This window comes from Pyrgilauda ruficollis, unplaced genomic scaffold (genome assembly GCF_017590135.1).
Source record: "Pyrgilauda ruficollis isolate IOZ18807 unplaced genomic scaffold, ASM1759013v1 scaffold26, whole genome shotgun sequence".
Lineage (NCBI taxonomy): Eukaryota > Metazoa > Chordata > Aves > Passeriformes > Passeridae > Pyrgilauda > Pyrgilauda ruficollis.
The window spans coordinates 3,145,607-3,217,695 of NW_024523933.1; the positions used below are offsets into that span (position 1 = coordinate 3,145,607).

Sequence of the window (72,089 nt, forward strand, 5' to 3'; positions counted from 1 at the left end):
CCTTCCCTGGGGCTGGATGGCGGGGGTGCCGGGCGGCTCTTTGTTCCTGCCGAGTGCGTGTGCGCGGCGCTCGGGCTGCCGGGGTGGGAGGGGATCCCGCCCGCGCCGCCGTTAACGGGAGGCGCAGGAGCGGGGCCGGCCGGGCGGCACAGCGGCGCAGGGCCGGACCCCGGCGCTGCGAGCGGCGCTCCCCGGCGCTCCCGCCTCCCCCGGGGGCCGGGCGCTGGGCGCTGCCCTCCGGCGGCGCGGCGGAGCAGGTGCCGGCGGGCGGCAGCGGGCCGGCAGGATGGAGGCTGCCTTGCTGAAGCCGGCGATGATGGCGGAGGTGAAGGGGAGCGGCGCCGGCTCTGCCGTCAGCGCCGAGCTGGAGGTGAAGAAGCTGCAGGAGCTGGTGCGGAAGCTGGAGAAGCAGAACGAGCAGCTCCGGAGCCGCGCCGCCGCCGCCGCGGTGGCCGCCGGCCCGCCCAGCCCGCACCTGCTGCTGGCCCCGCCGGCGGCCCCGGGCGGGCTGCGCCCCGCCAGCCCCCCCGCCGCGGGCCCGCCGTGCATGCCCAGCCCGGTGCCCACCCTGCTGTGCCCTCCGGAGCCCCTCGCCTACTTCAAGCCCTCGCCCGGGCCGCCGGCAGCTGGCGGCGGGCAAGAAGGCGGCGGCGGTACGGGGGCGGCGGCCACGGTGCTGGACGAGGTGGCGGTGCTGGAGCTGGAGGACGGCTGCGGAGAGGACGAGGATACATGGTACATGCGGCTCGGCCCTGCCCTGCTCCCCGGCCCGGCCCTGCTGTGCCCCCCGGCCGGGCCTCTCGCAGCGGTCTCCCGGCTCTGATTAGCATTAGCCCCCAAATCCACTTGATCTCCTCGCTTAGACTGAAATCTGCTTTTTACTCTCTCTTTTTTTTTTTTTTTTTTTTTTTTTTTTTTTTCCTTCTTCTTCTCTCCATCCCTCTCCAAATCGTGCCGCCCCACCGAGCGGAGGGCCCCGCGTACGAGACGCGGCTCAGGTCGGGGCTTCGCCGCCCGCCTCGCCCGGGGCGTCGCGCCCTCCGTGGGGAACAGAGCTCGTTTTCCACCCCCAGGAATATAGTTCAGATCTCAGCCTAGTTTCAGCCCCGTGTTTACATAAGGAATTAAAAATAGCGGAATTTCGTTCCGGGAAAGCCTTGATCTGAGCAGCGCTGCCTGCTCATCCTAAAATCTCTGCCAAATTGACTCCCATCTTCAGGGATTTGGGAGGGCTTTTGTCTTTTAGACGTTGATCTAAATTGTGTATCTTACGCGCCCATGTAGCTTCAAAAGCCACGGCAGGGTGCTAGGAAATTGAATAAATCGGAAATGAATAGCGAATGGATAGAGCAGAAAATGAAATCGACCTGGACTGGTTAACGTGTGTAACCTGGAATGGTTACATTCCCGTAAAAAGCATCAGAAGGGGGAGACTGCAAGGTAGAGGTATAAGTAGATCAGTAAAGGTGGTACCTCAAAACCTGTTTCAGCAGCGTGGGCGAAAATCGCGGGAGCAGTGCTGGAATACTGTCTTGGCTGTGTAACCATGTGGAACATCATTGATCCTCAATTTGTTTTCAGGTGTCAATGGCAGTATATAGATTACCTTTATTTAAATAAGTTTTAGAGTATCTGTCTGTGTTTCCATGTAGCTTTCCTTTTTGTGAGGTTAGTTTTTGAATCAAGCTATAAGTTAATGTCACATGAGAATAAAATGTAGTATAAAGAAGTTGGGATATGTTCAGATATCCTTAATTTTGGTCGAAGATAAAACGTTCAAAAATTAATCTAAATATCTGAAATGTTTCTGATTGTTGTATGTGTTTCGTGGTACACAATACCATGTTTCTGAAAATGGCTTTTGAGAATCATGTACAAATTGTCTGGAAATTTTTTTGAAGCAACAGTGTTGCTTCATTGTGTGTGTGGTTGGTCTGCAGGGCTGGTTTGGGTTTGTCAGTCCAGACTTAAATCAAATTTTACATCGGTTCTAACTTCTGGCTTTCCTAGCATTAAAGAGTGTCACTTTTTTTTGATAATGTCTTGTTAAACAAAATGCTTTCCTTGTTTACATTTTGCAGTGGTAGTCAGTCATCGTTATGTGCCATAGTGAAATTTCTGATTTTATTTCCTCCCTGGGAGCAATCCTAGATTTGGGTGCCAAAATTTACCTTTATGTCACACATATATGGGTCCACAGGCAGAATTTCACGACATTTCAGTTCGTGATATGTTAACAAATTATTTGTTAACAAATTTATTGCATTAGGAGTAGTTGTTTTAGCTGTTGAATGTTTTTAGTTCAAGGATAAATCTCTCTCATTGTCCATGAAAGGTCAGGTGTGTGATGCCAGTTGCTTGGGGCTTTTTTGTAATCTCAGTCTTTAAAGCAAACTGCTACCTGGAAAGCCAAAGCCTTCAGTGCATATCCTAGTTCTTGATTAGTAATTTTAGGCCTTAAATTACTAGTTTTTAAAACCTTTGGGGTTTTGTGTTTTGCTTGCCTTTCTTTGTTTTTGTTTTGTTTTTGACTGCAGTTACAAAAAACCCCAAAACCAACCAACCTTGTCGAGCTGCAGACAAGTCAAACTACTTTGTGGTGTTTGGCTTTTTACAGGAAGATCATCAGTCAGATGTTTAGCTTTTGAAGCACTTCTGCAGGTTAACAGGAAACCTGAACGCTTTTCTTTCCTTTGCTTTTTTGTTTTCTCAGTACCATTTTTTTAAATGTGTGGTGAGACACTGCAGGAAGTCTGGGGAAATGAGTCCTCAGAGCAATTCAGTAGTTGATCTCTGCTGGGTTTGCTGAGAGAGAAAGATAGCAATTGCAGTGAGGATATTTGTTCCTTGTGAACTGGATGGACAGTGCTGATTGACTTCAAAGGCAAAGAACTCCATGGTGCAGACGCTGGAAAACAGCTGCTCTGGTGGGACTTGGGTAGCTCTTGAGCCAAAACGGTGATGGTGAAAGGCTGCTGCTGTTGATGACCCCTTGAGGGGCAAAATCCTGTTTAGTTTTTGGTCTTGCCTTTCACTCCTCCTTTGTACAGGCCAGATCCCTTTATGGTGTGTGAAGTGTTTTTCTGGTGCTTAGAGAATCTGGCTCTGGGTGTCCCTAGCCCCACGTCTCGGAGGTGGTCAGGCCAGGGAGCTGTGAGTCCGAGTCTTGTCCAGCAGACAGGAATAGTTTGCTCCCTGGAAGATTTGCACTCTCCCAGGTGAGTTGGCATCTGCTGTGCCTGCTAAGCAGCCAGGGCGACAGCAGCAACCCAGATCTCAGCCTCAAGAATTCTCCCATGAAATCTGCTTTGAAAGCTGCTTTCCTAATGTGCAACTGATCAGTTGCCAACTCTTGTCTGAGAATAATGCACGTACGCTACCTTTTTTTGCATATGTGCTTTTTCTTTTCTGCTGGTGTTGAATGCTGAAAGTAGATTTTCAGTGTTTCTCATTGAATGTTTTATAATCATTACAAATATGACTTGGACAACATCTGGTTCATCTGTGTGAAGATAATCAGATGCTGAAATTATCTAAATCTCCAGTAAATTTAAGTATAGGGAAAAGCAAGAGCACCTTTGGTGTGTGTACAGCACTTAATACATTTGAACATTTGGACATCTGGCATGTCCAAACTTTGTTTGGACATGCCAGACTTGTAGAAGTGATATTTTGCCACCTATTTTTCTGAGGAGGGAGGAAAGAAAACGGATGTAAACTCTTCTACTTCATGATATATTTCTTTTTATTAGATATCTGCTTGCAGGGCTTTAGATTTTATGAATTATTAGTGATCTAATAGGAAAGTGAGTGTACAAAAGCAAACTTAGCAGTATTGCATATCTTGCTGATACTTCTGTGTGTTTTGGTTAAGGTTGTACGTCTTGCCTACCAAGACTCGCACTCCTCAAGAGAAATCACTGAGTCCTCTGCAGTGGTGCAGACGTGTTCTGGATCATCCAACTCCTGAGATAGAAGCTGCAAAACGTTCCCTATGCTTTAGATTGGAGCAAGGTAATCCTATTTTGTTAATTTTGTTATTAGGAGATTGGCATTTTTGGTCAGATGTTTCACTCCTCTTTGGCGTTTGTACAATTTAGCAGGCTTTACATATGACAGACATGTAGTTTCTTCATATGTATGTAAGTCTTCATTACATTTCTAACGTTCTTCATTACATTACTAACAAATTATTGGATTTTTTCATTCCTGATCATGCAGTTTTTAAAGTATTTGCCTCCTTTGTTATCCATTTTTTCTCCTTCACAACTTGTTGTTCTAACTTGCCAGTTTTCATCCAGGGCTTAAAATAGAGGATCTCCTGCTAAGGAAATACTGATGCTAACTTTACTATTGGTATATCTGTTGGGGTTTGAAAAAGGGTGCTTTTCATTTTTTGTTAAGTCAGAATTATCGTGGGGCTATAAATCTTTAAAGGCATATTTGTCAGCATATGATGTAGTGTTAGAACTTTGCTAAGGTTAGCACCCACCAAGAAGAGCTGTAAGTGCTGTTTTGTTGGCCTCTCTGTAATCTCAGGTACTGGAATCTGTCTGATGGCTGATCAGTGCTGGTGAACTTGTAGAGTTCTCTGCGTGCTCTGCCTTTTGTTTTAAATAAATACCAGACAGCACTTTCCTTATTTTCTTACCATCTGGGGTCTCATTAAGATTGTATTAAGTGTCGCTGAAGAAAGCGGTTAAGGGAGGATATTAAGGTTTATAACTCACTAGGAAAGAAGAGGAAAATGAACAATACATGAACATGACAGAAGAAGGAATAAAGCTAATGACAGCATGAACATATGGCTGTATAAGTTAGCTACAGCCATCATTAAGAGAGATTGAGCGTGTTCCTGTATGCTTCGGAGGATATGGGTAGCTGGATAAGTCTTATCCAAAATCAAATGTTTAAGTGAGTCAGGCTCTGGAGGCATTGGCCTCTTTGCATTGACTATAAAACATAATTATTGATCTGGAAATACTTAGTTGAGCCTATTTGCCTCAAGTTACATGGGCCAAACTGTGGTTTTTATATTGGTAATCATCTCATCTAGTTTTAGGGTGGACTTTGGCTTGTTAATTGGGTGTCTGAGTTCTGGTGTCTGTAGGGTGAGCTGAGTGTCATGTTTGATTATCAATGGAAGATGTGTGTGTAGAGTCAGAGCAACCTGGGGAGCTGCTCAGGTGACAAGATTTAGATGTTGACTGTAGAATGAATTTAGTAGCTCTCTCGAGTCCACTGACAGTAGAGGGTGCTTGGCTCTCAACCTCACATGCTTACCTGAAGGTGCATCTGTGTGGGGTTGGGCGTCGGAACAGTGGAGTGCAGTCTGGTGTAGGAGCTCTGCTCAGATTGGCCCACATAGGTAACTGGTGCCCTTGGAGATGGCCTGTTAGCCTGTTTCCTATTCAGGACAGATGCAGATCTTGCAAAGGTCCTGAGCTTTTACTGTCCTTTAATGACACCTTGGCCTCCCAAGGGCCTGTCAGGTGGGACAGGCACGTCCAAGTATGGACAATTTAGTCAAGCCTGTAATGTCAGTGTAGAAAAAAGCAAGAGGACTGCATGACCTTTTTTTCCCCTTAAAAGGATTTATTTAAATTGAATAGGCAATAAAGGTTTCAAATTAAAATCACTCTATGGTTATCAGTTCAGTCTCTCAGCAGAAGTCACAGCAAATGGCATGCCACCGATGAGTTATGTTGACGAGTTGCTCTGATCCATATGTTCTGCTCATGGAAATTGGCTCATGAATTTCCTGAGCTCTGTAAAAAGTTTCTGAGAAATTATATGCCATAAATAAAACCTATTATGGGAGCAGTATTTTCAAGGAGTGAATAGACTTGTATTTATACTGCAGCAATTCTTTGGTAAAATTGCTTTAATTAATAATTCAGTTAAGACGTCACGCTAGTATTTCTAATATTTTCTTCTAGCACCTGTACCTTTGTAAGTAATACATAATGAGCAAACATTATCCTTTTTACTCTTAAATTTTTAGAAGTTGATTTTACTATATTTATTTACTCCTTAGTTTTTCAACCACATGTGAGACTTGTGTAAGAATCTAATAATTTGGTTTGTGAAGTACAGCAAACTTTCTGTAACCTGACTTCCCCATGTTTTGTTTTGCAGGGCACTCGATCAGTATTATACATGTATAAATATGTACACCTAGTCCATCCTGATTTTATAAGTGACTCACTAAGTATGGCATTCCTCTTTCTGGTACTAAACTTTCAAACTTTGTACTTGTAAGTTGAATGCTGTTTTCCCCTTTTAGCCATATGCCTTGCAAGGGCATTTTCAAGGTATTTTGAAATCTACTTGTGCCTCTTCTGCTTGGCTCTGAATCAATGGTTAACACTGAAGTACTTGAGAACTATTAAATGAGTAGTCAGAAAACATTTATAGTGTACCAGAGTGTGATTTCTGAAATGGCTTATTGATAGAATTCACTTAGTGCATGGTGCATTAGCCAAAAATGAAACCAGTTTAGTTATTACAGCTCTTAAGATACCAGAGTGCACATGAAAATAAAAAGCAATAAAAACTGATTTTTGACTGCAAAGTCAGCATATCTGAATAAGTTCATGCAGAGAGAAGAGCTGTGAGAAAAAAAAAAAAATTTGCCAGTCTTATTTTTGAGTTGTAACTAATTCTAATTTTCTTACTGAGATTTTTAATCCTGCCCTCATTTATTCCTGCTCCTGAGAAATTTTCTTACTGCATTACATCCTGGTTTTGATAAAAGTTTTCATTTGTTTTTTGAAATATCCCAGCATTAGGGTATCTCCTAACAAGGCTAAAAGCCTTGTGAGAGACTTCTGCCAAAGCAGTCCAAGGCAGTGAAATAGTTTAACAGCTGCTTGGTCTTTCAGGCCAGAAAATCACTTGAATGGTGGTATTTTCTTTTCACTTTGCTGTGCTCACCAGCCTGTTTCTTTTTTAGTGAAAATGACTGTTTTGAGTATTTCATGGTGGAAGTTAAAAATTCATTTTGGCATAAATCCTTAAGGTTTATTATAAGCACAGAGGTGGTCTCCAGCAGGCGGTTCTTCTGTGAGCCACTCTGAGAACTTGGGCAAGCTTCTCAACATTCCTCTGGTCTACCACTAAGTAGGTAAAGCTTTTATAATGTTTATAATGAACTGGGCTGATTACAAACCCTGTTTCTGTGGATTAAGCATGCTAGCTTTAAGGAGGATGAAAGTTTAATGTAACCTCCTATGATAGGATCTTTGCTTGGAATCGTGCCTGTTTTCCATGAGCAGTTACAGTGTTGAGGTAACATTTGTTTGCTGTTTGTTTCAGTTGTTTTATCTCTTTAGGCTGGACTGGATCGTATCTTTCTTCTTACTCTTTGTCGGTTACTTTTGTTTGAAACCTTTCTGGTTTGTTATGCTCACAGCAGTTCTCTGTATATTGTAGGGTCAATTAGCTTGCTGTTTGGATTTTAGTCTTGCTGTCTAGTTTATTTTTTTAGGTTAGTTGAAGTGAACAGGGCCACCTAACAGTCTTAGTGGTGTGGTAGAGCCTTTTCTGTGTTTCCTTAGCAGTAGTTGAAGATGTTGGGACGTGCATTAATTCAGTGAGCAGAGATGTGACATGTAAACTTCTTAGGTGATGCAGATGGGTATAACCCCTCTGAAAGTGGTGAGATGGTGGTGACTGACACCCTGGCTGAAGATACCCTGCCTAACTTCACTTCTGAAAAAGCTCTGAAGCAGGCAAGTGGATAAACTGAGGACTTAAGAGGCTTAGCAAGGAGTCACTCTGTAGGAGCTCAGCTTTTATGCAGGGCCTCCAAGTGTAACTCATCCAATTCAGCCTTCCACGTAGGAAGCTCTTCTTTATTGGGGAAGGTGAAATATCGGCTAGATTCAGAATTTGGCTTAGATGAGTTCTTATTCAGAAATACCATTTCAGATGTTTAAGAACAGTAGGCAGCTGAAGTCTGTAGGTTTTGAAGTTAGCTGTAGTAGTTCATAGTTTAAAGAGGTAAACTGTTTTCTTTCTTAAATTATTATTGTGCTTCAGGATGGATGCTGTTACGTCATCCGTGGATGACAAGATTTGTTGTGAAACAGATCCATTGCAGTTTCTCTGCTTTGCTTGAGATTCTACAAAACAAAGATTCTCATTAGTGGAATTTTATTTCTTGTGGTGGATCCCAATGTTACTTACTAGTTAAGGTTGATATCCAAACATACAACATACCCAGAAGAAGAACCGTGAAGAGACCAAACAAAATTATTTCTTTTGATAGTACTGTGTTCTTTTTACCTATTAAAAAAAATCTGGTAGCTTACAGCTGGTAGGGCCCAAGGCAGAAGGTTTTACCTGGATTTGCAACTTGCAGCTTATGCAGGAAGAGGCAGTGTAGTCTCCCCTTATCCTCTCTTCCACTTTCCACGGGTTCATAGTGAAATAATGAGTCTTTAATATTTGGAATATACTTCAACTGTTAAAAACCACTGTCATAGGGATTTTTTATGCTGTAGTTTATTAACACCAGAAACAAATAGAAAATACTGGGGAGGGGGGGGAAGTGAACAAAAGTTTTTATCTTGTATGCTTGAGGTGTATCCAGTGCTGATACAAGGGCAAGGTGGATTTTTGGTTTGGGTTTTTTTTTCTAAGGTGGATTTTTTAGTTTTAGTTTTATTTGCTATCCATTGATGGATCAGATTTGTATGTTGTGATACTTAACTGGATTAATAAAATTTCATGTAGCTTTCTTGCTCATATATAATGCAGATTAGTTCTAGGTAAAATGTTTTTGAAGCAGGAAGTAATAATGTGCAGAAAGTTGTTGTTTCCATCATAAATAAAATGTCTAAAGCTCTAGAAAGAATGAAAAAAGTAGCATGAGAGGTTTGGTTCCTTTTTGTGTATGTTTCTGAGAATAAAAAAATATAAGCAACCATAGCTTTTATCCACTTCTTAGCACCTTTTGAGGAATGTGGCATTTTGGAGGTGAGGCTGTTTGGGCATCTTCTGCTGCAGTACAAGTGCACAAGCTTAGTGCTTGGAGTGCACCTGTGCATGCACAGCAGTTACTTTGTAGTAGATTTCATTTATTTGAAGTAATTTCTTGTAACAGCTGTATAATTCCAAGCACTTCTTAGAGGTTTTGCAAATGCTGGTATCTCTGGATCTTCTAGCACAGCTGCTGAGGATTTGTGTATTTCACTTTGGAAAAACTCAGGTTTGATACTCGACTTGCATTTCAAGCAGAATATTTCTCTCCATGACTGTAACATTGCTACTCTGCAAGTACACTTGAAGATGGAAGTGTTTGGTTTAAAACCCTTCTGGCAACAAGTGTGTATAAGTTCAGACACTTAACTTTTTATTAACTTCAGAGATATCTCTTGCGTTTTTACTACAGCTCTTCAGTATGATTTCTATTTTTTTATTAAATTACAATATACATACTATTTAAGAGTTGAATTTCATATTTGGGGATTGATTGTTGTGCAACTCATAATTATTTGCTTAAAATAGAGTTCTGGTTATCATTTTACTTGCAAGGGGAAGCTGAACTCTGAAGTGTCTGTAAAGGTAGAGAGGTGGTGTTAGATCAGTTGAAGACACCCATCCCATTTTAGAGTGTGTTTTTTTTAATCCATGCTGACTGTTGAGCTGGGATTATCATCTCATCGTGAGTGGTTAAACAGCTAGAAACACTGTTAAAATTCATGTGAGGATTTCAGTAGGCTTATTCTTATTTAAAATAATTTATACTCACAATATAAGTTCAAAGTCTGTAATGCAGTATGTGTCTAAAAGCAACAGAAGTAGCATTGACACTGCTTTATGCTAAAAGTACAGGCACGTGTAGTGTTACTTAGCGGAGTACTAATCCCTGGGTTGGGTTCTGAGGTGTGCAACTACTTTCCTTTATAGAAATTAAAAAGAAACCTAGGCTTTAATAATTGACTTGAGGGCATTTGGAAGCCTGTCCTCTGGAGATATTTTTTTCTATTGAAATGAGGATCTTTTCAAACCTGGACTGTTCTGGATGCTGTCATTTCATTATTGCTTCTGATAGTCTTAGGTCATAGTCTTATGCTCACTTACTCACTTTTGTTAGTCTCCAAATTAGTGTTACAGCTTTTATCTTTCATGTTGTCTTTTCTTTCACAGTTTGGTTTTTTTTTTCATGTCTGCAGAAGAGAGCTGAGAGTAACATTTCAGGAGGCAGATAAGTGTGATAGAGGTAGCACTGATTATTTACTAAAAGGTTTATTTCTGTATTTTCACTTTGACTGTTTGCTCAACTTAGCCAACCCTGTATGCACCTCTAATGCAGAGGGGGGCATTGCACTTCTTATAGTGTGACTTGGAACAAGTCTCCTACTTCTACTATTTGGGAAAAAAGCTTCTTTGTATTCACTTGTCTTTTCCCATTAGGTAGTACCAATACCAGTGTTGATTTTACTGCCTGCTCTGTATTAATTCAGGGTGAGGAGACTTGTACCTTGAAGTGCACAATTCTAAAACGGTTACTCAGAGAGTTAGAGGTAGATAACTTGGAAGATATCCCCATGCAGTCAGATAAATTCCTCTGTAATTGTTGATGAATTGTCCTCTGCTGCATAAGAGAGATGAATTGCTCTTAGTTTTGTCTGTAGATGGTGCAGGGCAGATTGTTTCTGAGTTAAGTACAGTAAGGATTTGTAAGAGCTCTTTTTGATACTAAGTGTTACGCATAATTTCACTGAACCTTAATTCATTTAAGCTAGATACTTGGGAGAAACTGTCTGTCCACTGATGCTCAAGTAGCCAAAGGACAGTCCACCCAGCTGTTCTTAAGCAATTGAACTGAGTTAGGAGATGGTAATTTCTCTCCACTAATTAGGAAAAAACCTTGGAGTACTTAGCATCAGAAGGATTTGGATTTTTAACAATTTTTGAATGCCTTCTGCGTTTTGCAACAATAGCCCTGGTGCCTTTCATGCAGAGATAGTTTCTCATGGTATTTCTGACCTTGTTTGTAATAATTTGTTTGGAAGCTAAGCTCATTCTACAAAATGGGGACACAGGATGCTTGTGGGTTTTTTTGTGTTTTCACATACCAGTAGCTATTTGTGTCTTTCTATGAAAAGCACGAAAGTTTTGTTCCACATTGTAATAACTTTTGAAATGCTGTCAGTTCTATTGTTGTGACTGGTAGTCTCAAGTTGGATGCATGGGATATTGCTTTGTGTTGTATCTGTATCACATCTGTTTGATTGAATATTCCTTGGACATATATTTTGTGTCTCAATTTCCATCTCCAGACATGGAGCAGTTCCTCTTGTGTCTGGCTGTAAGGATCTTGTTGTGGGGTCTCAGGTATTTATGTGAATTCATAGAACATGCAGTGGTCCAGCTGTGTTCCATCTAATTTTAGGTTTGCATCTAGTAAGTACATAGTTTAAGGTTCAGTCATTTTGACTGTGATCCATTGATCTTAGCGAGGGTGCCAAGCATAATCTGACACTCTTTTGCATCCTTGGGGTATCTAAGTGGGCAGATGGGTATGATACAGGATCTGCACAACAGCCTTACTGGACCATCTGGAGCACCAAAATGTCATTACATTCTGGTTTTAGATGACTGAATCATGCCCTTGCTGTTTTATGCTGAAGGATTGGTTTTGCTCCAGACTGTAGGTGTTAAAATGAGGCTGTCTACAAGTAGGCCCTTCTGTGTGTATTTATGCAGTTTTTTGTCTTTTCTGTTTAGAATTGCTTTTTGCATATAAGAAAATACAATATGCACTTTATATTGGTGCTGTCATTTCACAGAAAAATTATCAGCATGCAAGGAAGTCAATGCAAGATTACTCATGTGATAAAAATATGCCATTGCAAGTTGACTTTAGGTAGTATTAGCTGCTTGCCACTTCATTTAAAATCACTTGAAAATCATGTAAAGATTTGTGTCAGAATTTAAAGTGTGCTTTTAGGGCTAGGGGCTCTAATTTGTTTTATTCTTTAGGAGTGGCTCATATAATGTAGTTTGAGTTTCATTGGGCTCAAGGTCCTACCCCAGTGTAGACTTAATAAAAGAGTAGGATTGAGTAGTAGGTCTTTAGAATTTGCATCTCACTGGTACCATATATTTTTTAATTATTTTGTTTTATTTTAGAGTTAGTTGGCACTTGATGTCTTTGTGATTTCTGTCTTCAGGCAATTTTTCCTTCCTAATGTGTTTGAAGCCCATGCAGGGCAGGGTTACGTGGGTGATGGCAGCTGAGTCATCTGTTGTGTTGTTGCCTTCAGGTACAGAGCACTTGGCTCAGCATCCTAATGTCCTTTCTTCCTAAAAGTCCACCATGTCCTTGAAGCAGCTCTGTGAAATGCTGGCAAACCTTCTCCATGGTCTTTGTTCCTCCTTCCTAACCCATAGGAAAGGCAGCATATAGAGTGATTTGCAGGCCAGCATGAAACAGGGCAGGGTGAAGTGGTGGAATCTTGGCTTCAACCTATTCCTCCATAGTGTCATCAGTTTTCTTTTTTGTCATTTCTGCTTCCTGTATTGCAGTTGTATAGCCAGTGTTCAGACTACCTCATGGTTGTTTCTTAATGTCTTTTGAAGCACTGGGTGTGAAATACTTAACTATAGTCACAAATGGATCTTTATTTTTTTTGCATTATAAATAATCTCAATTTGTAAGTCGGCACATATGTTCTTCTTGTGTTGGACATAGTCCAAAACGTAATTTACGTGTTTCTGGTTTATGTGGATGCTGATAAATGTGAAATAATTATTTGGAAGAAATAAAATGTTTTTTTATAGAGAAGCTTGAAGAAACAGCTCAAACTATATTGTCCAAGCCCATTTCTGCTTATTGTGGACATGACAGGTTCTGGTGATGGAAACATGTAAAAGATGCTGCAAAGTACCTCTTATCCTGGACAGTAAGACAGGGGCAGAAGGGTGCTGCAGCAGTGTAATAGTTATGCTGATTGTGCTTCTGCAATTTGTGTGCTTTTGACTCCTGTCTGTGTGCCATTCTCATGGCTTCCCTGCTGTACCATGCTCTTGGGTGATATTATACTCCTCTCTCCTCTGCCAGTTTATACCTGTGTTGCTTGTTAGTGAGGAGCCAAGAATGCCACTTTGTTAAATGCTTGGACAGTTCTTGGTGCAGTGTACATCTGGAAGGTACTCTCAAGCCAAAGTCTACTTAAGGAGTCTCCCTTGAGATATCTGAAATCACCCCAGGGAACCTTAAATGTGGGAATGTTCACTGAGTTAGTGTCAGGAGACATTGGCCTTTCTCGAGGGAATCTGAAGAGGCTGGTCTGCTGAGCTTCAAAATTGTTGCAGAAACCCTGACTACCATGGCAGTAATGATAATCATATTTTTATGTCACTTTACCCATTTTCCTGGTAGCAGTTTTTTAGTTAGTGCTTCTTAATTTGACTCAAGGTTGGTGTTGAACCTCAGTTCTGTGTGAGGATACATATTCTGAATATGTTATTATATTTAACAGACAGATAAACCTCTATCATAAACTCGCACAGATTTTTTTCTTGTATGATGTTTTAGAAGTATGAAAAATCTGTTTCACAGTAGCTTTTATTTTTTAAGTGTTTTGTATATTTTCTCTGCTTTTTGGTAATAGTGTTAACAGTTTCTCTTGATAATCACATAGCTGTGACACCTGCTATATTTATCCAAAAGCCACAGGGTTCCTGGAGGGTAAGTGCTGCTTTTGACCTCGATTTGAGCCTAAGATTTAGCTTTTTCAGTCTGCCTCAATATAGACAGCAGATATGTTTGAACAAAGAAGGGAATGTGGCATCTTGGAACAATATTGAAGTCAGAAACTATAAATTGAGCTCTCTGGCAAAAGCCTCCTGCCAGAAATTTCACCTGTGAATACATATGTCAAGCAGATACGGTTTTAGGGGGAGCTGTAGTGTTTGTATCGGTGTTGCTGGAATGCAGAGGAATTTCAGGACTAAACAGTAATGATAGAAAAGTGCAATTTAGAGTTAACCCTGGACTAATTGGACTAATTTTTTTTTCTATATTTTCATCTATCATAAATGACCAAGAGAGTTATTTCCCAATATACACATATTTGAATTCTTACCTGGTATATAACAAAAATCCTGTACTGTTAGGAGAAGAATGGGAAATTGTCCTTCTTTGAGTTTGTTTTTAACAGAATTGATCCCTCACTCTTTATTCTTCTCCATTTTGCTGATGGTATTGCAACAAAGAAAGAATTATGTAAGCTACCAGAATTTAAATTTAGGAAATGTAATTATATATTTTTAATGGTATTTTTTCTCCAGCAACTTGATCAGAGCAAAAATACACCCTTGATTCAAATTCTTGCTATTGTGTCTGATTAGCAGTATAGCACATGTCCACTTAGGAGAAGTGTTGCACATCCTGTGTGGCACGTGGAGATGAAGTTCTCTTTTATTAACTGGAGTTATTGTCTGAAGAGTCCACTAAACAGTTCATAGTAGCGTTTTTTATACTAGTGCAATGTATAGACTAAATGAATAGTACATTTTCAGCATGAGGGTACCTGGTGTAGTAGCTAAGCTCTGATCTACAAGGGGAGTTAACTAATACCTGTTCTTTAAATCACACAGAGAAGCCTTATCCTAGAGGAACCCCCAAAGCCTGGACTTAGAGAGTGAAAGGGCAGAGGCACCCTTCATCTTCGTTCATTAGCAGTTGAGCTCTTCTTGAAATATATTACATGTTTTTTAAAAATAAAATATTTTATACTGTGATTGAATGTTTGTCCTGATTATTACATAGTGGTGATTTGATCTTAATTTGTTTTTCTGCAATGGTACTGTTACTGTTGTCTTCTTCTATCGCTTACTCGACTTGGAAGACCAAAGCTGTAGAAGGGGAGTCAGTCCAGTGGAGTTCTCTGGGATTGCTGATTGCAGTGACTCAGCACCTACCAGTACAAAGTATTGAAATTACAAAGCAGCTGTTACTTTCTAAGAACTGAGAACATTTCTAAAAGAGTAGGTGAATTGCTATCAGTGGGGTTTTATATCTGCTATTGGCTGCATATTGTGGGGATGTCTAACATACTGTTTTAAGAGAGTGGGGAGATTTATTTCTGCACCAAAAAAAGCCTGATTAGGTTAACTGGTCATGAAAACAGGCCTCCTTCTCAGGCTGAAGTTAAGAAAATACCGTAAGACTCGTAATTTTTTTGCTATGTAGAAAGTAGTTTGCTGATGAGATAAAAGCTTCTGATGTTCTTCATAGCCTTGAAAGGTACAGAGCATATCCAGGCAGACAGAAGACCTCACACCTTCTTTTTGTGTTACCAAAACATAAGTACCTAACATGAGACTGATCCTGTCAGTGCACACAGCCTGTCTACACCCTGCAGAGCACACCAGACAGTCTGGCTCCAAATATCTACACAGCTCAGTGCTGCATGGGTAATACACATTGGTATAGCTGGCACTGGGATCCAACATGAATGAATGTCATGATAGTGCTCATATTTTGGCTTTCAGGTTTTCTAGTTACCATATATGTCTCTGTGTGTTAAACATTGTTAAACATGCTGTAAGTGCTTTCAAGATAAGGTTCATACTACTTTATTTAAGCCATCTTAAACTTCAGGTTTGAAATCAGTTACTAGTTGAAAAATAGCAACATCTTCGGAGCATGAGATCGGTCTTCCTCCAGTGACAGAGAGTAGCATCATTGGTTAGGTAGGACTGGAGGTCACCTTTGAATATGGTACACTAGTTGAGCTGAATACAGATCACAGTTTCTTAAAGATGAAGGATTTGCTGCATTTTCCCAAATGTTCTTCTACTTTCCTCTGTGACTGAAATTCTGATTGGCTTCCATGCTGTAACTCTCATAAGAATTTGTAATCATCAAGCAAAATTAATTTTCAGCTTTTACTTACCGTGCGGTATACTGGAATGAAATCTGTTGAAAACAGATTAAGGACTAACCTGAGACAGGAATCAAGTGTCTTCAATTTTCTGATATAAAGGATGGTAACTAAATAAACGTCATTTAAAAAATCTTCTGTGATTATGTCTAACATACTCTAGGTAGAAGTAGTAAACTTAAAATAGTAGAAATGTAGTAAGAAAAAGACTGTGTTGGTCCAAAGCCTACTGAAGTCACTGGAGTCTTTAATTTACCTGGAGTTTGTGCATTATCTTTATGTTCCTTCAGGAATTTGCCTATGAATTGTGTGCTTTTAGGGATGAGTGTCAGATAACTTTGAGAGGAGTCTTCTGCTTTATATTTGAGGTTAAAAATGTGATAAGCTGAGATAAGCTGATGTTTGTTTCCCACATGACTGAAAAAAAAAAAAGTAATTCTATGCTCTAGATTTGGCTGGCAAGCCCCAGTACAAATTATTTCAAACTGGCGTTTGATGCCCTATATTTAGAGATTTTACTACTGGGGGACTTTGCAGAACTTGCTTTGACACCGTGGGATTCTTCTGACTCATATAACAGCGCTACATGTGGTATTCTTGCCATTTGTACCAGTGTTGGGAGGGTCAGGTCAGTGCTGAATCAGACCTGACAATCAGTGACAAACCCTCCAAACAACTTGATTTTTGGTGAGGTTGCCAAAATTGTGCCTCTTTCCTCCGTGAGGATATGTTGTTGATCCAGTTACAGCTGAAGACACCTCTCTGCGAGATGATGGTAGTACGACAGTTTTGAGCCAGAGAAAACAGATCTACCTACATCCTCATAATTCTGGGTAATGGCCATAAGCCACAGAACTGTGGTTGTGATAAATCTGGCCCAGTGGCTATTACTGGTCACCAGTATTGTACTGTGTGAGCTGCATCCTGGGCAGGCATATCTGCTGAAGATGCTACAAGTTTAGAATTACAGCAGCTGTGGAGGTGATGCCCACAGCCACATACTTCTTGCTGCTGCATGTCTGCAGACATTCCCTTGACTGTTTCAGACCTAGAAAGAATATGTCATATTGATCTGCAAAGCAGATCTCCACTGGATTTAAAAGGTATGAACTATATGGCAGACAAAGGTTGATAACACTTCGCAAGCAAGTAGACAGTGAAGAGATGTCCTGAGACCCAGACATGCTGTCTCTCAGACCTGGGAGATGCCACAGACACAACCAGCATTTAAAGAAAAAGACAGAAAGACCTTTTCTATTCAAAATGTACTTGTTTTTTCTTGCTTGTGGAGTATTGTGGCAAACAGAACAATTCAACTAGCTCTGAGTAATTGCAAAACTCTTCCCACTGTACTCTGTGGGATTTTGCTGTATCACACCATCACTGACAGACAAACAAAGCAGTTACTGAAGGTAACAAATTTAAGAGGGAAAACCAGGTTGGGATGAGTTTCACAGTGTTTATGCAAAATGATTAAGAGAGTTTGGTTTTTGCATATGATGTTGCGGTAACATGTGGATGTGTGTAATCAATGACAGACCTGTGTTTCATTAAGGAAAATATAAACTCTTTCACAAATTGTGCCAGCAGAAATGATTCGCCTTTGGATTAGCAGGCAGTGAGTAAAATGTGGTTCATGATGATCACAATGCTCCAACAATGTTGAGGCAGTATATATGATTTGACTTGTGACACAACTCTGCTTAAATCTTAGTGCCATAGATTGCAGTAGCAAAGTCTTTGTGAAGACACCCTGTCCACATTAGAGGAGTAGGGCTGCAGCTCCTAAAATAAGTGCTTGGCAAACAACACTTTGGCAAAGTTACTTCAACAGATTAATTTCCTCTGGGGTGCAGCTGGCTGCTTTGAAGGTATGCTGATTGTGGAAGAGACAGTTTCTTGCCACAGTCCTACCTTCCCCTGGGTGATGCACTAGCTTCCTCAGAGCTTCTTCAGAGCTCTTCATTTGTGCCTACCAGGGCTGCTGCCCCTTCAGATTTACTAGCAGACATGATTAGGTGATGGCTTCCCTGCTCATTTTAGTCAGTACCTGCTGGGTAACCTAACCAGAGACCTGGGAGTTTACAGCCAGAACCAGAACAGGAGGTCTATCCAGCTGGCCCAGAAAGAGTTGGGAGAAGGTATTTCAGTGGCCTTAGGTGCACTGTCTGCACATCCTGATGGTAGATCTTTATCCAGTGAGTGACATCATGAGGTGGTTACAATTTTGTTCCCTTTTTTGTTGCTAATTGTTAAAATACACTGAAAATGCTCTTCCTTTACTCTGTGCTGTGTGGATGTGTGAATGACTGGTGTCAGACGTGGAGTTCATCTCGCCTGCCCTTACATGCACCTCAGAGGCTGTTCTCTGACATGTTTCTTTTGGAGGCAGTTTTACTTCAGCTGTCCCACCTTCTTGCCGCTGTTCTCCACTTCTCCATCTCTCCCTTAAATGTGAGGATGCAAGTGATTTTCATCTTCCTGGTAAAGGGGATTGAGAAACTCTTCCTTATTAAAAAAAAATAATTAACACAGAGGTCCCCTTTCAACTGGAACTGCTGCTGAGAAAGTTGTTTGGTGACTTCAGTTGAATACAAACTGATTTCAGGAGGATGTATGCAAGCATTGCAGTGCTCTAGTGCTGCGAGAGTTGTCTTTTTCAGTTGCTTAGAAAAAGTGAAAACTGAAAGCAGTCTTTGAACTCTGTTTTTTAAGCTTTGTTTATTGTTCTCTGTAATGAATGCAGTCAGAGAGTTTAGTTTGAATATATGCAGAGATCTGTATTGGAGCCAGTCACACTGGGCTGCCATTGTAGGCAGAGCAGACAAAGGGGTACAGCTTTTGTCCTTTGCAAGCAGAGGTGAGATGAATAATGCCCTATCTTTCCTCTTGGAAATAAATTGTGTCCTGAGGTGACTAGGTCAGCCATGATGTCTGTACGTAAGACCATCGTAATTGTGTCTGGGACATAGGATCCAGCGTCCTAAAGCACCATAAATAGACACTGGAAAAGAGAGATTATGGGGAAGTGCTGTACATGCCTGCCCTGACACCATCCTAGCTGTATAGCCAGTTCAGTGACTGACAGAACCAGATGGGAGCTCTGAATTACATGTGGTTTATTAACCTTTGGTGGATTCTTCTTTTGCGAGTTTGTGTATTCTTCCCGTGTTAATTTGTGCATTCATGGTGCTCTTTGGTAAGAATCCTTACCAAAACCCTGTTTTGGAAGGCTCTTAAGGCCTTATTTGAAGGCTTCTAAAATTAAGTGGAGTAAACACTCTTCTTAATTAATGAGATACTAATAGTTTGGTAGAAGAATCTGGGGCTATATATTTTGTTCTAGGTTACCCTGTATATTGGTACACGAGAATGAGTCTTCTGCTCAGAAAGGTCTGTCTTACTTCAAACTAGCTGAAATGTGGGCTGCTCATGCATGCTCATGGGTTCTGGTCAATTCACCAGATAGAATGAAAATACATCAGACTGGCTTTTTTTGTGTAAAAACTGGGAGCTGGGGAGGCAACAGAGGTTTGGGCCCTAGGTCATACCTGAGGCTTAGTATTTGAGCATAGTATTTGGCCAAGTTCTCAAAAGAAGCTAGGAAGCCAAGTTTGGCTGTTAGCTCTAACCAGAAAATTTGCTTTTGGGTGTGTGAATGCAGGTAGAGTTGTGCACCCAGGAGGAAAATGAATGCTGAGATAGTTGCATTTTTCACAAAGCACCTGTGCTTGTCTGTTTACATAACTGTACAGTAAAAGATTTTCCTTAAAAAAATAGCCAAGTTAAAAAAACCCAACAAAAGAAGAAAAAACCCACAACCCTACTCTCCAAATAGCTAAAATGTAGTATCCTTTTTTGGGATTTTTAGGAAGTAGCTTACACCTTGCAATTCCATTTCCTTTCTAGTCTTTTGAATTCTTTGATGTCATAAAATAATTTTTATGACAAATTTGTGTCAGTGAATGGTGATTGGAGTTTCCGTGCTCTTCAGTGTGCTGCAGCTGGACAGTACTGTGGTTGCGTTTCCAGCATTCATTGTGTTCAAAAACAATTTTCACGTCCGCCTTTCACTGGAATACATTGAACTAGAAGAGTAATTGTACATTTACCTTTGAAACTTCCCTGCTCACACCAATCATTGGCACAACTAGACCGTGTCATGCAAAGTATAAGTCCTGAATCTTAGATTTACATTTTTGTCACCAATAGCAGTGTGACAGACACCCCTGCTGATTGCATTCCTTGCTGTGCTAGCTGAAAGTTACAGGAATTGCTGCAATTTAGACAGACTTTCTGATTCCACCTTTAGAAGAGGTCTGTGCTGTGTTTTCTGGGGCAGTTCTTGGGGTATATGCTTTAGCTCTGTATATCAGACAGTTTTATACTGATACCTACCAACTGAACTGCTTTTTCATTCTGTGCTAATACTAGATCAGTTCATCTGAACTGAAACAACTGAAACGAACTTTTCCAGTACTCCCAGTTTTCTCATATTTTTTAAAACTGAAGTTCTCACATACTCTTGAAGTTGCTTTTCAGTTTCCTAGGCTTAGGGGCAGGTGGACACTCTTCATTAATTTTCTCAGCTCCTCCTAATTTATTGCTGTTTGTCCATGTGGTGCATTGTTGCTGGCTAGACACCAGCTGCCCACCAAAACTATGCTGTCATTCCCATCCTCAGCTGCACAAGGGAGAGACAATTTGATGAAAGGATTGTGGGTCAAGATGAGGGCAGGGAGAGGTAAGTTACCAGTTAGTGTCGCAGGCAAACCAGACTCAACTTAGGGAAAAATTTGTTTTATTACAAATCAAATTGGAGTACAATAATGAGAAATAAAACCAAATCTTAAAACACCTTCCCCCCACCCCTCAATTCTTCTGACTCTTGAAAGGAGCCCCTTTGTGCAGTCTATACTTGGGAAGTTTCTGTTCTCATTGCGGTTGGGGATGAGGGGGTGCTCTCCCTCTCATGATGGAGAAATCAACAGACAGAAATGACAAACAAGCCTCAAGCATTTTGTGATCTCTGTGTGACAGGGCAGGGAAATAGTTCTGGGCAATGACTGTTTCAGTGTGACTGCAAATGTGTATTAAGCACATGAGGTGTGACTGTGCCTGATAGCAAAGTTTCTGCCACTAGTAGGATGGCTGACTGAGCTACAGCTGTGGTTAGGAAATCAAACTGGAATAAGCTGATGGGATGACCAAAGCTGATGGCTGTGGGAGACTGGAACTGGGAGTGTTCTGCTTGAAAAGTCAAGAAGTTTCCTGTATAACATTCAAGAAGATGGGAAAATAGATGTGCCCCAAAACTAACTTGCAGATTTACAGGTACAACTCAATGCTCTTTACTCACAGTTATTAGAACTGAAAACATTGCTGTCTTAAGCCCAGATTTTACAATCTTGTAAATTATAAACCCGTAATTTTTTCAAAAAAGTGAATCTTTAGGGCTTAAAATTGCAAAGGAAAGCTTTGAAACACGTGTTTTGAAAAACTGTGGAAGGTATTAGAGTCCTCCTGCGCGCAGAAGCTGAATGCCTCATCCTGTGAAACAGACCAAAGGATTGCACGTAGTTCAGAGGTTCATGTGTTCAGAAGCTACTGAGGTACTTGAAATACAGATTCTGCATTTTTGAAAGCTTGGCTCCCTGAAGTTCCCTTGTTGGATAGGGGAAACGGTGTTGGTTCCTGGTAAGTATCTAGTACCTGTCTTCTACCTTGTATTGCTTCAAGTTCTTACAGGAACTCTGGGTTTTCAGGTGACTCACATAAATCTCTACAGGCTGCTGAGTAGAGGAGCCCATGTTCCCTGCTTCTTGAGCCAGTGTCCCAGAAACAGCACTAATCAGTGAGTAGTGGGGAATATCTTCATGTTTTCGTCTGTCAGTCTTTTCAGGCATGTTAGACACATAGCAATTCCCAGATGTGTATCTGACTGGAGTAGTTTTCGAACTCTGGATTGCTTTTTTACAGGGACCAAAAGTGAAGGTTAAATACCTGTTTTTGGGAGGGAGATATTAGTTATGCTTCACTGAGGTGATGCCTCTTAGTTGGCTTAGGCATTCTTATCTATGGTAAAGAGAGGGTTTTGAATTCCCTTCTAATACTCCGTATTTTCTCCTGTGATCAGCTAAATGTTTCTGTTTTCCATGTAGGTCTCTGTATTGTACTCCCATGAGAGAGATTTTTCTTTTAAGTGTGGCTGCTGTGCAACCACACATATGCAGAATACACCAGGGAAGTGGTTTGGGTTTTCTGCTCTAAAGAAATTGTGTTGGCAGGAAATTATTTGCAGTACTGTGGATTGACAGTATTGTAAATGTTCCTCCAATGCTGGCTCGAAAGAGGATTTTTTCAGGCTTTGTAATTAGAACCCATATTCAAATGTCTGCATGTATGCAATATAATTTGTTTTAAGCTTGAGCTTAAAAAGTATTTTTGACTTTGCCTGGAGGGCTATACAGAAGTTAACTAATTGAGTGGATAAACAAGCCAGATGATGCCTCATATAATTTCGCATGTTTGGTCAGTAGTACTGTAGTACAACACTGATATATATGATTTGATTGTTTTCTGTCTTTATAGCAAAAAAAATACTGTTTACTTGTCTTGCTTAGAGTGAAAGAAAGTTCTTGTTCTGGCAAACTGAGCTCACTGAGTTTCATAATGGAATTCTGAAAATGGGAAGGTGTTTAAAATGTGCATGTATTTTGTTTGGTTTCTTGGAAACCCTTATACCTTAGCTAATATGAGAACAGAAGCACAAAAGGGGTCAAGCTGGAAGGGACCGTAGTGGGTCAATTGGTCCAACCTCCCTGCTGAGGCAGGGTTGTCCTATAACACGTTGCACAGGGTTGTGTCCATATGGCTTTCAAGTATCTCCGGTGGGGGAGACTCCACAACCTCTCTGGGCAACCTGTTCCCAGAGGAACAGGTCATCCACATGTCCTAGATATATCACATATGATGTTCTAGGTGTATCTGATTCCTCAGCTAGAGGACCTGTTCTTGAACTGTCCCTGTTCACACCAGTGTAATCCCTCACAACTAAAACAACATAACAAGGATCTCTACCCATTATTACCTTGTGTTCCAGCTGATGAACATTCCCAGTAATTTAAATAGCAAATTTCATCTTCCCTTTCAAAAACATGCTTCTGTGTGTGTTTAGGATTTTTTTACCTTATGTAGCTTAAATGAAGAATTAGTTTTAGGAAGGAATTGCTTTAAAGATGGTACAGAATCCTGTGGTTTTGCAGGGTGTGTGGTTCCTTTTGAGTGCTGCAGTTCTGTGGATGTTCACTTGTTCAGACTTTCATGTGAAATTTTACAGCAGTTCTTATTAAATACTGATTATTCACTGGAGTCAGTATGATGAATATTTTTATATTTTAATTACTTGCTCATATTTTCCTATTTGAGTTACTATTTTCATCTGTTTTAGCATTTTGATATCTCCAGGGATGTTATAAAAATAAAGTTAATTAATTTTTAAACCTTCAGTTCTGTTAGTAAATATTTAAAAGGTGCGAGCAGTCTCACTTGTTGCTGATTTTATTTTTGGAAGGAAAGGTTTTGGTTGCTTTCTTGCGTGGTCAGTTTGAAAGTCCTTTCTTTAACATATTAGAGTAGGTACTGTGTAACACAGTGCATTATCAGCAGTCTAGTTATTAAGAATTTATCAAAACCAAGGAAATAATATGCAAAAAGTTGGACTTCTAATAGCTGTAGACTTAAGATGACTGGGACAATTTATGGTTATTTTATTACAATATTCATTCCACCACCTTAATGCTTCAAGAAGTGAAATTTAAAGTGTTTATGTCTTTGATGTCAGCAATTGAAATGGATTTTTTGCCTTCTTTTCTCTTGGTTGTTGTTTTAGATGCCCCTGCTTTCCTTTTCATGGCTGAATCTCTTCCTTCCTTCAATGCATCTTCAGTATAAGTTACTCAGAGTAGAATTATCTATGTTTCTATTCAACTGCAAAGATTAGAAACTTTGTTTATAATGGGTACCTGATCATCTTCATCTGCAGGTAACTGGCATTGGGGCTTTAAGAAGAAGCTACAAATACTGTAAAATTCAGAGCTGAACAGCTGGGATTTTAAACTTAATGTAAAGGTCTTAACAGCATTGTCTCATCCATGAGTAGCAGAGTGGTGCCTATCATGCTAACCAGGACAGTCTCACATTCAGTTTGGAGCAAAATAAGTGTTCTAAAATGACTATCCATTGCACAGTTTTGGGATTTGACAAATTTTACATGAATTTACATACTTGCTTACATGTCTATAGCACTCACTTCCTACATACCTTTTTATGGTTTTGGCATTAGCACAAGACTTCGGTAAGTCAAATTTTGCTGTCTTTGTTAGTACGGTAAAGTGCACAATATGTACATTGATATTTCCATTTGAAACCTAATGAAAGCTGTTTTCTATATTTGATCCTAAACAGTGGATTTACTCGTAAGCCAAAAAAGTATCCATGATTTCCTGATGCTTAAACTAGAAAGTTTTATGTTAGTCACAGTGGGAGAAGTTTGTAGAATTGGGAATATTTTACATTGGTATCCCTAGAGATTTAGTATATATAGAGGTTAGTGTAGATAGAGCTTCTTGGCCCCATCCATCCTTCCATCCATCTTTCCCTGAGAACACATCCCTGAGAACACATGCTGTTTGAAAGGGGAGTTTGAAATCTGGTTGGCCATAATACTAATTAAATTCTTGGTGTGGGTTCTTGCTTTCAGAGTCGCGATAACTGTTGCCTTGTGCTCAGTGGGCCAGCTCACAGTGGTTATTGTAGAGGGTAATGAATGATGTTTATTTATGCTGTGTGCCTGACCACATCTGGGGGTGAGAACATGCTGGCAGCTAATTGGCCTGGCAAATGACCAGGCTGCTACAAAGCGGTACCTTGTCCTAGGCAGGAAAATGAAATCTCAGGCAACTGTCATCCCTTGCTCTTATTGATGGTTCCTGGTAGAAATGACAGACATTAGCTGTGGATGTGATACTGAGATTTACTCTTACTATATGGATTTCTTTCAGTGAATGCCTCTGATCAATTTGCTGTTATTAACACCTAGTGAATTAATCTCATCCCCAGGGACTCATGTAAATTGCTCGTTGGTAGAGTTATGTTCAACTGTGTTTGTTCTCTTTTTTGTCGTGAGACACTCGCATGCTTCACTTCAGAACTGATCACCTTAGTGAATGTTGAGGACAAGCAGTCCCGCTGGGAAGGTTGTGTTGTGTGCCTTGGTTGGCATTGAGCAATTTCCTGAAAGTGATGCCAATGCTGCCTTTAAAGATCTCAGAACTTTGGGTTTCTTTGAGCTTGAAGGAACTAGACTCACCAAAAATGGGAGAATTGCAATAATTCTTCAATGAGGGGACAGCAAAGAACACAGTTTGGATTTTTTTATGTTACTTATGTGTACTAAACTACCTTCTTCAGAGCCTGAGCCCTGCAGGTAATCCCTGTCCCCAGCAGACTGCTTTGTGCCTGGGCTGGAACCAGGCAGTTGTCTTCATTCCAAGCTCAGTAGCACTTGTTGAGTTTTAAAGGTTTTTACTGCTTGAAAATCCAGGATACATTTAAGTAGGTCAAAGCAAAAGGAATAGGAGGAGAAATGGCACTGTTTGGATTGGTGACAAACTGATTACTCCAAAAGTTGTGAGGCTGTGATTGACAACCTGCCAAGATATCCTTCCCATGGCTACTTGAAGTTGATGTTAGCAAGAAGGAGGAATAAAGCTAGTGTGTCCTGATAAATAATTTTGGTGGTAGGGAGGTTTGAAAACAGAAAACTTGAGTATTATTTGAATGGCTGTTAGTGTGTAAAATGACCAGATGAACAGTCCAAATACACCGCAGATTGTGGTATTAAGTAGCCATGTGATGGAGAATGGCTTTTGGGGGCTTTTCGACCCTTCTGGTTTGAAAATCAATTTGTGGCATCTGGCACTGCAAAGAACACCTGCTGAGCATTGAGGTTATGCCATTGATTTCAAAGCTAGGTGTATTTTCTCTTGTCTCACTATACATAACATCTGTGAGTAGAAAATAGATTCTATTTAAAAAAAAAAGCAATCCCATTGTATGTTTTTCATCTTTCCTTGTATCTGTATGAGTTCTCTGAAACTTATATATTTTAAAATTTTCCTTTTTTTAAAAAAAGATTTTATAACTAATATTTATTTATTTTTGGAAGAGAGTGTGAATGTTTTTTATTTTACTTTTTCAAGGTATGTAAAATAGGCAAAACAAAGGACAGTTATATTAATACTTTTACTGGGTGAGTAAGAAAATGTAAATTAAATAAATGTAAATGAAATAAGCCTTTAGCTTTATTTTTGCCAACTGTGAGTGCTTTATGATATTGCTTAGAAGACTAGATGCCTTGCAAGCTTTTTGTAAACAGTGTATAGAAAAAGGGGTGCCTTGTTCTGTTATTCCAGAAACAGTGGGGGGAAAAAAAATCATGCTTATGCAGTCAGGAATTTGGTGGTGTAAAAAGAGAAGGGAAAATATGGTAGCTTAAAAGCTTGCTATGGGATTACAGTTGTTTTTAGCACTTGATGGTTAAGCATCTTTTACTGCTCTGTTTCTGAACTCCCATAACTGATAATTTAGCTGCTAATTCAGTTGTGTGATGATTAATTGTCATGAACAATTCCTTGAAGAGCACTATAAATTTAATTTTCGCTTCTCTGCTAACTGTAGCAGTTTTTACTTCCTCTGTTATTTGTGTGTTGGTCACCCAGTGATGTCTGTGATGAATATATACCAAAAACGTGTACATGCAAAATATAGTCAATAGATATATTTGTTAGAAAACCTTTTAGAGCTCACTTTTACATGCAGAAAACTGTGCTGATCCTCTGATTCGCTGCTGAATTTTCACCATTTTTTTCCTCTTGTAATAAGTAAAAAATGTATGATGACCAGATTAAGATGAGATGATTTTTCTCTCTGACAGTACTGTTCTATTAATAACTGTAAATCTTGTTTTCTCCCCCTCCTCCCTCGCATCCATAACAGCTAGCCGATGGCGGAACCTCTTCTCTACGCCTGTCTCCTTGGCTTTTCCCTATAGTCCTGTTGCAAGACTCACCCCATATACCAATGGCTGTAACAGTCCCAGCTTCTCTAAAACTTCCAGTAAAGCAATACTAACACCCGAACGGACAGGTAATGCTTATCTTTTTATTGATTTACGGTGCTTACAAAAGTGCTTGATTTTATCTAATCCTGCTAGCATTTAACAGCAGTACTCTTTTTGGATGATTGTATGTGAACTCATATCTCAGAGGGAAATTGTAGTTTGGGGTTTTTTTTTTTGATGGCCTAAAATTTGGCTGTTAACTACAAGTGTTATGCAGCATGTTACGGGAGAGTGATGCTAGTAAGTACCACTAATGATTTACCCAGTAGAACAGTTGTGACTGTGTTAGCTTAAACAATCCCCACCTTTGTTGCTTATTTCTGCCCCATGGTGCCCCTTCCTTGTGTCCACAGAAACATATGTACATCTGTGTAATGAAATTGGCAGTGAGAATTCATAATAAAAGCTGGCAGAATCATGCCTGTTTTCAATCTGGTATTGTTGCTGGTGTTCAAGATTTATTTTATGTTTTCCACTATTTTTCAGGGAACACACAAGTAAGTTCTAGGAAAATAGAAAACTTTTGGTGGTCTGTAAATTGCAAGGATTTGCATTTTCCTTCTTCACTACAGATATCAGGAGTCAGTTTGTATCTGTGGCTTCTCTTAAACTGCAGTGGCAGTGGAGAAAACAATCTTCTGGGCGAGAGGCATTAACATTTTATTGCTGGCAGGAACAGACTTGGGCTGAGGATGGGCTCATGATCAGTGTCACACCCATCTGTATGCATTTCAGTGCTTGAAATCACTGCAGAAATCCCTATTTTAAGGGATATGGGCACTGTGAGTGAGAAACAGCTCCAGATGGAGCACCTGCTGTAGCTATCTGCATGTGAGTGAAACGTCTTCCCTATTCAATGGGATGAAGCCTAGTTCCTAAATAAACTCATGCTATTTGAGATACTCTCAGATACCTTGTCTAGCTTCCCTCTGCTGCTCCAAAAGAGCACAGCTGTTACTACCTCTGCAGAACCTCAGGGACTGCTGCAAAGTGCACATTTAAGAAAGCAAACACATTTGCTCCATGCAATCCTTCCAAAGCAAAGTAACCCCCTGCCTGTCCTTTTCTTTTGGAGATATTATTAAAAAATAGCTTAATTTAGGATGAATTTTAGGTGGCTGCTTTCAGCAGTGCTAGAGGATGCAAACACACCTGTGATACAAGCACAGCTGGTGAGCCATAGTCACAGCAGTTCTTGCCGTGCAGGCTGTGGGTCTCCGATGGTCCAGAGGACATTAGAAAATTATTTACTGTTTTAGTTGATGGGATTTTTCTTTAAAGTTGGACAACAACTAGCTCACATATAAACTAATTGCAAATTAGTTTATATTTTACTATAACACTCCAGGGAAAAGTAGAATCCAGAGCCTTTCAAAAAGGTAGCTCTGTGAAGGAAGCAAGGCTTTCTTTGTTGCATAATGTTCAACCTTAGTTGTTACTGTGATTGATTTATGTGATAATTATAGATAGTTTAAAAAAAGAATAGTGAAATTTAACTAAATGGCTCTGATGCAACGTTTGAGTAGTGAGCAGAAGTCAGTGACACATATCCACTTGTTTTGCAAAACAGAGTAGGGAGAATCACAGTCCCGTAAGAGAGATGCAAATGCAGATGGTGGTTAGACTACACTAATCTGAGCTGTATCAGAACTGTATTGGGTAAATTATTCATTGTCTGGGCTATGCAATGCTATTTTGGGAACAAGCTGAGGAATCCATGATCCATTCCTACACTTACTACTTCTCATGAATATCAAAGCTCTTTGCTAATTGTTAGGGAATTGAACTGCACTTCTGAAAGTTTTTATGTGCTATTCAGAAAATGTTTTAAGCTACTGTGATGTCAAGAGCAGATGATTCTGAATGAAGGTGGCCAGACATTTGTAGCCTAAAGTGTATGTTTTCTTACTTAGGGTACATTTCTAGGAGTTCCCCTTTGAGTCCACAGTCATCGATAGACAGTGAACTGAGCACTTCGGAGCTGGAAGATGATTCCATCTCCATGGGATACAAGCTGCAGGACCTCACTGATGTTCAGATCATGGCTCGTCTACAGGAGGAGAGTAGGTGGCACTTTTTTGGTTTTCGTAACAGTCTGAGGAAGACTTCCCATAACAGTTAAAACTGCTCCAGTCTGGTCTCAGTGAAGTAAATATTTTTGAAGTGGTATTGCCTCTTGAGCGGCAGGTGGAAGTACTCTTCACCTGCATGGAGAAGGTGTGCATGTTGTTGGGTTCATTTTAATCTGAACTGGTACTGGATCTTTCAAAATTTGATATTTATATTTTTCTGAATATTAAGTGAAATAATTTTATTTCTGGAGAGGGAAGATCCTAAAGCATTTTTCTCATGCATGCTGTAATGAGATAGGTAAAAATAAGCAGCTCTCTTGGCATTCTTTGCCTGCACTTCAATTTTCTTATATTTTTAGATGAGTTTTGAAATTAAATCCCACTTAAATACAGAATTGGGGCTTTTAAATTCAATATCTTGGTTTAAAACTAGTAATTATGCACAAATCTGAGCCTAGAGTATTCTTTGACATATAGTTTGGCTTAATAGTAATTTTTGTAAAATGTCTTTATTAATAAATAAAGGGCATTTGACTTAGAGGTTACTGAGACAACAAGTGGAGTATTTCTCCTGTGTCCTGTTAGTGCCAAGTGAGATATCAAGGAGGAAGTGATGAGATTAAAAGCAAGAGAAATTCACAGATGGGGCCTGAATGAAAATGCCAAGTAATAAGTGATTATTTAAAAAAAAAAAAAATAACATGAGCAGAAAAAAATTAGAGCTGTGATCTGGCTGAAGCCACCAGACTGGGCAGGCAGAGTGATCACCTGCCAGCAGGAGAGCTTGCTGAGTATCTGGTGGCATGCATGTTAAGCAGAGAAATTAACAAGTGTTCTAATTTCAAAAAGAAAAAAAGTTATGACTGTCAAGGATACAAAGGATTGCATTATTTAAATGACAGCTGTGCTCATCTCCTTCAGAGTGAGGTTTAAAAAATCTTCAGGTACGTAGCTCTTTAAGGAATCAGGGCATTGGCAGACTGGAAAGAAAAATGCTGGTTTCTCTGCAAATTTGTGTCATGTGAAATTGATTGTATATCTTCCTTGTAGTAGCAGCTGGTGGAGAATGTTTGAGCATGTGACAGTTGTTGACCACTTAATCCCGTGGAAAGTGGCCGTTCTATACGTGCACGCAGGCATGCTCTCTTCACAGCCACAAATAGAAATTCCCACTCGAGGAGAGGGAGAGGAAGCATATTAAAAAGTTTCCATTATGAAGCAAAGGCATCTGTTAAAAATTTAGGGCTTCTTGAAGGTCTAGGGAGGTTGTTACCTGCAGCTACTTCAGAGTTACTTGGCTCCTGGGAGTGCAGTGTTTTTTCCTTGGTTGCTGTGCATCTGGAGAAAGGAGGGATGTGCAAGGGATGTGAATGTTTCCTTCTCACTTGACCTGGAGCAAACAGGCTCTTACAGGGTAGTGCTTATTGTAAGATGGTTTTGAAAGCCTGGCATTCTGAGCTGTGTAAAATACAGTTGTGTTACTGCTAAGCCTTGTTCCATGAGACTGGATGCTATCAGGAACTAATTCTTGTTCAGGGAGGTTGGAGAGCCAGAAGATTTAGATGGGTTGTAGGTTTAAGAAATGTCATTGTAAACATTTTTGTTGCGCGAATACAAAAGTTCAATAGCAATAGCTTGGCAAACTAATGTCTGTGTAATTCCTCTAATTAAGAGTATTGAGAAGTTAAAAACTTAGTACTCATGTAGTCCTTATTGGCAGAGAAATATGTGCCTCCTGAGAGTGGTTCCTCTTAAGAAAGGCATCCAAGACACCTTTTGGAGACTCCTGTATTCTATTTTAGTATTTTATTTTAAAAAAGATTTCGAAGGAGAGAATTCAGGCTTAGATGCCTGAAAGATAGATCAGATGAATCTTACATCAGATCCTCAGCCTGATTACATTTTAAATTCAATTCTTGATGTAAAATTCTGTCTACTTACCTGTGTAGCTTTCAAGATTGAAGTGCATATTTAGAGTTAATCACTTAGCAGAAGCTGAATCATCCTCCTCTTGGAATTTACAGGCCTTAGGCAAGATTATGCTTCAACTTCAGCATCTGTGTCAAGGCACACTTCCAGTGTTTCTCTGCATGCGGGAAAAAAAGGGACATCCAGTGACCAGGAATATGATCGCTATAGTCTTGAGGATGAGGAAGAGTTTGACCACCTTCCACCTCCGCAGCCACGTCTGACTCGCTGCTCCCCCTTCCAAAGAGGGATTCCTCACTCACAGACTTTCTCCAGTATCCGGGACTGCAGGAGGAGCCCTACTTCCCCGCAATTCCCTACAAATACTTATCAGCAGCCCTTCTACTCTTCTCAAGCCCAAACTCCAGAGCAGCAACCAAATAGGATTAATGGAGGTGGGTTGCATGCTTTTCTGAGAAGTGGTCTTTTCTCTGCCAAGTGCCAGTGCCATTTTAAAGATGAATTGTACATAAATTGTGGCAAATAATTTAAGCCTGCATAAAAGATGAAGGGATGTTATTGTTAAGCAGTTTTCTACAAAATGTAATCTGTGACCTAATCATAAAAGTTGTTGCTTTAGTCTGTTTTAAAGTGCTGCAAAGATGACCCCAAGTGAAGAAAGAAACAGAAAGTAAAGAAGAGCATGTTTTAGCAGGCTAATAGTTGGCTAGAAGAACCTCTGGGGCTTTCAAGATTGATGTACGCATGTCCATTGTGGATGCAGTAAAATATAGATCTGCATTAATTTCCTTTCTTTTTCCTGAGTTTGCTGTTAATGCAGCTGTGCTGTGATGAATGCTTATAGCACTTTGCTTCTGTTCCAGGTCTGATAGAGCTGATTGTTAAAGTAGTTGGAGATAATGTCACTCCCAAACTATCCTGAGATATTGATGCTTTTTTGCACTGCATTTGAGATACATTCCAGAATATGGAAGATTTGTATCTTGGTGCTTACTCACTATTTAAGTTTTTCTCCATTGTTGCTGTTAACTTCTTTTCTTTCCTTATTATGATCACAATTTTTCTTCTTTCGTCTGCATTTTACTTTCCTATACCTTCAGTCTTTCCCCTAAGTTAATTCTAAACAATCCATTTCCAGCCAGGGTCTTGTTTGTAACATTGCAGGTTACAGCTCACCCTTGGGCAAGAAAATAAATGTGTTGTTCAAAACAACATATAGTTGCTATTTATGGTGCTACAGGTATGCATGTTGCTTTTTTGACAAACAAGACATGACAGGTTGGTGCCCAAACCACTTCTATTCAAAGTAAGCCATGGCATGGAAGTATCATTGACAAGTGGCAATACAGAAGGAGAGGTGATGTTAACAGAGGGTAGAGCAGTGTGGGTGTCTGTTGGTACAGCATTTGTGCCACATTAATTTTAATGTTACTTCTCTTGTTGGGGAGGTACAAGAGTGGGACAGCATTGCTGGGCTTGCAGAAATGTTGGGAGTTAGAAAGGAAGGCTTTAGGGCATTTTTGTTAAGGAATAAGAGAATGATTTGTTGCTGCCATGTTTTTATGTGGCTCCCAAATGTGTTTTGAATGATCTTTTTTTTTAATCTTCCATGTCAGTGGAACTTGAGCATTGGATTTCCTGCATGGAAAGGCATGGAAACCTTTAAGGTACTAGAAACATTAGACTCCTAGTTCATTAACTACGAAGTGTACAAATGTAAAAGACCACCTGGTTGATTTTTTCTCAAGAACTTTGAGCTGTTGGATAATGTGTTTGGCATAACCCAGAAGCTGGGCATGTGACTTCAGTTACCTGAAGGAATAACAAACAGTGCTATCATAGTCAGTACCACTGTCTTTAGGAGGGAACGATCTCCTCAGCTTCTACAGCTTCAGCCTCTAACACATGCGACTCTGATTGACGTAAGTGACAAATATTGATGGTGAGAAACATTTTGCTTTGACTGTGTTCTTTTGGCAGACAAGGAGATGAGGAGTCAAGTGTTCACTGTACTGAGGATGTCTGTGTAGTATTACATCTTCTTGTCAGCACTTACCATCTTGGCAACAATTTCATTGTCTCTCAAGAATTCCTACACACTGAAATGGAGGTAGACTGCAAAACAAGAATTTGTCTGAAGCTCTCTGTGATGGATGGTGTGTTCCACACTGTCAGTTTATGAGGGCAGTTGGGAAGGAAGGATATGGAAGATGGAAAAACTGAACCTTTAGTTTCTGCCTTCAGTATATGTGGAAAGCATGATCCGTAATTAATAATTAAGTCACCCGTGCCACATGCTGTGCTGTTCTTGGCCATTCCAACAGTCTTCCTAAATCTTTAGTCCTTTGTCTTCCCCCAAAGAGGTCACTTTTGTTCTTGTATGTGCAGTCAAGGGTCTGCCCTCTGCTTCATTTGGGCATTCACAGAGCTTCTCGTAAAAGAACAAGCAGCAAGTAACTGTTGAATTTTGACACTCAGTCTGAGGTAAAAACCCCAGTATTTAGCTTTGACACAGTATTTCTGCTAAACTAGTCTACATATTTAGCTTAATTACAATTTTTTGCCTTTAGGCAAATACTTTGAGGGATGCTGCCCTACTTGTTTTCGGTGGTCTTTGTTTGGCATGGTCCTTTAGGTGAGGTACTTAATTACCTGCATGTGAAAAATACGGTGAAGGTGTGATAAACCTGGAGAACTCTAATAATTCCTTTAGGAGTATAGTATTGTTTGCCTGATGAGAAGCACCTACATTTAAATGCTGGGATGTGGGTGCCCACCTCTGTATGAAGGGCCTAATTCAGCTGCTGGGATAGAGCTGCATGAGGTGCTTTGATGCACTCTGGCTTCAGCATCACCCTGTGTCAACGCTGTTTAGCTTCCATAAACAACCCGGGATCTGTGGGATGCTGTGAGGTACCTTCACATAGGCACTGACTTGTGCACCAGGTGTCTGATCTCTCACTATAACCAAAGGTCTGCTTGTTCTCCATCCACAGGGCTGCATTTTAGGTAGCAGATAAATGGCTTACAGTTTCTGGTGCTCTAGTGATCTTCTGCCTTTTCTGGGTGTGCGTATAGTCTCTTAGATGTATTCTAGCTATGTCTGAAGCTATACTTTAGTGAGCTCATATGTTGTTCTTGGCAATGTATTGTAGCAAAGTGCTGCCCCTGCTGTAATATTGACACTCTGCCCTGTTTTAAATTGCTGTACATCTATTTGAAGGTAAAATTACATACTTCTGGGCCATACCAAACCATGTTACCCCCACTCTCAGGTCCAGGTACTTTATTTCACCTTATTCCACTCATGTCTGAATGAATGGTGTCAATCACATTTACTGCCAGTCCCCAACAGCTTGCTGTCTTGGAAGGCTCCTGGTCAAACACTAGCATGAAGTGGCAGGTGTGTGCCAATCTTAATATGCTTAGATGTGAAATAGGTTGTAATGCGTTTAAGGTGTATGTGGGGCCACTTGTAGCATGAGCTGTAGGTGTGGTGTACTTGTTATTACCTTTTAAACAGCATTTTCATAGACAGTGTCTCTAGAGTGTGTATGTTATCTTAGCTTTTGAATAGGTTTTATTGCCAGTTCTGGCAAGAATATAGTAATGGATAAGCTTTGTCTGAAATCTGTCTGGTTTTGTTTTCCTCATGAAATTGAATTACACCCTCTTCCTAAATCAGCTGAATTTTCTGTAATGATGAATTACATCAGAAAAATTCCATTTGTGAACTTTTTAAGGTATTCCAATTTATGAGGATTTTCTAATTGGTTGGTGCGTCAGAAAATAGATAATTTAAAGAAAATGTGAGAGAGAATGTGAACAGCTTTTAAGTATCTATTTCAATTAACTGAAGTGAGTTTGTCTAGTTAGTGTGTATTTTATGCTTTAATAAAGTTTCTAATATGTTTGCAGTGGAAAGATTTATGCTTGTGTCTCTCTCCCCTTAGTCTAATTTGAAGAAGTTGCTGGTTAGCAACTTAAAACACTGCTAACTATTAATATCAAGAATACTTTATATATAATCATGTTCATAGAAGAAGTACCACCAAAATATGTAAAACCAAGCTGGTTTCTGCTTTATGTTGTCCATAAGTATACATTCTTTTTCTTACTTTGATGCAAAAGTAATTGCTTTCACTTCAACTTTTTAAAAATATATTTTATTTCTGTTTAGTAATTTTATTAATTAGCTGATAGTATTTTTGCCCTTTACACTTCTGATTTTCTGAAACCAGAAGTAATGGCTAATTATAGTGCTGTGAAATCATCCAGAGTAATCAAGATCCAGGATAGACAAGATACTGAAAATGGGATTCATTTTCTTGTGTTCAGGCCTGCTTTCCATCTCTTAAGATCACCTTGCTCACAACCTTTTGGCACCACTTATTTTATGTGCATTTTAAAGTGTCCATGTTTATAGTATGTGAAAATTGGAAGCTTTGTATTTTGGACAAATTATTTCAGGTAAAGGAGGAGTTTATTATAATACAGTAAGAAGGGATGGATGAAAAATATATGGTTCGTGGAGTAGCAATGCATTCAGTCTGGTTAATCTTAATGTATATTTTCTGTTTCCTTTTCACGTTGCTTTTTAAGTTTTTGGCTTGGCATATACCTTCATAAAAAAGCCACAGATACCATCCTCTTGAAAAAATTTGCTTTTCCAGAAATTACTAGTTATGAGTAACTTTCTCGCCTACACTTCAAAAATATTATGGACATCATTGGCAGTTGCCTCATTTTGAGAGCTGCAGTTGTGCTTTCTGTTTGTTGCTGCAACTGTGGTTTCTGTTTGTTGTTTGGGTTTTTTAAGCAAACTCCAGGCAGACACAGAAGAGCAGCAGTGCATAGTGTTTAGATATGGGTTCAGCATAGACTTATGAGGTGTTCTCTGCTCATAACCTCTTTTGCTTGGTAAGAAAGGAAAAATTCTTTCTAGGAAATTGTTGCAGACTTCATTACAGAAAAGGAGTAAAATAATATTATTTTGCTGCCTTTGAATTATATTGAGGACAGTGATCAGTGGGAGAACTCATGGAAGGCTAATGGAAAAATCTTTAACTGGCTATAACTATCTGTGGTGGGAGACATATGCATGTAAAACCAGTATGGGATGAAGTAATAATTCTGAATAAAATGTAGGTATTGACATTTATTGAGAATGACATCACTCACTTAACTGAAGGAATTGCTTTAATCTGTATTTGTGCTTTTACACACTGATGTCTCTGTTGTATCAGCTTGTGATTCCACAGACCATTAAAAAGACCCTGGTATATTTGGGGTGTTACAGATGTTATAACTGTGACAAATATAATGCACATACTCATCTCAGGTCTTCAGAGATGAGGAAGAGAAATTAATCCCATAAAGTTGTAATAGAGTCTACAAGAAAAGTTGTTATAAAGTCTACAAGTTTGTAAAGGATTTCAGAACACAGTCTGAATGTCTACATAATGTAGAATATAATATTTAAAACTGAGAGGCATGTTTTTTTTCCTTATGGTTTTACCCCTCCCTGTTTGTGCATACAATACACATAAGGCAGAATTGAATTTGCAAGATTTGTGTGAAAGATTTAAGTATGTGTGAGAAACTGCTAAGGTAGCTCCGACATTGATACAGATTTCTCTGAGACACGAATAATTCTGATTCTGATACATTTCTGTGCTTTTGGTGAGGTTTGGGAGTCCTTTTGTTCAAACAAAACATTGACAACACAGAGAATAACTGAAGGAATAAATGTGTTTTAAGAGACTTCACTGTAGAGTCAACTTAAGCCCTCTGTGCAAGGAGAACTTCACTGGATGAGGCATTTTGGCAGATAGAAGATGATACTGACCAAGGACTGCTACAGAAGTCCCCATCTGGCAGCCCACCAAGAGTGCACCTCTTCTGGAGCAGCTTTGCTCCAAGGACAAGGTCTGTTTGCGTGCTACCTGGAATTAATCTTTGGCCAGTGATAGTATTAGGTCAGGGAAGGGAAAAGAAGAGCAGCAGTGGAATGGGGACAGCCACCAGCGGTGCGGGGATCAGAAGACAGAAAGCAGGTGCTGCCTGTTCTGGTGTCCTGCCAGAAAGAAGCTGGGCCACTGATCCTGAGCTGACTTCAGAGAAGAAATAGCATCAGGGAAAGGACTTCTGGCAAAAAATCAGAACTGAGGCAGCTGGGTGAGAGGCGAGCTGTTGTCTTCACTGTAATTTTGTGGAATGTTTGACAAAGAAGGGGCACTTTTTCCTGCTTTTTGACCTGCTTCTAGTAGTAGTGAATACGATCTGTGCTATGGGGTGGCCTTTTCATGTACATTTTCAGTTGAGGGCATAGGATCTGTATTTCACAGTTCCCAGCTTTTCTTGTGCTGTAGAGGCAATAGGCTAATTCAGCATGGATGCCACATATGGGGAAAATTGTAAACATGCAGTGGGCAGTTCTACTGCAGATATGTGAAAGGGCAACGTATGCTGCCTAAAGAAAGCTCATGAAGTGACAAGCACGTGTGTATATGCATGAATTATTCTTAGAAAGTGGTGAGAGCCAGAAACCAATTATTAACTCCCCTTGCAGGACCTGTTCTTGAATTTTCTTCACATGTACAAACACCTCAACAATACAGTGTCTGTAGGTCATAATATTTTATCTCAAAGAAGGCTGGGAAAGGCGAAGACACACCTGTGATGCTCTGTATGGCTGCATTCTACCTAAACATCATAATTTTTTCAGCCTAAGTTATAGTTGAAACTCAGTAGTGGGTCACAGTAATAACTATGGATGCTCTTGGAGATCATCAACTCCAGTCACTGACTGGTGACCACCTTGCCAACTAGACCATGGCACCAAGTGCCGCGTCAAGTCATTTCTTGAACAGGTGTATGTCCTTTGAAGTCCCTTACTGGTGTTACTATCCACTTCTTTCTAAAAAAACAACTGCAAGCAATTGATGAGTTTTTTTAGGTTTCTCACTGAACTAAATTAGTGCAGAAGAGGTAGCAGAAACTGTAGCAAATTCCAGTGTTCATCACAAACAGGATGTTTGAGCAAATTTATTCTCAACTGAGAATACATCTCTATTCCTTCTCCTCTCTGTTAATTTTCTCATCAGTCTTAAGACAGCAAAGATCTGAAAAGAAAAGCGGCTTGGAAAAATATTTTTGTTCTCTTCTCATAAATTTTCAGCAAGTTCATATCTATTCACATCTCAGTGGCCTGAAATAATATTAAAATCACATAATTCCCACCTTCTGCTTCCACATATTAAGCTCACAAGAGCCATCGTTTCATTTACAAACAAAATGTCTGTAAGACTGTTTCTACTGTTCTTAGGAGGGAAGCAGGTGACAGAGCAAACTTCAAGAAGGAGATAAAAGCAGATGCATCATCCATGAAGATGAAAGCTGCAAAATGCCATCAAGGCGAACATTTCTGGGTTTTCTCCAAACACAAAACTGACCCGCTGTTTTCATTGCTTTTCAGGGCCATTTATCTCAGCAGACACAAGGACCCATCAAAGAAGTAACACAGCTGCTTGATGGATGAGAATTTGCAGGTGCAGCAGGAATCTGCTGCCTGAGGACTGAATGAATCAGCAGCAGAGCAAACTGCTGGAACAAGAAGGGACTAATGAACAGGAGGCAAAAGACGTGGCCACCCAAGACATGGAGGAAATCCAAGCTACTTCCGTACCTGTTTTTCTGCTATTGTAGCTGCATCCACTGGACAGTTCAAGGCACAAATAATGCCTGGGATGGCTGATGCAGTCTCAGAGGAAAAGAGCATGTAGAGTCCAAAGAATTCTGCTATACAACGTGATACTTAAAAAGCTATTTTATGCAGTGCCGTCTTCCTTACCGCTATCCTGCTGCTCAAACCTTTCTTTGCCAAGTTCTGTAATGTTGAATTAGGATTTCAGGAGCTAGGACTTCGAAAGGGTAGGCTAGGACTCCGGAATTAACTGTAGCTACAGACATCCGATATTCATGATTTTTTTTGCCGCTCTTGCTCAAGGATTGCATCATAGGGTGACAGTTCCCTCTTCAGTTTGCAAAATTCTTGAATATTTTAGAAATAGATACATACAGTAGCTGCATGGGTGCTATTGTTTGCATCCCAGGACAGTTTTTGAAGCCTTATAAATGTTTTATCATTGTTACATCACTGATATTAATACTTACTACCTTGGCTGCACCACAGTGGTAACCCCCTTGCTAGTGTTCACTTCTGTACCTTTGACAGTTTGTCTGCCATTGTCAGTAGTGAGTCACTGAAGCACAATTCTAACTCGTTTGTGAAAGATTGTCCGTACTGTAGTTCTTTATTAGGATTTGACTGTACTCTGGATTCCAGGGATTCAAACCTTACATTAACTTTTCCTGCTGGAGATACAGCCTTTCTGTGACATAGACTGCTGGAGTTACATATATTGAAGTGTCACATATATTGAAGGCATCAGATATATTGAAGTTACTGTCAGTGACTCCTAATTACTTGTATAGATAGAACTGTTCTGTCACATCTTACTACTTTTCACTTGTTAGCAGCTTTAAGGATTAGAGGAGCTAATGATGGTGCTAAATAGGTTGCATATTTATGTGGACTGATCAACAGAGATTTCTAAATAAATCTGCTGTTTCTGTGAACTGTACTTGCCCTGCAAGAGGCAGGAGGTCGACCCATGGCCAGCAGTTCCAAGCAGTGTGCTGTGTTGTTCCTACGCATAAAACCAAAGCATCAGTCTGGAAATGCCCTGCTGTCTATAGCCTTGTAGCTGCTGTGACAAGACAAGCACACCCCTGCTTTCTGTTGCAGTGTAAGAAGTGTAAGTCTTTGTGTCATCTGCCAGCCTTTGGCACCTATGTGGAACAGGAGCTGGTGATCTCTGTGCTGGCCATGCTGTGAGGGGAGACGTAGCCACCTCGGCAGGGCACAGACTTGTGCTTCTGAACCTGGCCAAGAGGCAAACCTTGGGATGTTGTCAATGACAATTGAATAAATGCCCACTGTTTTCCCACAGCAGTGCTTTACTGGAGTCTGTCATGTCACAAGACCGGGTCCTTCAGTCTGTGCCTTCATCCCAGTCCCTTCTGATTGCGTATAACTGAGTCATCTCCCTTTGGTCTGATGGCAGAAGAGACCAGAAGAGTTTTCCTTTAGATTACCTCCTGGTGTTGTGGTTGGGAAGCTACCTTGAGATGTCAGGAAGGTTTCAGTTTCTCTCTTCAAATGAACTGGTGTGAATGGGATTGAAGATGTCTTCTGACCTCTTAGACACTTGCCTTAGCTGTTGTACCTGCCCCAAAAACATCGGGGCATTTACAGCTTTCTTTTTGTGAAAAGACCTACAAAAACAGCTCTGAAAATGCCTACCAAGTCAGGTACCACAAGTGAGGTAGGAGGGAGAAGCACCAGATGTAAAAATTCTTATATCATCCCAGGGCTCCAAGCAACTGAACTGCATCAAGACTTAACAGTTCTTGCATGTGGCTGCCTGCAGAAACTTAACAAGGTTAGATTCTGAATGGAGTTATTTAGTGGCACCTGAAAGCAAGACTTCTCGCCTGTCTTTACACATCCACAGAGTACATAGCTGTATCTGACTGCCAGTGCAGACTTGCTTTTGTATTCACTGTGAAGAAACAGGCACATTTAGGGCATGGTTCACCTGACCTACTTTACACATCTATGTGAAACTCATCATTATTTATTGTTTAAATCCTTGCAGTTCTGCAAATGTACTGCCTATTGGTGTTTTTAAAATTACTTGAGAATAATCATGCTGTTAAAATAGACATAATGGTTCAGTTTGAAGGCTGTCAATAACATATTAATATTCTTCTTGTAGAGCAAAGCCTCTCTTTTTGTTGAAATAGTTTGTTATAATTCTGATTTCCTGATTTTCCACAGAGCTGATGCTGAGGCTGCTTGTGTTTGTTGGAAGTTCTGACCTAACCGTGGATGTTGTCTTCTTTTGCTGCAGACAAACTCCGCAGAAGCATGCCTAACCTCGCTCGGATGCCAAGCACCCCCACCATCAGCAGTACTGCTGGCTTTGCTGGTTCTCCTGTCACTGTGAGGAATAGTCAGAGCTTTGACTCCAATTTACATGGAGCCAGTAATGGGATTTCGAGGATGCAGTCATGTAGTAAGTACCTGTGTTCTTTGGCTGAGCACAAGTATCGATGTTTTTGCAGGACCTAGGACAAGGGAATAGATGAATCTGACTCCATATTTCTTAGAAGGGTGATTTATTATATTTTTATGTTACATTACATTACTTTACATTACATTATATTATATTATAAAGTGCTATACTAAACTATGGAGAGAAAGGATACATCAGAAGGCTAGGAAAGGAATGAATAATAAGAACTCGTGACTGCTCAGAGCCTTGACACAGCTGGACCATGATTGGTCATCAAGTAAAAACAATTCACATGAGACCAATGTAAGATGCACCTGTTGGTAAACCATCTCCAGACCACATTCCACAGCCATCAGATAGTTATTGTTTACATTTCTTTGCTGAGGCTTCTGATCTTCTCAGGAGAAAATCCTTGGAAAAGGATTTTCATAAAATATCACAGTGACACACAAGAGCTGGAGAAAATGGTAGAATACACGTCCTGGCCACTGATCCTTTGTTCCATGCAAAATTAAAAGCAAACTGTTCTTTTGCCAAGGTTTTAATGTACCCCAGGATTTTCAAAGTTTCTGTTTTGGAAAGCAAATTCTGCCAGTCTTGTTACCGGAAGTTTCTTCACTTTTTTTTATTTTCCCCATCTTGTACCAGCATTAAAACTGAAATAATAATAAATAATAATATTGTGGAAACACCAAAAGTGCAATTAATTCATGTAAGCTCACATTTTTAGTTTTGATACTACAATTGAAAACTGGTTTTCTTGGTAATTTATACAGTGCTGGTTGTACAGTACACTGTATAAATGCGTCTTGAAATACATGACCTCTCTACTGCTGAAGTTGAGCCACTTTCTTCTGAGGAAATGCAGCAAAAAGAGGGTTATATTCTCAAGTATAATATACTTGTTGATGGAGGAATTAAAATTTCTCTGTAATTGGTTTAATTTAGGTAACTTCTTGATGGTGGGGGGTGAAGGAAGTATTGGTCTAGTAGATGAATTATTAATGTAGAATGTGAGCAATTCCTGTGAGATTTTGGAGGGAGAGGTTGGCAAAAATCTTCTCCTGTAGGTGTTTTCTTTCAAATTTGAGCACAATTTATAAATGTTTTCAAAACAATTAAATTACTTCTTTTCTGGAAAATATTGTTGACTGATGGGTTATTTTGTTGTATTTTTTCCTGCTTGAATATGAGAATGGAAATAGTTCAGGTTCCCACATGGATTTTCATGGTCATGCACTGAGAGTTTAATTTTGTTTATTACTTTAGAAATACATATTTATTTGTGTGTTCATGCTCTTACATATGTGAGTGTATAAAATTCCATCTTTCTGAAATACTTTTTTTAAAAAAACATTCATACTAAGTGGCTGTGCTGGGGTATTTTAGGAGTTATGTTGTGATACGAGTTCCATAACAATACACTGGTAGTATAGTTTAATTGAATCACTCCCCTGCAATTTTTCCTGTGTCTTTAAAGGGTTTAAAGATGTCCTTTTTTCAAAGACTTGAAAAAGGATTGCTCCAAATGTAGTGTCTTAATTTATATGCTTCAGGCTGTTGACAGTTTGCTTTTGGAATATTGAAAGTGAAGCCTTCCAAATGTACACCAGAGGGCAGGATTGGGTAGAAAAATCTGTATATAAAGCTTCTGGAGCTCATAGCCTTGATTTAAAATGATAGTTTACATAACATCAGCTGTGGAATATGCTGTTACATTCAAGACCTTTTATAGCCTTTTTATTGTTTTTCTGCATAAAGCTTAAACTTCTGTAATGCTTCATAATACTTTAATGCAATGTTGCTTGAACAAGATGTGGTTGTTGCATGCCACCTCACAGAAATCAAAACCACCTAACAGTGACTAATTTATATCTTCAGCAGTTTCTCCTGTTTAAAGCTCTAAGTGCGTAGGTGGATTTAGTGTGCTTATCATGGCTAATTTAATCTCTTTGAGGGGAGAAAGAAGGATGAATATGGACTGGGATTTTTTTTCAGGACGGGGGTGGAACAGGATATTTTAGTTCAGTGCAGTGTTACTGGATACAGTATTGGATTTAAGAGGTTTTTCAGCAGTTTGTAATCAGCAAGTAAATTGTATAATGATGTGTTAGTCCTTATTCAGATCTCTCTTGAAATGAGCATTACTACCTGATCTTATTTGTTGCATACTGACCTTCTTGCTTTGTTTTCTACCACTCTTCACAGTTCCATCACCAGGACAGCTTCAACACCGAGTTCACAGTGTGGGACATTTTCCAGTGTCTGTCAGACAGCCTCTCAAAGCTACTGCCTATGTAAGCCCAACTGTACAAGGGAGTAGTAACAGTAGCAGTATTCCAGTGTCCAGCAACTCGCAGCTGTATTCCAACACTGGGATCCCAATGCCAAACAAGACTGCTGGTCAAGGCATCGTAGGGCGCAGTGCTCTTCCAAGACCATCGCTGGCCGTCAATGGGAGTGGCATTCCCAGAAGTAAAATTGCACAGCCAGTTCGAAGGTGAGAGTTAAACAGGCCTCAGTCTCTGTGTGGTTGATTTAGGCTTAGGCTTAAATTGTGTAAATTTTTTATCTCCTGAATATGGAACTGTAAAACATAAGCTTCTGTCTCCCAGTGCTGAGTCACTGAATGGGTGAAGATCACTTGGCAGAAATCGTGATGGACAATGCATGCTGGTAGCCCCTAGTAAACTCTGATGATGGATAGTGTGTAATCACATGTAAACAGGAATGGATTGCCACCTGTCAGTAAGAAATCCAAAGAAACACAAACCTCATACCATTAACTGATGTGGCTTACCTTCTTCCTGCCTTGTGACTACTGCTATTTCAGTGTCATGGCATGAGCAAATCTTAGAATTATCTTAGAATTCATCTTAGAACAAATCCCTGTTGTTGTAAATGGCAGTAGTCTGTAAAAATGCAAATTGTGCCATTACAGCATTGTGAAGAAGGAAATACCCTGGATAGTATGGTCATGGGTTGAACCAACATATTTTCGATTCCAGCTGGGAGACAATAGGCGCACAGGGAATCCTGGAATATCACATGGTTGCAATAAGCTGTACTGTTAAGCAAATGCAAATTTTGCGTGCAAAAAAAGTGAGAGAAATTAATCTTCAAATTAATTATTTTTAGGTCAAGCAATAAAATAGCCTTGATGAAAGATGTGTTTTAATCACCTTATCATAGCTGGGAGTTAAACTCTTATCTGCATGTTCTGTAATTAATAGGAATTCAGTCTTTTCAAGGAAAAACTTCTCTCAACTTGTGTTAACTCCTCCAGCTATTTCTTTGCATTGCATACATCCCTCCTCTTGTGAGGGCCTGCTGTGTGACCACTTCATTTTCTGTTGGATGAGCTGTCACTGTTTAGCTCTCATCATTTTTGTACATTTCAGTACATACTGGCTAGATCCAGAATAAGTTCAATTGTTCACATTCTCTCTTTGGTTGAGTTATTTGGGGATTACACTGATGTGACTAACAACAGATTTTGACCAACTGTGGTGAAACTTTGATAAAGAGCCGTCAGGTTTCTTCTTTGATGAAGACTGTACCATGAGATTTCTATTATAACCTTCTTTGCTCTCAGCAGGAAGCTCTCTCAGTTAGACTTCTTTATAGCTGAGGGTTTTCTTTCCTTTTTTCTTTTTCCTTTCCTCTACTTCATGTTCTTCTGCAGAGCTCTTAAATCTTTCATAGCAACATGTGAGCAAGCCTTTCTGGGTCATGAAGACCAGTCCTTTGCTATTTTCTAACTTCTCATACAACAGACAATATTAAAGAAAAACAAAATTAAGAGGTTTTGGTGGGAGACTGAGACACTCTACTCTCAGACGGTAGTTTTTATCAGAAGGTGATTCAAATCAGTAACAAAGCTATTTATAGTCCAGGAAGTCTGGGCTCCTGTCTCCTTTCCTTCAAATGTGCCTTAGCTTCATCCTGTGTTGCCATAGAGCCAAAACAGTGATCAGTGAAGATGAATGGTCTTTGCACTGTGGGAGTGTGGAGTTCATAGGACTCGAAACAAACAGGTAGACTGAATGTCAGCCTGCAGTTCTTCAACGCCCTTATTCCATTTTATAGATCCATTTGGAAAAACACAAGCAGTTTCAGTTCATACAGACTTGTCTTGGAATTCAGTTGTCATTTTTTTTCACTGTGGTATTTTCTAATTTATGGTATTTCTGATTATCAGTTTAAGAGTCTTCTTTCAAACTTAAATAGTGTTTGTAGTCATGACTTGATTAAAAATAGAACAGGTCTTTTGTTTTTTTAAATAAATCAGATGTTTAGGGAGAAGTGCACACTCAGAGCAAATCTGTCTTCCTAACTTTGGCCAGACTGTTAAGTAGCCAAGTTACTGGTATTTTAGAAAATTAAAATGGGTTCTTAGCAACATTATATTGGGGTTGCATTAGGGAACTTTAGTATTTACTGCATAGAATAAAACACTGGATGAGGGAGTGCTTTTAATAATTTGTAATAAAAAATTATAATGGACGAGAAAAATAACTAAATATTAACTGGTTTTCTCCTTACCATCAGTGATTCAAGCAGTGTAAAGAAATTGTGATAGTGCAATCCGTCTCTTCTTATACTTAAAATTCAGACAGCACCTTTTTTTATTTGCTCCTGTTGAGTGGATCCACACAACCCTCATCCCTTTCCAGCTCCAGTTGAGAGGCTTCTTGCAGACCCCACCTTCCAGTTCCCTATGTTTTAACCTTATGCAGTGTGAAGGGAAGTGGGGGCAGCTGCTCTTGGGGCAGGGTGAGCAGGCATCTGAGTGGGACAGCTGGGCTGCCCTGCAGTGCCCAGCCTAGAGCAGCACTGATGGTGAGCAGGGTCTGCCAACACTCCCAGTTTCCAGACAAGGCCACAGTGATGAGACAGGTTCCAGCTAAAGTCAGGATGTCAGTCAGCAGCTCAGGGTCTGGATCATGCCAGATACCAGGCACAAGCGTGGCAGGAATGTAAGCATACCCGTGGAGCCAGGGCTTGCTTATTCCTGCTGCCTTGTACTGGAGCCAGTTGCTGCTATCCAGCTGGTGATGGAAAAATAGAAATGCACTATGGCCCCTCCAAAACTCTGTTGTCTCAAACAACATGATGTCATACTGACAGCTTGTGCTTGTTTGAAATGGTTTTTCTCTGCTGGCACTTTTTTCTGTCAGTGCCCTGTAGCAGAGATTCACCTCTAGATACGTAGCAGTATTCTTACAATTATTTTTAAGTTAGCTAATTATTATTTTTTTTTTTTTCCTCTTTGGTCTGGGTTTTTTTTTTGGAGATTATTAAACATACTTTCTTTTTTCTCTGGAAATGAAAGCAGCAGTTGCAGAAAACAGAGGCAGATTATGTTCTTAGTTTCAAGTAACTGGATTTACATCAAAGATAAATGATGCTGCACTGAAGCGGACCTGCTCAAAAGCAGTTTGGCTGAATCTAACTTTAACCAAGTGTTTTTACTTAGGTGCCTTGTTTTTGCTACTAGAAAAGCAGTTGTAGCAGAGAGTTGAAGCTGCTCTGTTGACTGACTTAGCGACTGCCTGCTTTACAAGATATCTCTGCCTTGTAACAGCAAAAAAGCATTTGGAAGGGAGAGGAGGCATCAGTAACTTACAACAAAAGCAGAATAGTGTGAAAACAAGGCTTGAGGTCTGCTTTTATATGAAATAGTTCCACAAAATTGAAACATATTTTTTTCAGCAAATTGGGGTGTGACAAAATTATAGTTGTGGCAAATTAAGTACAGAGCCTTCTGTGTTGCTAGTACTTAGATCAAGTCAGATGGTTATTTTTTCTTTTTTTTAGTTACCTGCCAAACCTGGAGGGTTTGGAAGATGGTCAGGAAGTGTTTTAGAAGTCCTCATTGATGAGTGAGAGATGCAGCCCAGGTGTGAGGGTGGGGACCCAGGGGATGAGGAGTTCCCATCAGGAGTTTTAGTACTGGAACTGGTAGCTCTGGAAACACATCCTCACATGTCTTGTGACAGATAAAAGAGGGAGCAGAAATTGGTGGAGTTCTCCAGCCGATAAAATTCTTTGCTGCTTGCATGGTATTTTTATAAGCTGCTGTTTTTTCATGAGCATGCTGAGCACAATAGCTTTTTGGAAAGTGTTTCCCATTACCTCTCTGCTGCCCATAGTGACAAAAATACGTTTTTACTGTCTTTAGCCCTGAAAAACCAAATCTTGCCATTTAGAGGCATCTCATTCATGACTACAGTTATTCACTCAATTACTTTTTACAAATCTTTCATGCTTTTCTCATTGGAAGTGGCCTTAATTTCACCATAGATCTTTATATGTGCGTTAATATGTAGCCAGAAATGCACCAGAGGGATGTCTCTAAGCAAGCCCCAAAGCCATGGTTACTGCAGAAGTAAATGTCTTTTACCTTGATCTTTCACAGGAAATATGACGTCCTTTTCCTTTTTTCCCCCCTTGTCATTCGTTTAATACAGTTTTCTTCAGCCTCCAAAGCCACTGTCATCACTGAGCACGATACGAGATGGGAACTGGAGAGACGGCTGCTATTGATGAAGGATGCCCCGCGACAGTGGAAAACACATGATGTGTTTCATTACCCAGCTGGCTGGGTAACAATGATTTGGAAAAGGAGGGTCATACAGTATTATTTTCCCCAGGATCTTAATGTGTAACCATCTAAAATGCCATGTCATTTTTAAAAAATGAACATCTTATCAAATACTAAATATTGCACTTAATCAGTTACCTGAAGAGCTGCATTGTTATCAGACTAACAATGGCAGTGTTGACATTTGGAACTGAAGAAAGTATTATATGTGTGCAAAATACAAGAATATTTCCTTGGAACGAACTAGGATATTTTGTTTTTGGGCAGCTTTGCCATACTGAAGTTCTGAGATAATTTATTCAGTGTAAAGGCATCACACAATTTATTTTGAATTTTGGGGTACTTATGTATGTGCTTGAATTTTTTTCTAGTGTTTTCAGTACATTTTATTTTGTATACTTAAGTTCATTTAAACTTGCCTGAACCTTGAACTACAGAGAGATAATTTAACTTTTTCTGTGCCATAAATAATATTTTTGGGGTAATGTACTTTTTTAGTGCTAGAAACATATCTTACAAAATCTTACCAATTGGCAATACAAAGCAGTATATTTATGTTGCAGAAGCACAAAAAAGGTAGCATTCACTGGAAATTGCCACCCAGCTGGGTCAGCATGGTTTTGTTGGTCTATCACCATTTGTTGAATTGTTAATTTATTGTCACAGTGTTTTGTATTTAAATGGCAGCATAAATCACATTGCACTTACAAAGGTACAGTGATCTCTAAAACTACTGCTGATTTTCAGTACTTTATTACAAAGAATAAAATTGTAATGTTTTATTAACAGTTGCTTATGGAAAATGAGTTTTAATGCAAATAAATCTTTTTGATAGATCTTTTACAAAATCCAGTTGCACTAATCAATGCTTTCTTATAATGGCATATGACTTAATATTTGATTACAACTGTGTATACTGCTGTTTTGGAATGTTTCAGGAAATAAAGAATCTATTTCAGCAATAATGCTCTTCTTCAGTGTGCAATGTAAACATTATGAGAATTTGGCTACTCACATCTACTTAGCTCCATACGTTTTTACTTAACTTTTATAAAGATTATGCTGGTTTTTTGCAAATAGTAACTGAGTTACCTGAATTTATTTTTTTTAATTGTGTTAGAAAGCCATGGTATGACTAGAAGGCAAATATGTATTATTTTGAAATCAATATTACTGTGATCTTAAGAGACTTTTTCAATTTAATGTTTACAGCATGCAAGTATGACTTGCAATGGGAAACAGAGATTGTGTACCTTTCACTGTGGCTATGAATTTGCTCTCAGTTTGGCTCCACAGTTGCTTGAGGACCTGCTTTTCTGAAAAGGGCAAGCTAAACTAAAAAGCAGAGGGGAAATACTTAGTGGTGAATAAAACTTTCATTACGCTGAGAAGTGATGTATACTAGTGCAGTAGGATCTCTGCACAGCATAGCATTGTTTAACTGAAATAAACAGTTAATTTTTCACACTGAAGTTCTTTTAATACAGTTAAAATCCTTTTTTTTTCTTTTCCAAAAGAAGAGAACTGTTGAAGAAGGTATCAAGAATAATCAAAAAAAGAAATTAACCTGGCACAGGTAAGTATTTAAGCAGGAGTGGGCCAAACTCGTTGTTTGTTAGATGCTTTAATTTGAAGAAATTACTTTTAGTTAAAGTAGTCAGTCATTTGTGTACAATCTGTGATTGTGGTGGGGCTCAGAGGCAGCTTGGGGGTGCTTTGCCTTTTGCTGAGCTCTGCAGCTCTCATGGCTTCCGGTGCTAGGGATCTAGCATGATCTTCATAAAAGATGGATGAAGGCCCATAGCAGTGATCATTTTCTCACTGATGACAGCCCTGGTCTGAACGGTCTCTTCAATTTGTTCCCTAGTGCCAGGATTTTACCACTGTTCCTACATTATCTGGGACACTACAATGCCACATTACTTTCAGTTTTTGAAATAGGTTGCAGCTGTTGGATTTAATACCGAGTTGTACACAAGAGGGCAGTATATACTTTGAAAATACTTTCTTTTTGGTGGCTAAAGCTGATCTGTTTTCCAGGCTCTGAATATTAGGAGCTCTTTGAGATGATCCATTTGTTTTTTCCCTTTTTAATTACCCTGTTCCCTTGTAACACGTGATGTCAATATTTGCTGACCTTACAGCTTCTCTGTTCTAAGTGTTTTTGTCAAGTATCTGTCACACTGGATGCCATGAATCCCAAGGTGTGAGCAGCTGAAACTAAGAATCAAGAGAAAATCATGCTTGTTTCAGCCATGGACTGTGGTACTGCTGCTGTTTGCCTGTAGCTGGTGGAACTAGTTGTGTCCCCTCAAATTTGCATCCGTGAACCAGGGTGCTACTGCACAGTGTCACCAGACTTCACCACAAGTCTCAGTGGGAGCAAACTGAGTGGAATATGCAGCACAAAGTCACTTCTGTCAGGCTCAATTTTGTGAGCGGCAGAACCTCCTCCTGGGCAATGGGAAACAGTTAACTTTAAAAATAAAGACTCAGACTTACTTTTCGCAATCTAAAAATAATTTCTGAGTGTAAGGGAGATTTTCTTTGTCTTCGATTCTTCTCTTCTGGTCCATGAATGCAAATCCTGCTCCTGCATGCTTGTTGCTGCATCCCAAAAACGACGTTGTCTCCTTTAGTCCAAACTGTACTCTTGGGCTCACCTCTTGAGCTACTGGGTGAGTCATGACTTTTTTCCTAAAGGTTTTTTCCCCTCTCTCTTTAGTAAATGGGAATAAAACCCCTGTGTTTCCAGTCTTTTGAGCCCCATATTCTGGGGCATTGTCTTTGATTTTTCCCCAAGCTAATGTTCTGGTTAAGTTCAAGTCCTGCATTGAAGATGCACATTTCTTGTTTTCACCCCTACATATGAAATTCATCCATTACCTCCTCACCTGAAGTAATCTTTGGCCTTGTAGTGGCTTCAGTATGTGAAATCTGTCCGAAGTAAAACTGCTAACATAATTTTTCTCTCTTTCTGCTTTGACAATGTCACTACTTTGACCATTTCATGTGTATTGTTGATTTTCTCCTCTCTGTTGAACAGAATGGTTGTGATCTAGTTGTACTCTTCTGCAAAGCCATGGACACTGTCCCATCCCCACTATTAGTTTCTCTTTGGGTGTTGAAGTGAATTCCCATATCAAAGTCCATGATGCCAGCCTGCATTGTGCATGCTGCAAGCAAAGCACTTGCTAGCTTCTTCTGTGTTTTCCCTCACTGTAGGAGATCTCTGGGCATCTCCATTTTTTAATTCACCATCAAATCCTTCTTAAAAGTTTTTTTCTTTGCCACAGTACCACTCAAAACAGGACAACAGTTAAATTATCAGTCTTGTCATCTTTTGCTTTTAAGTCCATCATTTTAAATTTGACTGGTGATTTTAGGTATACCTGAACTACAGATTGTTGGAGACATAGATTGCTGTCTTTTTCCTTTGGGTTTTTAAGGCATGAAGCCCAGTAGGATTTCAGACCCACCCTTACAATGCCTGCATCCTAATACACATACTAAAAACCAGCATTCTCATACAGAAAATACTATTTAAATATCCACTGTGAATGATGGGTGAGGTTTCATAATTAAAAGGATTTGGGGTAGTAGCACAGTCACTCTAGAAAGCAGATACATGGTGTTTAATCTTCAGGCATGACTTACTAATTCAGAAAGACTGGTTAAAAAAGGAGGTGACTAAGTCCAGGTGACTTTGCCTGTGACTGTTGAGGTTCTGCTTAGTCTGATTTAATTTTCTTTTTCCTATTTGAACCAGCCCATCTACTCAGCCATCTTTCCCCCTCATCAATATTTCTACCTCTTGCACTCCCCAGAATCAGACCTTATGATCTCTCTTAGTGATTACACATGCTCTTGTGGCTTGTGTGGCTGGTGCAGTTCTTGGCCATCCACCTGCAGATTCCCACCCTGCTATTCTTCTCCTTCCTCTCCAGCCTGGAGAGCAGTGAGTGCTCAGTGTGTCTTCTGTCTCCATAAGTGAGACTTTCAGCTCTTACCTGCCAAGGTAAGCAGTTATGCTTAGTCTGAATGAATGTATGTGAGTAGGGGTCATACCTCTGCACTTGGATGTGACCAGGCTGCCTGGTTGTTGCAAGGGGAATTCAAGGGATTATCTTTGACCTAAAGAGGCCCAAGAGGTGCTGTTTCTGCATGTGCAATTCAACAATAGTTTATATAAAGTATCTCATGGAAGGAAGGGAGTGATTAGATAAGCTTATTCTTGAAACATCATTCCTCTTTTAAACAAGCGATTTTATATAAGCCATAATTATTTAGGTGACTTCAGCATTATGAATCCCTTACCTATAAACAAACAAACAAGAATCCTTTGATACCCAAATGTTGATTGTGGCATAATCATGGAATGGTTTTGGTTGGAAGGGACTTCAAAGATAATCTAGTTCCAACACCCCCCACCACAGGCAAGGATACCTTCCACTAGGCCAGGATTCAGAGATCCCTGTCCAGCCTGGCCTTAAACATTTCCAGGGATGGGGCATCCACAACTTCTCTGGGCAAGGGTTCCTGTTCCTTACCACCCTCAGAGTAAAGAATTTCTTCATAACATCTAATCTAAACCTACCTTCTTTCACTTTGAAGCCATCCCACCTTGTCCTATCCCTATATGCTCTAATAAACAGTCTCCAGCTTTCTTTTAGGTTCCCTTCAGGAACTGGAAGGCCACAATTAGGTTACCCTGAAGCCTTCTCTTCTGCAACCTGAACAATCCTAATTTTTTCAGCCTTTCCTCATAGGAGAGATGCTCCATCCCTCTAATCATTCTGCTGGCCCTCCTCTGGAGTCACTCCCACTGGTCCACGTCCTTCCTGTGCTGGGACCCCAGAGCTGGATGCAGGGTTCCAGGTGGGGTCTCACCAGAGCAGAGGGGCAGAATCCCCTCCCTGGCCCTGCTGCCCACACTGCTTTGGATGCAGCCCAGGATACATATTGCTTTCTGTTATTTGGCCAAAGGTTGGACTCAAACATCTTAGAGGACTTTTGCAACCTTAATGATTCTATGATTGCATGATTCTTGCTTAATTATTTAAAGAAGTAAACACATTTCTCAATTTATGCATTACCTTGAGCAGGTGTATGATATGTATAAAAGGGAGTGATAGTCTTGTTTTTCACTGGTTTCATGTGAACAACGAAGAGCTATATAGATCTGGCTGTCTGAACCAAGATAAGAAGTTTGGACAATGAATGGTGGTTGAACTTTAAACTTTTTGCAGAGAAATACTTTAAAAGTGAACCTATCTTGACTTTCTGGAAGTAGAGGGAAGTTCAGTATCTAACGCAGTCAAAAAGAGTGCACATTTCCCAGATGCAGATGTCAAACTTGTATGAAACTATGGCTAGATAGGCAATAGATAATGTTCATAGACTATTAAGTGACTTGTACTTGAAAAAATATGTGACAAATATACAAAAATAAAGGCAACTCTGTTAGGTATTTGCTGCTTCTTTATTCAATTCAGCTCTCTTTGAAGAGGGATTGAACATCTGAAAGAGACTGAGCCGTGCAAGTTGTTTTTGTGGCTGGGCAGAAAAAAGCCTTGTGGCTCCTAGGCATAGAGTAGACTTGGCCGTGCAGTGTGGATCAGCAGAACAGATCCATTGCTCTGCAGTAGCCTTGTTGTTTCCCAGGAGCACAGGTGCCCCCTGCACACCTGGCACCCAGATGCAGCTGTGGCTGCCCACTGCTTTCTGTGGAGGTACCAGAGAGGAGACATTCCTCTCTTGCTAAGATTGAGTGCTTAAAAGAGTCTCATTTCTGGGGCAGAGTCCAACTAGACAGTGATACTCAAACATGTTATTTTTGTTCTGTGAGCGTAGCTCAAAGATAATGTTTTGCCTTTTCAGACATGATCTTTCTGCTCTGTAGAGTTCTTTCACTATGGTCATGAATTTGTTGTGGTTTTCTATTTTGACTAATTTTTTTAGTTAGAAGAATTAATGTTTCTTCTGTGTTAAAAATTTGAAAGAATATTTCTTCTTTGTTTCTGTTCACTTCTTGCCCCTGACATTTCTGTTGTTCCCCTAGAAAAACAAAATATTCCTTTGTCTTTGTGGCCAGACATATAGAAAGAATGAGCCTGTGGCCAAATTCCCAAACTGAGCTCTAGCAATCCAGCCAACCCTTAATACTTTGCAGTCTGCACGCAGATGTTACTAAACAAGGTATATTATCTGTATCCAAGACTGAAACTTTCATTAATAGAAGCAGCAGATAACATGATGAGGATGTCAACTACAATACACCTAATCTGAAATTTTTGGAACCATTTTTTTTTTGCAATAATGGAAAACAGAAAAGGTACTTCTAATGTTTCTTTTGCTTTTCAATCCTTCCTGCAGGAGGTTATACTAACTTCATTTTTGGAATCCTTGATACATGCTTTTTCCTTTCCTATGAATTTCATTGAGCCAATATAAATATGTTGAATTCAATTTTAGCAATATGTTTAATGAATAGTGACCACTTTAGGACACTTACATTGTTTCCAGAACTGAAATATTCCAATGCTAGCATCAGGGTATAATACAGTTTCTTTACATAATGTTGCTAATATCGCATTCAGTTCCTTTAAATTGTAAATAATTGAAAGGAAAGTTCAGGAACTCAGAAGAAAAAAAATACTTAGAAGAACTGATATTTTTTTAAAGCCAAAGAAAATCATAAAAATGTGTTTTGATTTAATCCGTGTTTATCTAGGCAGTCACTGACTGCAGTAAATTATGCAGCTCTGAATAGGTAATACATATTCAATGGAAAGAATTTTTCTGTATATGAAAGAAGGGAAAAAGCATCAGACAAAAATGTATAGCTTTATCAATAGCTCACTCTTCACCAGACCTCAATTCACATTAAACTACTACTTCTGCCTTATAAAACGGAACACTTTTAGCACCTGATCTTTTCAATCAGTGAGAAGCAGAAATGATGATATAAAATGGGTCCCATCCTACTTAATTTACAGATGCAGCTACTTGGGTTGGTGCAGCTGGGCTCAACTCCTTTAATTATGCTCTCATCTCACTGATAAGTGCAGTCTGATCCAGAGGCTGTGCGTGTTAGTGGAGCTTGTCTTGCTCCTGAAGCCATCTTATTACTTTGGCTCGTCCCGTGCAGAAGGAGATCTGTGGTTGGGTGGGTTGCGTGGAGGGAAACCATGCATCTGCCCTACCATGATCAGTACTATCAGCCTGGTAGCTGATAACAAATCTGTGGCTTTGTTATCCAGCCCTATGGTTTGTGTGTGAGCTGAGTGATTCTCTTTGATGAGGAGCCAAATGTAATTATGCACAGTCTGACAACACTGGGCATGCTTTTCTGAAGCACTGAGTACTTGCAGCCCCAGCTGCATCTAGTTCAAGTGGTAAGACTTTTAGCACCTCTGAAATTAGACACTGGGAAAAAATTATCTTCCTGGTATTGTCTTACTAGGGTCCCATTTAAAATGGAGTATCATTACTGTATTTTCACAAGTCAGTATCTTAAAGTTTGCTCAGAAAGCATTTTATACAATGGCATTGAGTGAGAATGGCTTGGAATAAAATTCAGTGTCTGGGCATGGATATTTTGTACTTCTGTGGAATTCCAATCTCACTGCACAGAACATTCTGTTAAAAGTAGTGGTTTAGATTGTTTTGCATTGTCAGTGATCTGTTTTCCAAAGGAAACAGGAAGAAATGTGCTATTTATTTGGCAAGCTATTCCAGACAATTGGGATGATCATTTTCCCTGGCACACGTCTTTATACGGAATTGAGTGTAAATGCCAATATTGATTGAAAAGTATCAGGTATTCATAAAAATCCATGTTAACTTTATAATGCAGCAGAGCAAAAACTACCCTTAAGGGACATTAATGTAATGGAGGACTCCATCATGGAAAGCCTTAGCATCATTTCCAAGAGTAGACTTATTCTTTCCATATAGATTAAACCAACAGTTTGCTCCAGAAATTCACGTCCTCCTTCAAAATAAAATTCACAGGTGCGTGTGGGGTTTACATAACCACAAGCATATTTCCAAGAAAGATAGGGAGATGTGGAAATCTTGGAGTGTTTCAGCAGTTTTTTGGAACATAAGCTGCTGAAAAGAGCCTTGTTTCCTGCTGCATCATTTCATAGCCTCACTCGATATCCTGTCTACTTTATATCCTCAGTGTGAACAATATATGATAAGATGAAAGGCAGTTTACATAAAAGCAGGCCATCTCCTTGAAGAGAACTTACGAAGTGCATCTCCTGTATATTCCTTTAATCCTTTGTGAAGCAGTAAATGGCAGCTTTGCCCTCTGTTTTGAAACTTTTCTTTAATTCTACAGAGCGGTTAAGTTTGTTGTGAAATAGTTTGGGGTTTTTTTTCCCTTTTCCTCTGGGTAGAAAAAAAGATATGGGAAAATCTATCTCATGGCATATGTTAGCCTGCGGATGGAATCACAAAGCAGTAGAAATGAATGCATTTTCTTGAAACCTCAGTAGTACCAGAAAACCTGCCTAACATGCTCACACTTGAGTAAAGGGATTAAATGTTTGTGCTCTGGTAGTGTCTGTGGGCTGCAAGCAACTTGGATTTCATGGAATAAAGCCAAAACGCCTTGTCCAAAGCAGCTGGCAGTCTAAGTGAGGGCATTGCCTAAGCTCTGTGCACCTTGTCATGTGAATAAAGCTCTTCCAGCTGCAAGTGAATTGCAGAACCGATTCCAAAGCAGGAACAGTCAGTTCAGTAAACTGAAAATAAGAAATTGTCTTTTCTATACATTTTCTTTAAGGCTGATCATTTTTGTGTTCTTTCATAACTGAGTTTCTTCTTATACAGTTCTTGTTTTAGCGAACTTACCATGTACGCATAGAGTTGCTGTTTAGGTTTTATGGAAACTACAGTGAAGCAAATAATTTTTGATTCTATTGAACACAGGTAGCAACGAAGAAGAGCAGCAGAATAACAGAACTTCATAATTCAAATTTGAAAATTAAATTCGTGTATAGATATATGCTGTGTAAATGGGATTATTTTGTGTTATCAATGCATTTAGTCAATGAGCAAAGTCTGGGTAGCAAGTTCAGGAATCCATAAGGAAATAATTATGCACAGCCTGTTACGTTTTGGGATTTGTTCTTTGTGCTGATGTCGTATTTTCATGTCATGCAAAAAATAGGACAAATACAAGTGAAAGGAAAGGAGAGAAAGAGAATCAGAAATAAAGGCAATTGGAGGAAACAGCACTTGTTTGAAGACAAGGAGACTTCCATAGGAGGTACTGATCTGTCATATGCAACAATAGTCGAAAGACCACAACAGGGAGCCACTTAATTGTGACTCTGCTGTTTCCTTTGAGCTGTAAACAGAGAGCTGGTTTTAAAAATCTCCAGAGACACCGAAAGCACTGATAAGTGCTACTCATCCTTAATCTCACACGCACTGATTCTTATCCTGAAGGACAGTGGATTTTCCTGGGAAGTTGGAGAGACAAGATGATAGAGGTATGACCTGAATTCAGGTAGCAGAAAATGGAGGAAATATTAGTGTTCTCTTGTTTCCACTCTTACAGGTGCCAGCTACTAATCCTGCTGCCAAGACTGAGGAGAAGAAGGAGAGAGGATGGTAGAATACAGACAATTGCTGTTCATCTGCATTCATTATTATATTACATTATATTGGGGTGGCTCACAAATGTAATAGTGAACCAGAGCACGTGGTTCAGTACACGTGGTGTTCTGATAGTATATATTGGTTACGCATTCACTGGCCTTTCCATTCACAATCCAAACACTTTGGTGTTTTGTGTGTTAAAATACCTAAATAAAGATACCATTCTGTTTTCTCACACTCAGGGCAGTCAGTGTTAGTGCAGAATTGGACCCATTCAGCTGCTGTGCACATGGCGTTGGTCAGGAGGTAAAACCGGAACAAGTCAAGAACAGGTTCTTGCCTTGAGGAGTTTAAAAGGCTGAAAAGCAAGGAAAAAAAGTAATATAATACTAAACAAACCATGTGTACTTTTGTAGAGCAAATCAGATATGGTTTAGATTGTTTGTACTTGAAAGGGAAAGGTCTCTGGCAACTTTCTTTGGCATCCTCTTTTTTGGATTTGCCACAGGAGCTGGACTCGAAGTATTAGTTCTGAGATCAAGGACTCTGAGCCAGTGACCACACGATTGTGGTTATCCCTGAGCTGATGTTGACCCCTTAAAGGGGAAAGGAAGAGCAGGAGTGATAGCATCTATGAAAACTAGCAGAAGAAAAATAACATGGTTCTCTTACTTGATGTTATAAAATCTTGTGACACACTTTTTTTTCCCTAGTGTGTGAAGTTCTGTCTTCCTGTGCTTTAACCACTCCTAAGCAGTTCCAACCCGGAAGCTTCTGTTCTTCATTTAAATTTGCATCAGCAGAGGCTGAATGAGCAGAGATTAAGTCTAAGTCTGGTGAAAACCTGCAAAAGAATAATTCTTTGTGGAGGAGTGTAGGGGTGGATCTGATTGTGGAGGTGGGTTGTCTACATGGTACAAAATGTGATGTATACCTTTGGGATTCCTGTCCTAGTTGGCAATCCAAAATACTAAGTAAAGTTAGGAAGCATCCTAATTGCTGAGGGAAAGAGAAACACCTCAGAGGAGTGCTCCCATTAGGGCTAACTAATAAGAAATTCTAATTAAATCCTTCCTTTTTTCTAAACTGCAGGTGCTTGAATTAAGTCTTCAACAGAGATGCCTCTGCTCACTTGGGATTCACAACCACAAATCCTCTAATGAGGGTTGACACCCACATATGTTCTTTGAAGAGATGTTTATGCTGCTAATTAAAAAGGGGCCATGAGCCAACCCCTGGCCTCAAAGCTGAATGGCACAGACTGGCTCATGGCTGCACAGCTGAGGCTTCTTCTGGAACTAAATTTATCTTGGAGAGAGTCGCCTGAAGCAGCCTGAAAAGGGACCACGGTGTGAACTAACATCTAAATATTGTGCATTATTTGTGGGCCTGCTGCTTAACCCAAATTCTGTCTCATATTTAGCAGTAAAGATGTGCCTTGTGAGACCTGAACAGAACTACCAGCCTTAAAAGATCCTCCAAGACAACAACCCTCTATGCAGCCATCAGTCATTGTAATGTTTCCTGAAGAAGTAGTAGACCTATTTTATAGGTTCCAAAAGAGTGCCTCTGGCATGAAGTTCCCTCAACCTCTCCTGTTAAACTGGACAGAAAAGACTACTGGAAACTTCAGGCCAGAGAGAGAGAATAACTTTGCGTAACTTTGAATGCTAATAGTTAAGGCAAAGAAAACACTGTGTTGGTTGGGTTTGGTTTGATTTGTTGCTTTTCTCCTGCATCTATTTCTGTAGATTAAACAGGTCTTAAATACAGGAATTACCATGCAGTTTAAATGCCTACAGTTGCTTTTATTGGTTCTACTTCTAAAAAAAGCCAAGCCAAAACAACAAAAATTTGGAAAAATCCCCAAAGAGGTTACTGTAAAGCAGTCATGGCAAATGTAGGTACAAGATGTTGATGCAGGCTGTGTATATTATCGCAGAAAGGATTGTGTTCAGCAGGAGAATCTGAAGTGCATCTGTTGTAATATAGCCTTTTTCACTGCTTTTTTCTGGAAGAGGCTGCAGCTGTGAACTCAGCATTGCAAACCTCTATGCAGGTGGAAGCACCTAGCATCAGCAGACAGAACCTGTGGTTTCTGCCTGTTTTGGTTTTATTCGTGGCTGTGGCTTACAAGAGTTATTATTTCAAAATATGATCAGAAGAGGGGAGATCATGGAGGGGAAAATTAGTAGTCTTAAAATCCTAATATTAATTGCCTCAGTGTTTAGTTGCTATACTTAAAGCCATAAGCTAAACAAACACACTTTTTTTTTTTTTTTTTTTTTTTTTTTATTGCTCTGCAGATGCAAACTGGAACATAATAGCCAAAGGCAAATGTATCCATCCACAAATATTTTACAAATACTTCTATGGAGTACCTCTTTAAAAAGGTTTTGCTCAGTTTTCAGAGGCTTTCAGTGTGCATTGGTTTTGAAAAGTTTCCAGAAGAAAAAATGTCTGCAGTTTGTATGTCCTGGAAGAAATCAAGGAACATTTTGCAACGTAAAATGGTGCAAAGTCACCACCGAATCAAGCCTAATGCAGTCAAGCTGTTGCTGAGCACTGGTTTGTCATCTAGCATGATCCCAGTTCTCTCTTTTGACCAGAGCTCTGTGTCAGCCAAAATACTAGTTGAATGTCTCAACAGCTAAAATCCAAAAGAGAACTGAAAAGCTTTCCTTTTTGTTCTCCATGGTTCTGACACCACCACAAGCACTGATAGGACATTGGGAAACATCTTGTTTCTGAAAAGTAGAAGTTTCACAAATAGAAGAGTATGGAATTCATGTTGCAACTGAAAAGTGTATTGTGCAATATAATTCCTCAGTTTCTAGGGGCTCCTATTTGAATTAAATAAATAGAAACTGGATCCATATTTCCCACCATCCTAGAGCCTCTGGTGTCTGGGGTGTCTTTCATAAATGCCTTGGTCTCCTCACTCGTGGGTGGAACTTTACATCGTGGGGTGAACATAAAAACATTGCTGGGGTGACAATTACAGAGGTGGTTGTGGAAGAGCATCTCTGCCCAGTAAAGTCCTCCAATTCAATTGTTAGAATTCAATAAAAGGTTTAAGCTTATTTAATGCAGTACTACTCTGGCTTTTTTTTTTTTTTTTTTTTTTTTTTTAATTTGGCTTGGCTTAGTAGGCTTTGCTTTGCTTTTATGACTCTATGTTGATTAAAATCTTTCCTGTTTTCTACAAGTTTATCCACTTATCTCACCATTGACCTCTGTGTTTAACTGAATCTCTGGGAAGTTACCTAGTAATGATTTGAAGTGCTCAGGAGAGAGAAAAATACAAGACTTTTTCCCTCATCAAGTTTTCTTTTGCTAATTGTCCTCCTCACTGTGGAGGACGGTGCAAAAATATGTGTCTTGTTTCTCACTTAAGTATCATTTTGATCATTTGGGAAAAAAGTTCAGGGAGTTTTATGTCATGTGCTGTAACAAAGATAAGTTAATACAAATCCTCAGGCTTACCAAAAAAAGGTAGGGGGCAAAACTTCAGGAATTAACTGTAAAATGCCACTATCTAGAAAGATGAAGAAAGTGAGTGTCCAGCTTAATATATCTGATAGATTTTTTTTTTTAGTAGCAAGAACTGGTGCACTAGGAGAATTGCGAGTTGCTCTGAGCTTGTCATATGGCATGTCCTAACATCATCAAACATTCTTTGCAGTATTAAACTTCCGTAGTTCAAACATTTTATCAGACACACGCAAACTTGATTTGCCAGTAACAAGGGAAACTACCCTAAGGATATGTTTTTGAACATTTATTCAAGATGTATTTTGAGTGCTGTTTCAGCTTTCATTCCAGGTATTGGCAGAAACATTATTGCTTTTGCTGTAGATGAGCAAGGCTCTTTAACCTCTCCAGATACCAGGGAAATGAACACTGTGAACATACAGTTGAAAAATAGTTTAGGGAGCTTGTATTCTGTGAAATGAACATTAAATAGATATTGTTTCACTACACACAGGGGACATGGAGTTCTGTTTTGAAGCTTCAGAAACAGCCCTATCTATCTGATTGTTTTAATAACCACAGCTCAAAGAAACTGACTGAGAAAGCTCTTAAACAGCACTGGTGTTGCTCCTATTCAGGAAAGCATGAAAATAGGTGCCTAATATTAATTGCAATGTATATTTAATAAATACTTAATTGCAAACTCTATATGGGCTGTTCTGAATCTGTTCTGAATCTGAAGAGCCAAAGCACTCATGCATTAATTTCCAGTTCTCAAACATCTTTAAAATGCTACTTTTTAAAAACACAGGTCCATATATTTTACAGAGTAAAATCCAGTAAGTTCAGCAGGCTTTAATAAAGCTGCCATTTTGAGGATCTCATTCTGTATTCCTTGGTAGTCCTACATGAAAATTTCATTTTCTAAGATGGAGTTGCAGCTCTGCATTGATAGCTCTTTTTTTCATTTTCTTCTGTCCCAGGGAACCAAATACTCATGCTCTGAGAAAGCCTCAGTGTACTTTATTAACAGTGATTAGTTAGGCTTTTTAGCAACCATTCAAGAGAGAACAGTGGCAGTTCTTAGCATTTTACAAAAGAGGTCGAAGGTACAGATGGTAATGTCTGTGTCTCATGCAAGTCTCATGACTTTTGGATTTGTGCCAAGTGCTCTGCCTCCTGGAAAAGCAGCATTCACATCCAACATCCAACAGTCACAGTGTCCACCTGAGAGCCTCCACGTAAATCAAAAACCTGTGCTTAAGAAATGTTCAATTGCCTCTTGCATGTGTGCTATACTATTGTGTGGCTTTTTCATCACTAAAAATAATTGTAGAGCATTTTTCTACAAGTCCCAAATTTTCTTTCACAGATGACACTTTGCTTAATCAAATAGCTTCATTTTAAGCTATAGAAATGAATTTTGGAGTGGAAGTTTCTAACCAGTGTCTGTAACTGAATTCTCATAGTGCAGGAAAGGATGCCATGGGCAGCAGCTCCTGGGGCTTCTGACTACGTGAATGTGCACGGCTCTAAATCTTCATTCCACTTGCTGGCAAGATTGCAGATTTATGCAGGTCCACAAAATCGTGCAGGCATGTGAAGAGCTGTAGAAACTCTTCATTGTTGCTGTCCAAAGCTTTACTTTGTACCATATTTGTTGCTCATTTGGGGGACAGAAACTCCCTGTGAGTGAGGAGAAAATCCATCCCTGTGAGTGTACAAGGCAGCACAGCTGAGTCAGATTTGCTCCTCCTCATTACAATTGCTGAATGCAAAAACCCCTAAATGGGGACATTTGCACAGCTGTCTAAAATACTGGAATATCTTCCTCCTTCCCCAAAAGAAATTTAAGTGTATCAAAAGATACATTCTAAAACCATTTTAAAACCCAGAACTGGAAACAAACCTTTTTTTAACTTGAATGGCAAGAACTTGCTTGAACTTACCAGGGTTTTTGGTTTTTTGGGGTTTTTTGTTTGGGTTTTTTTTTTTTTCTGTTGTAAGCTATAGAAATTAGATTTCAAAATAATTCTAGAAAATAAAGGAAAAAAGACGAGGTTGGATGGGGTTGTGAGCAATCTGGTCTAATGGAAGGTGTGTCTCTGCCCATGGAAAAGAGGTTTGAAACAGATGATCTTTGAGGTCCCTTCCAACCCAAGCCAGTTTATCTTTTTAAGATACACCACAAAATCAACTACAATCTTCTTGTTCATTTTATGGAACCTATTTCTTTCTAAAAAAATATTTTAGACCAAAAGAAGATTATTATATTTAAAAAAAAAATGTTGGCATAAATTATTTCTGTTAAGTATCAGAACCTGTGTATTCAGTAAATCACCATCCTCAATTTTAAGCGGATTTTGAAAGAAACAGCAAGACTTTGCAAGTTATCTTTTCGCAGCCCAAGGGGAAAGCTCCCTCCCTTCCTTTCACACCAGCTATTCTTGACCACTAAATTGTCTTCCTGCTTCCTCCCTCTTAGATTTCATGTTTAAAGCTGCAGAAAGTTAAGATAAACAGGAGTTGTCACACTAACATATGACTCAGTAATACTGCACAGCTTTGTTGTTTGTTTTGGGTTTTTTTGGGTTTTTTGGATTTTTATTTTTTTTTTTACTAGAACTAGTACTGCTAGTGCTGCAGGGTAACAGTATTTTTTTAAAAAAATATGAGCAGCTGTCTGTGGATGCTTTAATTAGAATGGATTTCCTCATAAGAGATCTTTGTAGTCTCAGTCTTAAGGTAGATGGCTGTCATAATTCCCAGTCTGACAAGCTACACATGATTCTCAAGTTTCACTACCTTCTTTATAGCTTACATTTATGTAGTATTTCAGATGATCCAAAAACTGTTACATATGTATGTATGCTACCACAGAAGAGTGAAAAATCTGCTGCTGGCAAAGTATAAAAGAAGAAAGACCTAGTTTTATGATCTGTGTCCCAGGATCTCAAATGTCCACTCAGAATAAACAGGAACTTTTAAAGTTTTGTGCATGACACACCCCCCCAGAGCACTGGTAAACTGCACTGCATCATTTTTGCCCAGAGGACAGGAGGGAGAGTGAGAATTCTCAAGTTTGAAAGCTTTTATTCTGAGATAATAGGATACTTTACCACCTAACATGTAAAATATGTATTTCCTTCCCCTTTGAATAGGTAAATTCCTGTTGCAGGGAAGATAAAAACTATAGTGTTTGTACGGTTGTGATATTCCCCTTACTTTAGTGATTTTCCTCAATGGTGAAATTTGCCTTAATGTATGTCTGCAGATCTTTTATACTTGGTGAAGTAAATCACATTTCCTTTAGGACAGGGAGTATCTTGTCAAACATCTGAGCAGAATGAACTTTATTGACCCACAATTATGTATACCCAAATGATACCCAAGTGACTCTAATGAAACACAGTCCTGAGCAGTAATAGCCAAAGTATACACGGATTTTAAGGCATCTAAGGAATGATTCTCAATCCTGAGTGCCACTAAGTGACACTCAGAAACCAGAAACACTCTGGTGTGTGGTTCCTTAATTCTGGCTTAAGAAGTACTCTTATAAAAAAAAAAAAAAAAAGAAAAAGAAAAAGGAAAAGAGATTTGCTTTGTTTTTTATTTTATTTTATTTTTGTTTAATCTTTAATAAAGCTTGTCTGCCCTCCTGTTTACTCATTATTTTGGGTGTTTTTTCTTTACTATATTAAAGGGAGCTCATTTATTTAATTCCAAGTGTATCTTTCACGTTTGCTGGCTATCAAGAATTTTTCATTTACTCTAGAATTGTTTTTATACAAATTCTCTTGCATCCTTACATTTTTGCTTTACTGCAGAACAGTACACTAGTACAGTCAGTGCACTCTCTTCCATTGCTTTAAGAAAGAGTTTTACTTAGAAAATGACTTACAGATTTCTCTTTTCTTCTTAATCCTGCTTTTTGTCCCTCTTGTCTTGTACAAGTGACTTAGATTTGGAACACCTGAGCACTGCTCTTCCAAGGCTGGAGGGAAGTTGTAGCACAGTGCAGGAAGAAGGATTGCAGGTGCCTATCTCATGCCTGTGTTCCTCTTTCGCAAATTCTGTTGACAATTCTACCCCACGCAGTGGGGCTCTTCCACTGTCTCTCTTTCCATGGCATCTCTCCTGAACATTAAATAATTGTACTCTCTGTTCATGCTGCTTGTGTCCCTTCCTGACAAGCATTTCTCTGTACTGACTACTAGATTTCAGGTTGAGGAAATCTATATTCAGGTGCATACCTAAATCCTGAATTTAGGTATGGATGGGTACGTTGCTTGTTGATCAAAAAAGACAACCCTGTCAGCTGGAAAAAGTTCTTAAATAAAAGGTCATTATTTACATTGGCTTACTAAGGGTTTTATTTGGTCTCATTTGCCCTTGAAAATCTCAGAAACAATGTTAAATTGTTGTGGAAATGTTTTTGCCTTTTGTGCCTCAGGTCTAATCTGAATGTATTCAGCCCACAAAATCAAAGGACCTACTCTAATTTCAATGGGTTGCTTGTGTGCTTAATTTTGGAGCAATGGTCTAGCCGCAGCAATGTCCTCTTTCTATTCTACTGGGCCGTGGCATTGGAAAGCTCTCTCAGTGGGCTTGCACTGAAAAGACCACCTGGGAAACTCAGCCAGGGCACAACACAGCTGCTCAGTTTGCTGAACAAGGATCCTCTAAAGGAAGACCTAACACAGTGTTCACACATTTCAGTTCTTTCAAGTTTGTTGGAAGTGAAGAACAAAGTACTTTACAAAAGTGCCCATTGGTGTCTGGGATGTCTTTTGGATGGCCTGCTGCCTGCTCACAGGGGGCACTCTTCAAAACGCTTGAACTGCTCTACCTGTTCTGGACAGAGGCTTTGGACAAGGGAACTCGCTGATGGGTCTGTGTCTTGTGCTTGTGATAGAAACATGATCAGGACTTATAGGTCTCCTATAACATAAGGATTATGATTTTTGGTTTAACACAAGCAATGTGGACAGCATTTACAATGCTTTCTACATACATTACTATTGGATGTGAATAGCCTAGAGTGCATGAGAAGCACAGGAAGAGAGGAAATTCATTGGTGGACATAACTTGGTGCTTATTACCATTACTTCCTTGTCTTCTAAGGTTTCTTGGGTACTATTTGTTTTCATTAGTTTTAAGGATTTTACATTAAACAGTAGCTAAATTATACAAAAGAGACTCCAAAGCCAACGAAGGCAATTAGCCAATTTTAAAACACAAAGTGTAGGAAGGAATACCCTTCCAGCTTTTAGAAGGTAGCTTGTCTGTACATGGCTGCTAATATAGTGAGCAAATTGCAACAGCACTGAAAAAACTAGACTCTTAGTCTAAATACAGTGAAGGTTTTCATCAGTGTGTATTAGCCTGTCCAGATCTTCAGACCAGGTGTGAATTGCTTCCTCAGTGCTTTGACCCAAATCTGTCAATATGATCAGCTTGCTGGTGGAAATGTAAACCCATTTTAGCAGTTGCCAGCAGTAACATCTGAATGGCACAACAGCATAATCTCTCCAGTCAGTATGAGACAGAGTTTCCAGCAGCTGATCTGGCTGCATTAAAATGAAATTTGCTAGTTCGAATACAAAAGGGGCCTTTCTCCTTTGTTTGATTTGTGTGTTTGCCCACTGTACATGCCTGCTTTTTCGTTGCTTTCATGTATTCACAGTTCAGCACCAGTAAACGCATAAAACAGTACAAACAAGTAATAAAACAAGAAAGGCGGTTTTGTTATTTGATTTATTAATCTAAGTGGAGATAAAAACTGCCAAGTGGGGCAACTGATAGAGAACAACCCTGTTGTACACACCATTTGGTCCTGCTGGGCCCACTGCCTTTCCCCCTCCTTCAGTGCTGTTGCAGGTGTATCGATGTTGCTCTGTCATCTGCTCTTCTTTCTTTCCGAAATATAAAAAATATAGAGCAAAAAATATAATTTCTGAAGGAATGTACTTAAACGAACTTTAGTCATCCCAAAGTTAGTTATCTCCTTCAAGCTGTCCCATACAGGATTTCCCCATATTCAACAAAGAAAGATAAGATTCTCTTTGGAGCAATTGCTCATTCACCAAGGCTTTATTCAGGTCAGCTTCTCCATGGAAGTGTCAGAGTCTTTTCATTAAAGCTGAGAGGACCAGAGAGGATCTAAGAACTAGATCACACTCTGTGATAAGAGGAATCCTATCCCAAATCTAACACATCCCTGTCATGTCCTAGATCCTCCGGGATGTAAAGAGTGTTACCCATGCTTTCAAGATTCCTGCCAGTGGAACATTAGGATTGATATTAAATTAATTAAAAGACTCTTTCGCTAACAAAACTAAGATTCATTTCTTCCAAACACTGCTTCTCTTCTCAGTGACAGCTTGTGAGGGTGTGTTTGCACATTTAAAATAAGATACTCAATGTAATTTGATATGTGCCCATGGGAAACTTCAGAACTACTTAAATGGTGCTGGAAATGAACTTTTTCTTTTTTGTGCATGTACTCACAACATTTATACCACTTGTATAGTAAATTTTGGGGGTTTTTTGTCTGAAGCATCCTCATTGCTAAGTTACTATAGACATTAAAGCAAATATGATGAACAGTAACTGCTCAAGTAAACATTGGAGTTTGTGCAGAAATAAGGTGCTGATGGGCAACAGGGGTGGCACCCATCACACTAATTATGTAGGAATAAGACATTTCTCCTCAGTTTTGTTTTTTTTTTATTTCATCACTTTCTTACTTTCCCTCTATTATGTTTCTTATCCTTAAATGTCAATTTGTCACCACTTACAGCTGTTCTCATCCACCACACAAGTATGCTTCTCTGTGGTTCCTGCTCACAAATTGTTTACTTCTGATTCCTGGAGTTATAGGAACCACTTGTTTCCCTGGTAGTTAGAGTCATTCACATTCAGTGCATTCCTAAACAGATGTAAATGTTGAATAAATAATTTCATGCTGATGTGTTGTGGCTTTGCAAAGTAACAGCTGCATACAAGAAGCAGTACTCTTAACAGATAGCAGAGAAGAAAATCAGGTTGCCTGTCTTTTGTCTTTATTACAAAAAAAAAAAAAAAAAAAAAAAAAAAAAAAAAAAGTTTTCTGGAAACTGAGTTTTCTTTTTACTAGACTCCAGTACAAAAAAGGTACTATCTATTTCAGAGTTCTGTTGGGGGAGAGCCACAAAAATAAAGAGGTATAAATTTTGTATTGATGTTAGTAATATACTAGGAAATTACACTATGTAATATTCTGTTTTTTACTAGAGGGAGTTTTTTCAAGGATTTTAAGATGTTACCTTGAAATTCAAGGCTTGACAGTAATCAAGCTAGGTACCTCAGCCTGATAACAGTACATTAATTTTTTTTTTTTTAATATATGCAAAACAAAATTGGGGTACATCCACAAGAGACTCCTGGCTTCAACTTCACAATTTTATGTTAGAAGTATAATTTCTATCTTTATTTCTTGGAGGTGTTCTCATGAAAGTCAGGGATCTAACCACAGCATCTTAAATATGAACTTCATTTCCTATTTAGTCAATAGAGGGAAATACTTAGCAGGAAGGTAACTCAGTCTTTTGGAAATGCTTACTCCTCTCCATTGACTAGAGCATCAGATATTTACACATCTGTCTCAGTTCCTCACCAAAGTATTAGTAATTACTGGGAATGAATCCTGGCTCTATTATTGTACATTCAGATTTTACGTTAAATGATGACTTCTGACAAAGTGCTGGATCTAATGCAGACAGAGGATGTCCAGATGGGGAAATGGAAAATGTAGCAGTTATCATATACTTTGAAAACTCAGGGAATGCAATACAACCAATAGCAGGTAGGATTTGAGAAAGAGAGAACTTGCAGAAATACTCTGCAACACCCATAATATTGCTAGAGAGGGAAAAGCCATTGATTGAAAGACTCTGAGGATCGCACAGAATAATTTTTAGGAAGCAGAGAAGTAAAATCAAAACAAATTCTTTGTCCAAAAATAGCTCCGTGGTGGGAGAATGGCCCTTGAGATTTGACTGGAAGTAATTAAAAACAATAGATTTTTCAGTATGGTAGGAAAGAATGAGGACTGTGATTTTTAGAGCAAAGACAGTGCTGGAATTTTAGATCTTCTCTAGGAGACTGGCTATAGAAAATGGAAACTCTTGGCACTTAGGTAAAGGAAATTTAAAAAACACTTAGCCTGTAAAAGATGTCAAGATGCAAAAGAAAGGCCTAATACCATCTTTCCTGGAGTTTAAAACAACATGTTAATTACCTACTGGAAGAGTGATTTTTCTCTGATTTTTTAAAATAAAACAGTGATCTTTACTGTGTAACTCACAATTTTCCAGTCTGTTTATTTTGGTTTTCACATTGTTTTTCCAGGAAGGTAAAGAAGCTCTGAGCTACTTTCAGTGTATACAAACATACATGATTTCCCCATCCTTGTTTACCTTTCCTTCCTGATATAACACATCACAAAGCCCATCTTAGGAAGAATGACTTCTTTACATGAAATTTCTTATGACACATCTTGCTGTTTGTTGTTGTGGAGTTTTTGGGTGTGTTCTAACATTAATTCCCCAGAAAATTAATTTCCTTCTGAAATACATAATCTTTATTGATAGACTGGAGCTTTGGAAGCTGCAGGTTCCGTCTTGCCCTGGACCAAGACCAGGTTCTTTGGGATAAGATACCTGGAGAGTACCTCCACGAGTCATGCTGTAAGGCTGAAGAAAAGATGAAGGGTAAACAGCAGTACAGGAGCTTTTGTGAGTTGGTAATCAATCACTACAGACACATGGAAACACTGAAATGTAGCTGGAAACTGTAAGCTTGGTATTAAAAAGAGTTTTCTCTCTCCAAGCTGAGCCACAGATAGGAAATGACATTGTTACTTTTCTTGTTTTCTCTTCAAGATGATCTTCTCAATGCGTTCTTAAGATAGTTTATCTGTCTCTGGATATGCACAAAGACTGGGCTGAACTTCACATACTGAACTTCCCTTCAGGATTTTTCAAATGGGAAGAGTTTATTCTCCAGCTACTGTTAAGTCACCATCACATCACACTCACATAATTCGCTGTGGGATTCTTCTGCTCAGCTTTGATACCTAAGCTACCTGCTATTCTTTCTTTATACTCAGTAGAGAGAAGCAGGCATTTGTTCATGACATCTAGAAACTGAAATGTGGGAACCAGTTCAATTTTCTAAACATACTTGCCTGTTCCATAAGGTATCTTGAGTCATGCGCATGAGACTGGTGGATAAAGCACCAGAATTTGTGGGAGGCCTGTGCTCTTCCCTGATAGAAGGAATGGAGGCCCAGTGTGATGCCCAGTTGTAGTTAAGCTTTTGAATCAAGTCCTGTAATCTCAGGTTTTCACCACTTAAACCATTTAGAAGTGGGATTTCGTGCCTGACTGTAGATGCCTGAAGGTAATGCTTGCAAATGAATTCATGCCTAAGCTCCCCTTATAATCAAAGCACATTTAATTACTACTTCCAGTGCTGTCTGAAGAGCTAGACATTATATAGAATTTAACAGAAATTTTTCAGAAAAATATATTGCTGATTATAATGGGTTTTGATCTGACTTGTAGAAGCCATATTCTTCTATTTGCAGGCATATGGTGGCATTTTATTTGAGAGCAGTGGAATTATTTATTAAGAGAGCTTTTCCAATTGGTGTACAGTTGCCTTGAGTTAAAGTAATTGATTCAGTACCAATTAGATAAACGAGACTATGATAAAACTAAATAACAGTGACTTGGAGTTTATTTAGCTCATAAACCCTTTTTTCATGCTCACTTCATTCTCATTTGTTTGAATTTTATGTGGTAGGTTTTAATGAGTACATGTTTATACATTTTAGGATGTTTATATTAAGTTATACAGTACCTGAAGCAATTTTGCAGAACAGACATACTCCATACACCAATTTATTTTTTCTGCTAGTCATATGGTATTCTGTGACATGACAGTACATCTCATATGTGCTAAAATGTTGTAGAAAGGTAATGCCTGAAGGTGTGATAAAAATATTATTTTAAATCATCTCTAGATCATGTTTGTAAGAGACTTTTGCATGAGGAAAATTATTTTTCTGTCACAGAGGGCAGTTAATAACATCTGTAAGAAGTATGACTAGCACAGTAGAGTGATTTGGGTTTTATTTTTTAAAACGGCTATGTTCCCATGTCCAAAAGAAAATACAACTGGATACAAGCTGACAGCTGACCATTCATGTAACATAATACCTCTAGCAGCTCTGATCCGGGAATATACTTTGTCACAGGCTAGAAGTCCTTTGGATGTTCTGTATAAAAAATGCTGGAGCATTTTTTTAATCTGCATTAAACCTAAAGAGCATGAGTGTACCACAGGCTTTGAGGTGGCAGCTCAATCCCTTCCTTGCCTTGGCAGAAGAGACAGCGACTCTTAAAGAGGGGTGACTCTTAAAGAGACATTTTCTTGATAAACAAACCATCCATCTGAAAGGGGATCTGGAAAGACAAATGCAATGGGATGGTTCCAAACCACCTCTGGGGAGAGTGGCTGACATCTTGAGATCCCTTATCATAAGGGATCCAAAGAACTGTCAGCACCATCCCTGCTAACAGCTGGACTCAGGAACATTTGTGTTCGTGTCAGCTTCTGGGAACTACTTGCAGGAGATTCCCTGTCACTTTATTGTATGTCCTGTGAATGGTGCAACACACTGCATGCAGAGGAATAAACTGTGATGTAAGGCTGGTGTGACAGCCACATAATAGCTCAGCTACCCCACATAATAGCTTGGAATAACCAAAGCTTTCTGAGGAGCAATCCTCAAAGAGTTAGCAGAGATACCACCTCTGTTCTGTCCTAGTTGAGAGACTTCTTGCTGCTGAAGAGAGCTGAGGAAATTCAGGCACTATACCCAACATGGTCTACATAGTTTAATTCCTCGTTCATTCCCTGTCTTTCTTTTGGACTGTTTCAACCAGCCATGTCCAAGACATGTCTCTAGGAGGTCAGTCCTAGGCCAGTTTGAGGTAAGCATGCTGGTGCCAGCCGAAGTGGCATCCTTTGTTGAGCAGTCTGTGGTCTACAGGCAAACCAGGCAACCTCGGGGCTTGTGGTAATGGAGAGAGATCCTTTTTGATCAGTGAC

At 39.4% G+C, this 72,089-nt stretch overlaps 1 protein-coding gene across 3 annotated transcripts; it reads left to right on the forward strand.

The window, feature by feature from the left end:
* Positions 1–276: 276 nt before the first annotated feature.
* Positions 277–47,789, forward strand: SLAIN1 (SLAIN motif family member 1). 3 transcript variants are annotated; one of them, XM_041471255.1, is made up of 8 exons: positions 287–735; positions 3,875–4,014; positions 26,964–27,113; positions 29,001–29,150; positions 31,184–31,522; positions 41,066–41,230; positions 43,439–43,730; positions 47,704–47,789. In XM_041471255.1, the coding sequence occupies exons 1-8, from the start codon at positions 287–289 to the stop codon at positions 47,777–47,779; spliced, it is 1,761 nt and encodes a 586-aa protein (XP_041327189.1). In that variant the 3' UTR covers positions 47,780–47,789. The 3 variants fall into 3 exon arrangements, with proteins under 3 accessions (XP_041327190.1, XP_041327189.1, XP_041327191.1); XM_041471256.1 differs by lacking the exon at positions 26,964–27,113 and having other exon boundaries at positions 277–735; XM_041471257.1 differs by lacking the exons at positions 287–735; positions 3,875–4,014; positions 26,964–27,113; positions 31,184–31,522 and having other exon boundaries at positions 29,090–29,150.
* Positions 47,790–72,089: the final 24,300 nt, after the last annotated feature.

Excerpts from the sequence above, each read along its gene's own strand:
- SLAIN1 (XM_041471255.1), top strand. The coding sequence starts at position 287 with ATGGAGGCTGCCTTGCTGAAGCCGGCGATGATGGCGGAGGTGAAGGGG. Across the intron at positions 27,114-29,000 it reads ACTAACACCCGAACGGACAG|GGTACATTTCTAGGAGTTCC; the intron begins GTAATGCTTATC and ends TTTCTTACTTAG. Across the intron at positions 29,151-31,183 it reads GGCTCGTCTACAGGAGGAGA|GCCTTAGGCAAGATTATGCT; the intron begins GTAGGTGGCACT and ends TGGAATTTACAG.